This window comes from Rutidosis leptorrhynchoides, chromosome 1 (genome assembly GCF_046630445.1).
Source record: "Rutidosis leptorrhynchoides isolate AG116_Rl617_1_P2 chromosome 1, CSIRO_AGI_Rlap_v1, whole genome shotgun sequence".
Classification (NCBI taxonomy): domain Eukaryota; kingdom Viridiplantae; phylum Streptophyta; class Magnoliopsida; order Asterales; family Asteraceae; genus Rutidosis; species Rutidosis leptorrhynchoides.
The window spans coordinates 677,548,435-677,620,523 of NC_092333.1; the positions used below are offsets into that span (position 1 = coordinate 677,548,435).

The following is a 72,089-nucleotide window of genomic DNA, read 5'->3' on the forward strand; positions in this document are numbered from 1 at the left end:
AATGGTAGGCATGCCGTCAATTTTTGATGTATAGAAAGTTTGTCTTTTAAAAACGAATGCAATGTTGTAAAATGTATCATATAGAGGTCAAGTACCTCGCGATGTAACCAAATGTAATGTATTTGTCCAGATGGATTAGGACGGGTCCTTTCAGTTGGTATCAGAGCGGTGGTCTTAGTGAACCAGGTCTGCATTAGTGTGTCTAACTGATAAGTCGTTAGAATGCATTAGTGAGTTTGAACTTCGACCGTGTCTGCATGTCAAAAGTTTTGCTTATCATTTCTAGTCAAAAATTTCCTGCTTATTATTCTTAGGGAATCACTTGCTTATCATTCTTAATCTAGACATATCTTACTGCCTGGATTGCATGAATAGTGTATAGAAAAAATTCATATCTTAGCGTATCTGCTAATTCATATCTTAGCATATCTGTTACTGTAAACTTTGCCTAACATATTTCGTAGATTCCTCCGTAACTTATGGGATTTTAGTATTATATATGCATATGTAAATTATGTATTGCAGGGTACTAATCTACATCCTATAATCTATTTCTTATCGAAAATCCTTCATTTGATCGTACGAGATGAATCCTGTAACCAGTTCGAGTCCCTCAGATTCCGATAGCTATTCCGATAGTTATTTCGACAGCTATTCCGACATGGATTTTCACTCAAGCTCCGAAAGCAGTATAACCGAAATGAATCAACCATTTAGCTATCATCTATTCTGGATGAATTGAGGATGGGTTCGTATTCGACTTAATCCATGGAGATGCGAAGAAGGCGATCCTTTCCATCAACCAAATTCACCTCTTGGTGAAGAACCTGAAGCACTTACCGGTGAACCTGTCCGAAACATCATTTTCACACTCCTCTCCAGAGTATCTCGCCGCGATTATATTCTATCTAAAATTCTAAACCTTATTCATTCGCTCGTTCCGACCAACAATCATCCCGGAATAATATAAGAAATCAACGAGCTTCGCGCCCGAGTTGTAGCCCTAGAAAATATGGTGCAAAATGTACCAGCTTCAACAAAATCACCGGCACCAACAGTACCACTAACATCAATACCAGTACCACCAACAACCCAAGTTCAACATCACATCTCATTATGTACCTCAAGCATAATCATCAATCTGCGAATCATTTATCTTCGTCCTTCATGTCGATTATGTAATCTCTAATGTTTTAGAGATTATGTACTAGCCGTAAATCTGATGAGTTTAATATCACATTGAATCATTAAATCCATGATTACGTCTGAAGAAAATATATATGTATATATGTTTTCATAAAGATAGTAATTAAAAATTCTTTTGTACAAACTGTTAATGGTGAAAATATTTTAACGGGTAGGTAATACCCGAGGAATATTTAGATTTCATATTAATAAGTTACATTGTACATTCTTCGAATCTGATTCAACATTCATTTGCTATCCTACTTACATCCATAGATATACGAATCTGTTCACCACAAAATAACCATTTTCATTCAATTTTATAATTGGATTTTGACTTATCAGAATCCAACAAGTAGCATAATGAAGAAAATATTGGATAAAAATAAAAATTTGTTAGAAACAAACAAATTAACCATGAGAAAATTTTGTTAAGAATCCACGCTAACAAAATCCTAGCTAACTGTTCCTAGCTAACTGATTACATTTTATTTATCGCCGTTTATCTATCGCAATTTAATTATCGCAATTTTATTTATCGTCATTTAATTTCTGTTAATTACTTTACGCATTTTATTTATCGTCATTTAATTTCTGTATTTATTTTACGCACTTCAAATATCGAGACACGTGTACAAGGTTTTGACATATCATATCGACGCATATACATATATATATATATATATATATATATATATATATATATATATATATATATATATATATATATATATATATATATATTATTTGGAACAACCATAGACACTCAATATGCAGTAATGATCGAGTTCTCTATACAGGGTTGAGGTTGATTCTACAATAATTTATATACTTTGAGTTGTGATCGAGTCTGAGACATGTACACGGGTCACGATACGTATTAATTAATTCAAATATTATATATTAAACTATATATAAATTATTGAATTGCTAACTGTGGACTATCAACTGAGGACTACCAACATTGGACAATTAAAATGAATTAAAATATTGATTATAACATATGAAACTAAACAATTCTTCAAGTTTGCCACTTGATTTCATCTTAAACCTCATTTGTATCTTGACGATTACAATCTGCATTCAAACCTTTCATAAATTCTTGAAAACACCTTAATCTAGAGAATGAACCAACCACAAATCATCTACGGAAGAAAAGATTGATGTATATAGCTATTCACCTGAGAAACACTCGACAACTGAGTAAACGTTTAAAACGTAGCTATGCTAATTTCTTAGTGTTATTATTACACAAAATAACTTTACAATCCCTTTCCAAATTAGTAAATTTTGTCACAGCTCCAGCAAATCAACTTTGACTTTTCATTCGAAACAACCTTATTATAACCTTGATTTATATGTGTGCTCTTTTATTGTTACCGGGGAACTTTTTATTAAATTCTACCATATTACCAGCAGATGTACCAGCAACCTCGTCGCTCCTTGGTTTAAATCTCTCCGACAAATCACTAAATTTATCTATTGAAGTCTCATAATGTACTCATCAGCATCTTGTAACAAGAATTGCCACACCAATTAACGGGAATCAGCAAATCTGTATTGTGAGTCTCGCAACATTTTCACATCAACAGTTATATGTATCCATATAACATTTATCTCTTAGAACTATGATCTTCCATTCTGAAATTCTGAAAAGCACCCAGTCTGCGAATTTATACTCTGAATTTTGAAAAGTTGAATGAAGCAACAAAAACTGTAAACAACCTTATCAGCCAAAAGTTGATGATAAAGAATTGTATGTTGGCAAAGCTCAGAAAAAGTTTGAAACTGAAAAACTGATTGAGCAAACTACGAAGGAGTCTCTGAACAAATCACAAGGACTAAACTTGTACATTAAGAATCCTGATGATTCTGTTTCTGATGAAATCTTTAGCGAATACCTTACTTCTGACTCCAAACTCTTGCGGACAAATTTTCTTCACCATCCTTCGATATTAGAAATTCCAAAATATCATAGTATCTTTCATTATAAATATCCTCCATATTTCTGAAGATATTTTCAAAACTATTCTTATCTGAAATCATTAATCTCTTCGTGCTATCAGTGTTACATCATATAGAAACTGTTAGTTTCTATATTTTGTAAACTTTCGAGCTTAAAATATGAATGTTATTGAAGTAATGTTGGGAACTGATGCATGAGTTAGTATAATATAATAATACTTGATCAACGTGATTATATTACAGTAAGTCATGCTGAGTTTCTAAATGGAACATGATGATTCACATATTATAACATCATCATGTGTCATGTAACATAACTCTTTTATTCTGCTTAACTTCTAAACATATCAAGAAAATATATTCTTGATAGTTTTACTCTCAGTGATTCAAGTAATTTGACAAATCAAATCGTGCTATAACGTTCTTTCTTGTTTAGAACATTAAGTTCATTCGAAACTCCATACTTACGAATTCTGGACCATTACTTGCGAAAAGAAAACAAAAGCATGAAGCTTCGAAATAGAAAGGGGGTATAAATCGCAGCAAATAAGAGAGAGCATTAACTGTGAATGACAATGATTATAGAAGACGGAAGCATGGACTTCGAAATATAAGGGAAAATATAAAGCCCAATAACAACACGGAGGTTACAAACTGTGGATATTAATACGAATAGCAATATAAAGACACGGTATAATTAAGAATAGTATCACCCCAAGGTAATAGTAAAAGTAAACAGATTTTTTCTGGTGGAAGATTGAAAGGAAGGATGACAGAAATGATAATTAGAAAAATATCAAGGATTAGAACGGGATTAAGCATTTTCATAATCTTTTGGATATTTGAACTAAGAAAGAAAGTATCGGAATGGTGAGAATAATGGAACGGAAGAGTTTAATTTATAATGGAAATATCAGACAGAGTAATCAAGGCAGATCATCGTATTTAATTATAGAGATCTCAATTTCCTTACTCGCCGAAGAATCAAATCTGTTAGATTTCGAGGATTTTCTTTAAATCCCTTGAATTCCGGAATTCAATCGTGACTACGTCAAAAGTTATGGAAAAATCTCCATTTCTTTATCTCGATCTTTTGTGATAGCTTCACTCATACGCTTCGATTAATCAAATCATTTTATCCATATTACTCAATGATGATAAAACACTATTTATCAACTCATATTTGTCATGAAAACAATTGTATTGTTAACCATGACCACCTCACTCAAATTTCGGGACGAAATTTCTTTAACGGGTAGGTACTATGATGACCCGAAAATTTCCGACCAAATTTAAACTTAATCTTTATATGTTTCCAACACGATAAGCAAAGTCTGTTATGTTAAGTCTCAAAAAAAGTTTGAACTGTTGTCATACATTCAATTACCCTTTGACTGTTTCTGACGATTCACGAATAATTATTGTCAATAAATATGTATATATATATATATATATATATACATAAATATGAATATAAGTATATGTAATAATTTGAAATACAAATTAAAATTTGATATGCATAATTTGTTATATTAATATCATTATTACTATAAATGTTAATATTATTAATATCATTATTATTATTACTGAGGTTATTAGAATTATTATAATTATTGTTATTGAGGTATAACTTATTCTTATTGTCATTAATGTTATTATTATTATTTTTATTATCATTATTAACATCATTGTTAATAAATAACATTATCCTTGTTATTTATATTATTATATTATTATTATTATTTTTATTAATAAAATTAAAAGGATTATTATAATTATTATATTTATATTTATTAATTAGTGAATATAGTACACTAGATATAAACAAAATTAGTTGAATTTCAACATCAACTTTTATATTTTTATATCTGTGATATCTTGTCCACAGCCCATCATTAATAACCATCACTATTGAGTACCACTTTACCAGCACATTTTATTTTATTTAATACTATATTTATTTAATGAATTCTATAGACAAATGCAAGAAGTTAAAATTTGTTAGAAGTGGGATATACTATGTTTGTTCCTCACAAGAATATCAATTGTATTATTGTTTTTGTGGTTGATTGAACTCCACTCGTGTCGACCTCAATCATCAATAGAAAACAACTGTCAATTATATATACACGTAAATTACTGTGTTCTAATTTCAATATCACTCATTCTCTATCTTTATATATCCATCCCATACATATACATGCAGAGACACAAAACCAAAACCACCTCCATTAACTCAATCACCACCGACTACACATCCTAGCATAATCAGACACCGGTAACCGCCATTCAACACCACCATTTAATCTCCACCTTACACCCCTGTAACCCTACAAAACAACCACCCATTTTTTTGCAACTCTCTTCGACTACTACTGTACATGAACCACCGACTATCACGACAACCCAACACCACTTCCATCATTGAACTACTACTAACACGAACCACCATAGCTCAATCAACATCTTCATTCTCGCACTTCCCTGTTCTCTTTCTATTATGTAACTCGCGATCAAAGTTGCTACTCCATTCCTATGTTAATTAGTTGATCACACCACCACTCTCATGATAATAAATCAACACACTCGCTAAATTAAAACCCACTTTCTTCTCAGTTTCGATCACCACCGTAACTATTAGCATCGGTCACCTCAACCGTCACATTAAAACCCGTCGGTCATGATGTTTGTTGCTACTATCGCTACGCTTCTATTTCAATTCATAACCGAAACCAAAACCCACTTGTATTTCGATGTCATTGTTGCTACTTCTTCTTCGTACACCCATCTTCTCCATCTCTCACTCCTAGTTTATGTTTATATTTCAATCAACCGCCACCCACCATTAATTATATTTCTATACGATTTTAAGCATTGGTGATGATGATTAAAAGAAACGATGATATTATGAAAGATATGATATATGGTGATATGTATTAGATGAGGAGTTCGTTTATGATGCTGCAGCAGCTACGTTATTTTTTATCCATCTTCTGGTTCTTTTTCTATTAAAAAAAACGATGAGAGGTAATGATAATCCTTTTTCTTTTACCTAGTGGACGACATGTGCTGATTAAACAAAACTTCTTTTGACTTAAAGATACTATGATAATAGGGATATTTAAGGAGATAAGGATGAATATATAATTAGGAGTTAGTGATATTACAGCTCCTCCGTTCCTTTTTGTTACTAAACCGAAAAGCAAACAGCATCCTTTTTTTGAAATGGGTCATAATCCATGGTAAACTATTGGGTCGGTGACAAGTAAATTGGATTTGGGCATTTGTTTTGCGAGTGGACCGAAATCTTAATTAGTTATAGGACTGTTTGATTTGATTATGTTATTGGGCCGTGATAGTATATATATATATATACATATATATATATATATATATATATATATATATATATATATATATATATATATATATATATATAATGATCCACCTAGGTTATTACCGTCGGGATGTTTTTTTTTTTTACTAGGATAGAGAGATCCGTGATTTTTTTTTTAATGATGGTAAGTAATATCAATATGATGAAGCGAATATAAGGATGAATGATGATGATGATCATATGTAATGTACGATATGATGAATATTATGAAAACAGTGATACATGACATGGATGATGATGATCGTGATAATCGAATATGATTGGGAGTATGTTATGACTATGATTATGATATGACTATGATTGATGTTATATTGTGATAATGGTGATGATACCGTGAGCAATATGTTGATAATATCGATGATGATATCATGATAATGATGATGGTAATGATACAGGGATATAGATGATTAGAGGGTGTTAAGAACGAATATGATTATGGTTAACAATGAAAATGAGGATGATTATGATAAACGATGATGTGGTAATTAAGTGATGATGATGAAGAACCTTTGATCATGATTAACGTATGATATTGATAATATTTAAAAGATGATAAATGATGGTTATGAAGATGATGATGATGATTCGAATATGATTATGTATGATGTTACGGGTATGATGGCAGGATCGATAATGATGATACGAAATTATGATAATAATGATATGTTACTATGATTAATGATGAGTCAAAATAGAAAATTAATTTAAGATATTAAAATCTTAATAATAATAATAGAAAAACTGATACAGAGTAATGGTTAAGCATGTTATCGAGTTAGCGGGAGGTCGCGGTTTTAAACCCGGACTTGGGCATTTTTTTAAGGACTATTTCTTCGAGGTAGTTTACTTTTTACCCATTATTATCATTACTCTTATTATTATCATTATTGTTATTATCATCATTATTATCACTTTTGTTAAAAGTATCATTTTTTATTATTATTATTATTATTATTATTATTATTATTATTATTAGAAAAATTATCATTTTTATCAAAATTATTATTATTACTATCATTATTATTATTTTTGACATTAATATTATTATATTATCAATATTATTATCATAATAACTATTATTATTATTATTATAAAATAATTTATTTATTATTATAATCAATATTATTTTATCAAATAACTATTAGTTATATAAAATCATATTTATTACATATAACATAACTATATTAAAACTTTTATAATAAATATTAGTAAATATAATTAATTAGATTATTAATGAAACACCTAATTAAAATAACAATTAAATCACTAATAATATATAAATTGTTCGACTACCATTATATGTGTTAATATATATATATATAAATGATATAGGTTCGTGAATCCAAGGCTAACTTGCATTGTTCAGTATCGTTATATGTATTTTTACTACAAAATACAGTATGGTGAGTTTCATTTACCTTTTTACCCTTTATATTTTTGGACTGAGAATACATGCACAATTTTTATAAATGTTTTACGAAATAGACACAAGTAATCGAAACTACATTATATGGTTGAATGATCGAAGCCGAATATGCCCCTTTTTGCTTGGTAACCTAAGAATTAGTAAACCGATCTACTAATTAACGCGAATCATAAAGATAGATCTATGGGCCCGATGAACCCCATCCAAAGTACCAGATGCTTTAGTACTTCGATATTGTTTTATATCATGTCCGAAGGATTTCTTGAAATGATAGGGATATTCTTATATGCATCTTGTTAATGTCGGTTACCAGGTGTTCAATTCATATGAATGATATTTTTGTCTCTATGCATGGGACGTATATTTATGAGAACTGAAAATGAAAATCTTGTGGTCTATTAAAATGATGGAAATGATTATTTATGTTAAACTAATGAACTCACCAACCTTTTGGTTGACACTTTAAAGCATGTTTATTCTCAGGTATGAAAGAAATCTTTCGCTGTGCATTTGTTCATTTTAAAGATATTACTTGGAGTCATTCATGACATATTTCAAAAGACGTTGCATTCGAGTCGTTGAGTTCATCAAGATTATTATTAAGTCAATTATAGTTGGATATATTATGAAATGGTAGGCATGCCGTCAATTTTCGATGTATAGAAAGTTTGTCTTTTAAAAACGAATGCAATGTTGTAAAATGTATCATATAGAGGTCAAGTACCTCGCGATGTAACCAAATGTAATGTATTCGTCCAGATGGATTAGGACGGGTCCTTTCACATACCCTTATTATTAAAATTAAAATTAAAATTAAAATTAAAATTAAAATTATAATATATATATATATATATATATATATATATATATATATATATATATATATATATATATATATATATATATATATATATATATATATATATATGTTGAGATTGAGGAGAAGAAAAAGATGTATTAAGATCGCTCAAAACTGCGAAATTTATAGGTATGTGGCCACAAAAAGTGGCCCATTCGATCGCATGGATATTAAGCCTACAGGCCATGCGATCGCATGGAGGTAGGTACCAGCTCACATTGCTTTGTTTTCTTTCTTGCCGACGGTTTTTATAAATAAATATAATATATAAATAATTTTAAGAATTATTTAAATATTATATTATATTTATGTGCATAGTTGACTCGTAATTTTTAGTCCGTTGAGTCGAGCGTTGAGAGTTGACTCTGGTCCCGGTTCTGGATTTTCGAACGTCCTTACGTACAATTTAATATCTTGTATTTTGCGTTTTGCGTCTTGTACTCTTGTAATTTCGAGACGTTTCTCATTAATAATTTGAACCTCTTTGATTGTACTTTGTACTTTTTAGCTTTTTGGTCATTTGCGTCTTCAATTCGTCGAATCTGTCTTTTGTCTTCACCTTTTATTATTTAAACGAATATCACTTGTAAATAGAACAATTGCAACTAAAAGCTTGTCTTTCTTGAGGGATATTGCTATGAAATATATGTTCGTTTTTAGCATTATCAGGTTCATCCAAGACTTTTCCAGAATAGCAAAACCCTTGACTGCATTAACGCATAAAGGGAAGAAATTTGAATGGAAAGATGAACAAGAGAAAGCGTTTCAATTGTTAAAGAAAAAGTTAACTACTGCACCTATATTGTCATTACCTGAAGGGAATGATGATTTTGTGATATATTGTGACGCCTCAAAGCAAGGTCCCGGTTGTGTATTAATGCAACGAACGAAAGTAATTGCTTATGCGTTTAGACAATTGAAGATTCACGAACAGAATTATACGACGCATGATTTGGAATTAGGCGCGGTTGTTTTTGCATTAAAGACTTGGAGGCACTACTTATATGGGGTCAAAAGTATTATATATACCTACCACAAAAGTCTTCAACACATATTTAATCAGAAATAACTGAATATGAGGCAGCATAGGTGGATTGAATTGTTGAATGATTATGACTTTGAGATTCGTTATAACCCGGGGAAGGCAAATGTGGTAGCCGACGCCTTGAGCAGAAAGGACAGAGAACCCATTCGAGTAAAAGCTATGAATATAATGATTCACACTAACCTTACTACTCAAATAAAGGAGGCGCAACAAGGAGTTTTAAAAGAGGAAAATTTAAAGGATGAAATACCCAAAGGATCGGAGAAGCATCTTAATATTTGAGAAGACGGAACTCGGTATAGGGCTGAAAGAATTTGGGTACCAAAATTTGGAGATATGAGAGAAATGGTACTTAGAGAAGCTCATAAAATCAGATACTCAATACATCCTGAAACGGAGAAGATGTACAAGGATCTCATGAAACATTTTTGGTGGCCAGATATGAAAGCCGATGTTGCTAAATACGTAGGAGAATGTTTGACGTGTTCTAAGGTCAAAGCTGAGCATCAGAAACCAACAGGTCTACTTCAACAACCCGAAATCCCGGAATGGAAATGGAAAAACATTACCATGGATTTCATCACTAAATTGCCAAGGACTGCAAGTGGTTTTGATACTATTTGGGTAATAGTTAATACCAAATCAGCACACTTCCTGCCAATAAGAGAAGATGACAAGATGGAGAAGTTAGCACGACTGTATTTGAAGGAAGTCGTCTCCAGACATGGAATACCAATCTCTATTATCTCTGATAGGGATGTCAGATTTATTTCAAGATTCTGGCAGACATTACAGCAAGCATTAGGAACTCGTCTAGACATGAGTACTGCCTATCATCCACAAACTGATGGGCAGAGTGAAAGGATGATACAAACGCTTGAAGACATGCTACGAGCATGTGTTATTGATTTCGAAAACAGTTAGGATCGACATCTACCGTTAGCAGAATTTTCTTATAACAACAGCTACCATTCAAGCATTCAGATGGCGCAGTTTAACCACTTTATGGTAGAAAGTGCAGGTCTCCAATTTGTTGGAGTGAAGTGGGGGATAGACAGATTACGGGTCCGGAGATAATACAAAAAACTACCGAGAAGATCATCCAAATTCAACAACGGTTGAAAACCGCCCAAAGTCGACAAAAGAGCTACGCCGACATTAAAAGAAAAGATATAGAATTTGAAATTGGAGAGATGGTCATGCTTAAGGTTGCACCTTGGAAAGGCGTTGTTCGATTTGGTAAATGGGGGAAATTAAATCCAAGGTATATAGGACCATTCAAGATTATTGATCGTGTCGGACCAGTAGCTTACCGACTTGAATTACCACAACAACTCGCGGCTGTACATAACAATTTCCACATCTCAAATTTGAAGAAATGTTTTGCTAAAGAAGATCTCACTATTTCGTTAGACGAAATCCAAATCAACGAAAAACTTCAATTCGTCGAAGAACCCGTCGAAATAATGGATCGTGAGGTTAAAAGACTTAAGGAAAACAAGATACCAATCGTTAAAGTTTGATGGAATGCTCGTAGAGGACCCGAGTTCACCTGGGAACGAGAAGATTAGATGATGAAGAAATACCCACACTTATTTCCAGAAGATACGTCAACACCTCCAACTGCTTAAAATTTCAGGACGAAATTTATTTAACGGGTAGGTACCGTAGTGACCTGACTTTTCCATGTTTATATATATTAAATGAAATTGATATTTACATTATTAAGTATTTCCAGCATGTTAAGCAATCATACTTGTTAAGACTTGATTAATTGAAATAGGTTTCATATAGACAATTGACCACCCAAGTTGACCGGTGATTCACGAACGTTAAAACTTGTAAAAACTATATGATGACATATATATGATTATATATATAGTTAACATGATATTATGATAAGTAAGTATCTCATTAGGTATTTTAACAATGAGTTATATACATAAAATTGAGTTTATTGAATTAAGAAACTCGAAACGATATGTATAACGATTATCTTTATAACAATGTCTTACTAATTACATATGAATCATATTAAGATACTGTTACACTATGTTTAATCATTATAAATGATAAGTAAACATGTCATTATGTATATTAACATTGAATTACATATGTAAAAACAAGACTACTAACTTAAGGATTTCGAAACGAGACATATATGTAACGATTATCGTTGTAACGATATTTAAATGTATATATATCATATTAAGATATATTAATATATCATAATATCATGATAATATAATAATTTAACATCTCATTAGATATAATAAACATTGGGTTAACAACATTTAACAAGATCGTTAACTTAAAGGTTTCAAATCAACATTTACATGTAACGACTAACGATGACTTAACGACTCAGTTAAAATGTATATACATATAATGTTTTAATATGTATTCATACACTTTTGAAAGACTTCAAGACACTTATCAAAATACTTCTACTTAATAAAAATGCTTACAATTACATCCTCGTTCAGTTTCATCAACAATTCTACTCGTATGCACCCGTATTCGTACTCGTACAATACACAGCTTTTAGATGTATGTACTATTAGTATATACACTCCAATGATCAGCTATTAGCAGCCCATGTGAGTCACCTAACACATGTGGGAACCATCATTTGACAACTAGCATGAAATATCTCATAAAATTAGAAAAATATTAGTAATCATTCATGACTTATTTACAAGTAAACAAAATTACACATCCTTTATTTCTAATCCATATATCAACTACCAAAAACACCTACAAACACTTTCATTCTTCAATTTTCTTCATCTAATTGATCTCTCTCAAGTTCTATCTTCAAGTTCTAAGTGTTCTTCATAAATTCTATAAATTCTAGTTTCATAAAATCAAGAATACTTCCAAGTTTGCTAGCTTACTTTCAATCTTGTAAAGTGATCATCCAACCTCAAGAAATCTTTCTTATTTACAGTAAGATATCTTTCTAATACTAGATAATACTCATATTCAAACTTTGATTCAATTTCTATAACTATAACAATCTTATTTCGAGTGGAAATCTTACTTGAACTTGTTTTCGTGTCATGATTCTGCTTCAAGAACTTTCAAGCCATCCAAGGATCCTTTGAAGCTAGATCTATTTTTCTCATTTCCAGTAGGTTTATCCACAAAACTTGAGTTAGTAATGATGTTCATAACATCATTCAATTCATATATATAAAACTATCTTATTCGAAGGTTTAAACTTGAAATCACTAGAACATAGTTTAGTTAATTCTAAACTTGTTCGCGAACAAAAGTTATTCCTTCTAATTTGACTTTTAAAATCAACTAAACACATGTTCTATATCTATATGATATGCTAACTTAATGATTTAAAACCTGGAAACACGAAAAAACACTGTAAAACCGGATATACGCCGTCGTAGTAACACTGCGGGCTGTTTTGGGTTAGTTAATTAAAAACTATGATAAACTTTGATTTAAAAGTTGTTCTTCTGGAAAAATAATTTTTCTTATGAACATGAAACTATATCCAAAAATCATGGTTAAACTCAAAGTGGAAGTATGTTTTCCAAAATGGTCATCTAGACGTCGTTCTTTCGACTGAAATGACTACCTTTACAAAAATGACTTGTAACCTATATTTCCGACTATAAACTTATAATTTTTCTGTTTAGATTCATAAACTTAAGTTCAATATGAAACCATAGCAACTTGAAACACTCAAAACGGATTTAAAACGAAGAAGTTATGGGTAAAACAAGATTGGATATTTTTGCTTGTTGTACCTACGTGAAAATTCGTAACAAATCTATATTAATCATATCCTAGCTAACTTATATGGTATTATACATGTATTCTAATATATTATGTAATCTTGGGATACCATAGACACGTATGCAAATGTTTTGAAATATCATATCGACTCATCTATATATATTATTTGGAACAACCATAGACACTCTATATGCAGTAATGTTGGAGTTAGCTATACAGGGTTGAGGTTGATTCCAAAAATATATATACTTTAAGTTGTGATCTAGCCTGAGACGTGTATACACTGGGTCGTGGATTGATTCAAGATAATATATATCGATTTATTTCTCTACATCTAATTGTGGACAACTAGTTGTAGGTTACTAACGAGGACAGCTGACTTAATAAACTTAAAACAATAAAACGTATTAAAAATGTTGTAAATATATTTTGAACATACTTTGATATATATTTACATATTTGTTATAGGTTCGTGAATCGACCAGTGGCCAAGTCTTACTTCCCGACGAAGTAAAAATTTGTGAAAGTGAGTTATAGTCCCACTTTTAAAATCTAATATTTTGAGATGAGAATACATGCAGTTTTATAAATGTTTTACGAAATAGACACAAGTAAATGAAACTACATTATATGGGTGAATGATCGAAGCCGAATATGCCCCTTTTGCTTGGTAACCTAAGAATTAGTAAACCGATCTACTAATTGACGCGAATCCTAAAGATAGATCTATTGGGCCTAACGAACCCCATCCAAAGTACCGGATGCTTTAGTACTTCGAATTCGTTTTTATCATGTCCGAAGGATTTCCCGGAATGATAGGGGATATTCTTATATGCATCTTGTTAATGTCGGTTACCAGGTGTTCACCATATGAATGAATTTTATCTCTATGTATGGGATGTATATTGAAATATGAATTCTTGTGGTCTATTATTATGATTTGATAATATATAGGTTAAACCTATAACTCACCAACATTTTTGTTGACGTTTTAAGCATGTTTATTCTCAGGTGATTATTAAGAGCTTCCGCTGTTGCATATTAAAATAAGGACAAGATTTGGAGTTCATGCTTGTATGATATTATGTAAAAACTGCATTCAAGAAACTTATTTTTGATGTAATATATTCTTATTGTAAATCATTATGTAATGGTCGTGTGTAAACGGTATATTTTAGATTATCATTATTTGATAATCTACGTAATGCTTTTTAAACCTTTATCGATAAAATAAAGGTTATGGTTGTTTTAAAAATGAATGCAGTCTTTGAAAAACGTCTCATATAGAGGTCAAAACCTCGTGACGAAATCAATTAATATGGAACGTTTATAATCAATATGAACGGGACATTTCATCAATTTACCTTAATAGATTATAATAACTCGGTTTTTGAAATCATTTTCATATATTTGAAAATAGATCAGTCGAACATTATGAAAACCAGTTCTCCACTAACTTTTGTCTAACTCACGTCAATTGACACATTTGATCTTACTTGTAAATGACTTTACCATTTTTCGAATATTGTTAAAATAGGAAGATTTCTCAAATCAATGTGTACCTCTCAACAAAGACTCGTAATCATAATTCAATGTATCTGATAATTCAATCATTTGATATTATCTTCTTATTCTATCGATAAACATATTGAAACAAATACGTTCATGTAAAACATTATACGTCTAATACTTTGTTAATAATTTTCAAGTTATAATATATACACATATACATATATACTCATATCCGTTCATATAATGGTTCGTGAATCATAGGAATTTGGTCGAGGTTAAATGAATGTATGAACACAGTTTAAAATTCTTGAAATTCAACTTAACAAACTTTGCTTATCGTGTCGGAATAATATAAAGTTTAAATTTGGTCAGAAATTTCCGGGTTGTCACAGCAGGTGGCTTGGAATGGGTTATTTAGTCGACTGAAAAGGGAGGGAAGACTGCAGGAAAATTAGTCGACTAGATGCAAGGATTTTTTGTGGTGAGATTATGGAAAAACTTGATCCCTTTTTATGGTTGTGTTGGTTTCCTAATCTCACTCAAATTACTTGAAGATCAAGGATATGAATTATGGTTAAACTAGGATTGTTAATCTTAATGATCAAGTTTATAAAAAAAAAAAAAAATTATCCCTAGCTAGCCGATTTGTTTTATGTATTTGTTAATTTAATTTAATTTTTTTATTTATCGGCAATTACATAATTGTTTATATAATTTATATTTTATTTTTTATTAAGGTTACATTTATTTAAATTACATTGTATTTATTAATTTACCTATTAACACATGTCTTTATAAATTTTTACTTTAGTTCTAATTTGTTTTTAATTTTATAAATGTCACCATATAATATTATTACATATATATATATATATATATATATATATATATATATATATATATATATATATATATATATATATATATATATATATATATATATATAGTTTATATTATTAATATAGTATTAGGGTTAGAGTTTAATATTTAATATTAAATGGTATTAGAGTTTAGTATTTAATGTATAGGATTTTAAATAATATTAGGGTTTAATTACTCCATTTACTATATCTGGATAACAACCCTAGTGCTAATGCACAATATGACAATGAAACTCTAAGGGCAATTTAATAAATTCAAAATGAAAATGTGAGGATTGTTATATAGAATCATCAATACCCTTCCTTTCTCTTCTTTCCAATCAAAACTCAAGAACACCAAAACAATTATTATTTTTTTCAGCTTCTCTCCCTTTCTCGCTAAAATAAAACTCTAGCACTGAGCCTAAGTTGTTTACAGAGTATCTTTCTAACGTGACCTCATCCTGTGATTAAGTACTTAACTCATGATGAATATGGGTTAGACCCGGAACTGAAAATTGAGGTGAGTTTTTACTCAACTTTGACTGCTGTTTGATACACTATCATTGTGGAAGAGTTCAAAATTTTTAAGCCTTGCATTTTGCATGCCAAAGGAAGCTGATCAGTAGAAATAATATGATTAAATTGGAACAACATTGAAACATTGAATCTAAGAATTCTTCACTAAATTGACATATACAAACACACAATCTAACCCAAACATCACTGATGTCACTATCACAAACCCAGATCAAGAACCCTAAATGCCATCCCAATAAAACACAGCCATAGCAAATTTCAACGAGATAACAATGTTCAATCATGTACATATTATCTAATCTTCATCATCAACAGATGCCTTTGAAGAGCCAGCAGCTTTCTTGGGTAGAAGAAGGTTGTGGATGTTAGGCATAACACCACCATTAGCAATTGTGACGTCACCAAGAAGCTTGCTTAATTCCTCATCATTCCTCACCGCTAATTGAATGTGTCTTGGAACAATTCTTGTCTTCTTGTTGTCTCTTGCTGCATTGCCAGCCAATTCAAGAACCTGCATACCACGAATTTTACAGTTAATTTACAAATCAAACCCTAAATATTTAAGTAAACGAAACCCTAGAAATAGGCACAAATGAACTCATCCAATTTCGATAATCGACAATTGTCCAAAGATACAAATAAAATCCGATAAATTTCAGAAACGCTTACAAATTGACAATTTCTACAATATAAAAAAGGAAACCCTAGGAACTTGAATATATAGAGATTGACAAAATTAACTAATACGTAGTAATAAAAGAAGGAAACTGAATCACCTCAGCGGCAAGGTATTCTAAAACGGCGGCAAGGTACACCGGAGCACCAGCACCAACACGTTCGGCGTATTTTCCGGCTTTAAGAAAACGAGCGATACGACCGACGGGAAATTGAAGGCCGGCTTTACTGCTTCTTGAAGTGGCTTTCTTCGCAGCACTGGATCCTAGGGTTTTGCCTCTACCTGCCATTGTTGTTAAATATTGGTGGAGAAAAAAATAGGAACGGAAATATGATCACGATAGTAAAAAATTAAAGAATTTGAAAATTTTGGTTGGCCGTGAAATTGGTCTGTGTTCGTTCATATATATTGGTTTGCCAAATTTCGATTTAACCAATGAGATTATATTACACGGATGGATGATATAAGTGGTGCGATTTGAATTGATCCGACGGCCATTATTTAATAACTGACGTTCATGTACTTTTTGGGCTTCATAAATCTTAAAGCCCAAGCAAACCATCTAAAATCATGGGCCAAAATGTATGGAGTAGCAACTGTAGCATATTACTGGCCCATTTCTTGAATAAGCATCGTCATTTCGTTAAATCCGATCAGATATCAGATAAATACTTAATAGTTAAACATTTTGAAAAAAAGGAGATACTCATACATCAAAAATTGAACCATATACACTTTTTAACATAAAATTTACAGTTATATCTTTAAGTTTATGTAGGAGTTCAACCTCCATAATTATAAATTCTTGGTGTGTATCATCTCCCGCTTTGAAAGGAAACTAGCCTTTAAGAGCCCGTGCGGCACGGCGACTCTTAATCAAACAACTTAAAGTATATGTTATATCATTCTGAAAAATAGTATTCGAAAACGTTATTATTGATACTAATTAGCTGTAACTCGATATAATGCACATGTTAACGTTAACCATTACGCAATTTAACACTATTCGACCAAAACATGTTGAATTTCAAACAGCCATCTAAATAACTTTCTATCACTTTAACTATAGTTATGGTACCAAAATTGGCACAAATAATGAAAATCATCTAACATACTTACAAATTAAGAGAAACAGACGGAATCAAACATTTGAACAATAATAACTATCAGCCAAGCCAATTGAATACTTTTGTATTCTATAGTAAAAAGAATAAAACATTTGGCATTAAACCATTTATGTTATACAAATTCAACATATACTATGTAAAGAAAAAATTTAATTAACTGACGGAAATATATTCAACGGGCGCACGAAACTTGGCTCCTGCATAAGTAGCAGTTAAGCCAAGCCAATTGAATACTTTTGTATTCTATAGTAAAAAGAATAAAACATTTGGCATTAAACCATTTATGTTATACAAATTCAACATATACTATGTAAAGAAAAAATTTAATTAACTGACGGAAATATATTCAACGGGCGCACGAAACTTGGCTCCTGCATAAGTAGCAGTTAATCCCAATTTTCTTCAATCGTAAGAAGTTGCAAGTATGAACAAATGAAAAAATAATTAAGATCAATAATAAACATTGAAAGCTCCAAATAACATCCCCTATGAAATATCAAAAAGTTTACCGGGTTATACTTGGCTAGGCGTTCCAAGCAACAGGGAACTCCAGTCTTGAATCGACCCTATTTTGAACTTGTCAAATTACATAAGAATTCATGATACAACTGATAAACACAATACGTAAAACTACTTTTATAAATAAATTGATTGTTATTTTAATATCAACTCATTAACACAATACGTAAAACTATTTGTATAAATTGATTGGTCTTGATTGATATTCTATCAAAAATTTTGTAAGAGCCAGTGAAAGAAGGTTGAAGGTAATAGAAGTGCTATAGTATTTGTAAGAGCCCGTGCGTTCCACAAAAGTTTTAAAACATAGTTTTCGAAATCGTTTGAATTAAGGAAAAGATTACCTGATATCTTATAAATACCAATATATGTCAAATTCATTTCCTTGGCACGAATAGTTGACAAGTCTTGGCAAAAAGTACATGAAGCAATAGACCCAAGGTTTGACTTGAGGGAGTTAAATGGCCCTTAACATATTAGAAACTACCCAATAGGAAACTGTAAATTCAAGTCACAAAATTAATTACAAAATATCACAAAATTAATAATCCAATAATTTAGAAATTATTACCACGGCTACACGAGTGAGTCTCCTTTAACCTTCCATTCCTTATGGGGTACCATCGATTTGAAGATGACATGCAAGCACTTACAAAATGCCTTGCATAATTATTAGTACGAATTCTGAAAACAGAAAAAGCAATGATTAAACTTCAAACTATATGTTTGAATCATTTGTGCTATGAGTAACAATTAAACTATTAATAGATAATAGATAACTATTATAATAGTGTTATAAAATATCTAGATTGTGTTATAAAATATCTAGATTGGATGTTAATTTTATTATTATTATATTTCTTGCATAGTAATATTTTATACTATAAATAGACATGTATGGTAACCATTTAAGGTGTACCATTTCTCTTGAAATATCAATATCAATATTTCTCTCTCTTTCTTCTCTCTCTTTTTCTCTCTTTGTTCTTATAACCATTAAAGGTAGTTATAAGCCTACTGAATTATAACACGTTATCAGCACGAAAAGCTTAGTGTAATTAAAAGATATCTCAAACGATCACGAATCACTAATCAAGGTATGAAATTATTAATAATTTTCAGACTCGAATATATCAAATTTTGGACTACTAACATTTATATTTATGTTATTTAAGTTATATATGGTCGGTTATACCACCTGAATTATATTTCTGTAATCTAACTTTTACTAACTTCACTAACATTTATATTTATGTTATTTAAGTTATATATGGTCGGTTATACCACCTGAATTATATTTCTGTAATCTAACTTTTACTAACTTCACTAACATTTATATTTATGTTATTTAAGTTATATATGGTCGGTTATACCACCTGAATTATATTTTCTGTAATCTAACTCTTATTAACTTAACTAACATTTATATTTATGTTAATAAGACCTCATGATTGTACGCAACACGTCATTTGACAACACGGTACTTTATGTACGCAACACGTCATTTGACAACACGGTACCATGGGTCGAGATTAATTCCGATCAATACGAATACGACGGGGTCTTTATATGTTATCTAACATTTATGATTACTTATGCAATTAATCATTATTTATTTCACGCATACTAATGTTTATTCTTAAATTTATAATTTTAAAAGTTAAAATAAAAAAATAGTTTGTATTTTTATTAAAAGTAAATCTTAAAAGTTAAAATAAGAAAAAGTAGTTTGTACTTTTATTAAAAGTAAATCTTAAAAGTTAAAATACAAAAAGTAGTTTGTATTTTTATTAAAAGTAAATCTTAAAAGTTAAAATAAGAAAAAGTAATTTGTATTTTTATTAAAAGTATATCTTAAAAGTTAAAGTAAGAAAAAAAAGGGGATGGTAAAATGGAATAGTTTTTTGTCAAAAATGAAGTATTGAAAATGAAGTGGTCTCCTTCTATAACTAAAAAAAATATATATATACTTTTATCAAATGAATTTTTTTGTGGCCGACAATTTCAAACACGAGTCCGTGTTTAGTTTATCAAGAATATCTCTTGCTTTGGTGAAAGGTCACGATCACGATATCAGGTGTTGTGAAAGAATTAAAAAATTGGTCAAGTGGCCTTTTAAAAACTAGAAAAAAAAATTTAAACAAAAAGTTTTTTTTATATATTTATAATTTACGGGTAACGTAAAAAAAAGGAAGTTTTTTTTAAAAAAAAAAAATAAAGAAAGTGTTTAAATGAGTTTTACAGAAAGGGGGAAAGCAAAGTAAAAAAAAAAACTTTTTTCCAAACAAAGGTAAATGAAAGTAGGACTTAATACAAGAAAAAAGTAAACATCTCCTAGACGTGATAAAATCTATCAATGATAAGTATTATACTTGATGAGCTAAATGTGACAAAAATGTTTCAACATGTCTTATGTTAATTTTCTAAAATAAGTTATTATTATTCCGAGTTTAACACATATACATATGTTAATTAAAAACAACCTTTTTGTTCTTATGTAGTGTTGGGTTGCAATTTTGGTTGTATGCCATAATTCCATCCAGTAGAATGACAATAGAAAACCTTTGATGATAATCAATAAAAAACTTTTTTCCAAACTTGTCAAATGTTTTGTTAAAAACGTGACCGTTGAAAAAAGGAGGTTGAATAATAAAACTTAAAAAACAAATTATTTTTTTAAGAGTGTGCATCAAAATGGCCTGTTTAATAATGGGGAGTAAAAATATAGTCAAATTGTTTCAACGAACAAGGGTTCAATTGGATGTCTCTTAAAAAAAATCCGCGGGTACGGGTGATGGATACAATGAATCCGCATCAAGGACCCGCGGGTGCTATCCCTAATTGTGACAAGTACAAATCAACTAAAAGTCTAAAAGATAAATGCTCTTATAGGGACCAAATGTTCACAATAATTGCCTAAGCTAGATATGAAACAAATAGTTCATCAATTAAAAATATGCATCTAAAGCTTCTACTGAAAATTAATGTGCAATGTACAACATATAACTATATGGTCAAATTCATTTGAGCCTTCGGAGTCACAAGTATATGATGTATATATATATTACTCAATTAACAAAATAGTAAATCGAAATTAATTCATATGAATAGTAAAAAGAAATTAATTAATTTACTATTCACATAAAAAGCGCATATGATGAAAAGCACATATGGTGAAAAACACAGCGCATATGATTAAAAGCGTATATGGTGAAAAGGATATATGATAAATAAAAAAAAACACATATGGTGATTTATAAAAAAAAAATAAAAAAAAAAACACATATGGTGATTAATGGAAAGCACATATGGTGATTAATGAAAAGTATATTGTGAAAAAGAATCACAAATGTTTCTTGAAAGAATTCAAGGTAAGATATATGAACCAATTCATCCATCATGTGAACCATTTTGATATTTCATGGTTCTAATAGACGCATCTAGCGGATGGTCTCATATTTGTATGTTATCAAGCCGTAATATGGCATTTGCAAAGTTTCTTGCACAAATTATTAAATTGAGAACACATTATTCTGATTACACCATTAAAAGGATGAGACTTGATAATGCTGGTGAGTTAACATCTCAAGCATTTAATGATCATTATATATCTACAGGGATTGTTGTTGAACATCCAGTTGCTCATGTGCATACACAAAATTGGTTTAGCTGAATCAATAGATAAACGCTTGCAGCTAATAACTAGACAATTGATAATGAGTACAAAACTCTCGATATTTATATGTGGACATGTAAATTTACATGCTGCGACATTAATTCGCATTATACCATGTGGAAGTCATAAATATTTTCACTTACTACTTGATTTTGGCCAAGAGCCAAATATTTTCACCTTAGAACATTGGTTGTGCAGTGTATGTTCCAATTGTATCACCACAACACAATAAAATGGTTCTTCAAAGAAAGATGATAATATATTTTGGATATAAAACATCTTCAATCATAAGATATATTGAACCCATGATGGGTGATGTTTTTACAGCACGTTTTGCTGATTGTCATTTTAATAAAACATTGTTCCCTAGATTAGGGGGAGAAATAAAAATAAAAATAAAATGATGCTTCATGATGTGAACATCAATTAAGGTATATTGAACTCGCACAAAAGAATGTGAAACGAAAGTTCAAAAATAATGCATATGCAAGAACTTGCAAATTAATTACTTTATGCATTTACAGATATAAAAAAATGACTAAATCATATATACCAGCGATAAATGCTCCAGCTCGAACTGAAATTCCAAAAGCTGGCAATAATGTCACTGTTGAGTCTTTGCCACGCATCAAACGTGGAAGATCAATTGGTTCCGAAGATAAAAATCCTCGAAAAAGAAAATCAGCTGATAATGAGGTAAAAGAAAGTGTTCAAGAAGAACCACAAATCAATATTCCTTCTGCAGAGGATATTGATAAATGTAAATACATAAATTGCGATAAATTATGCAATATTATGGAACCGAAATAAAATGAAAAATCTTGATGAGATATTTTCATATAATGTTACAATGACATCATGAATAAAGATGATGATCTGGAACGAAAATCTGTCATTGAATATACAAAATGGACATGATTGAGCTCAATGGAAAGGAGCAATACGAGCTGAATTAGAATCGCTCGATAAAAGAAAAGTTTTCGGATCAATCGTTATCACTTTTAAAGATGTGAAACGTATGGGATACAAATGAATTTTTATCCGAAAAGAAATGTGCAAATGAAGTTACAAGGCAAAACTAGACTTGTAACTCAAGATTTCCCACAAAGACCATAAATGAATTAGGAGGAAAACTTATCCTCCTGTAATGGATACAATTACTTATTAGATACTTAATCAACCTGGTAGTTATTTAAATGCATCTCATACATGTTGTTACTACTTACTTATCTGTATGGATCACTTAATAGTGATATATATGAATATACCTAAAGGGTTAAGGTATCATAAGCATCTAATGTAAAACCTAAGGGAATATATTCCATTAAATCACAAAGATTTCTTAATGTGTTTATACAAACGGGACGTATGTGGTATAACCGATTAAATGACTACTTGATAAAAAAAGGGTATAAATATAAACTTATTTTGCACGTATGTTTTATAAAAACAATGTTCGGATATGAGATCGTAGTTGTTTATGTCAATGTTCTTAACATCATATGAACAAATAAAGAGATCTATGAAATCATTCAACTTCTAAAGAATTATTTTGAAATGAAAGATCTTGAAAAAACCAAGTATTACCTTGGATTGCAAATTGAGCATATGCCTAATGGTTTACTTGTACATCAAACAACTTATACCGAAAAGATTTTAAAACATTTTTTTTAAAGACAAACTCATTGTTGTTAGATCACTCAATATTGACACTGATCTATTTCATCCCTGCGAAGATCATGAAAATTTTAACAGATCGGAAGTTCTATATTTTAGTGCAATTGAGGTTCTTATGTATCTTATAGATTATACAAGATCTGACATTTCTTTTGCAGTTAATTTGTTGACAAGGTTCAGCTCAGCCCCTACCAAAAGACATTGGAATGGGATCAAACAAATAGTTTGATACCTTCGGGGAACTACTGATTTATAATTATTTTATTCTAACAACTCGAAACAAGATTTGTTTGGTTATACAGATGCAGATTATTTATCCGATCTACATAAAGCTAAATCTCAAACTGGATATGTATTCCTAAATGGAGGCACCGCAATATCATGACGTTCTCAAAACAAACACTTGTTGCAACATCATCAAATCATGCCGAAGTGATTGCATTACATGAAGCTACTCGGGAATGATTTTAGTTAAGATCAATGATACAAATCATTATTGATTCTTGTGGACTAGAACGCTATACAAGCGTAACAACTATCTATGAAGATAATACAGCTTACATAATACAAATGAAAGAAGAGTATCAAAAATGACAGAACAAAACATAAATGCTGACGAGGCGCTAAAGCTATAAACAGTCTTAACGGTCATAAGTTTGATGGAAAAGAATGGTATATTGGTAAGGCTCAGAAAAAGACTGAAAGGGAATAAGAACTGAAACAACGGTTTGAACAAACCATGAAGGAGACTGTAGACAAATCACGAGGGCCAAACTTGTACATAAAAGATTTAGATGATACAGTTTCAGATGAAAACCTCAGATTTTTCTCATATACTCAAGATATCGTAAAAGACAACCAGATTAAAATGAGATACGTTCAATCAACAACTCTGCTGATCTTTATACCAAAGCACTGCTAACTGCTATTTTCAGAACACACGTTCATAATATTGGCATGAGGCATGTTCAGAAGATGTAACAACTCAGGCGTTGCCTACTTGAGGGGGAGTCAACTTTATGCTGCACTCTTTTTCCCTTAGCTAAAGTTTTATCCCAATGAGTTTTCTTTAACAAGGTTTTTAACGAGGCAGTACTAGTTATTCTCTAATAAAATTGTCATCCAAGGGGGAGTGTTATAAAATATCTAGATTGTGTTATAAAATATCTAGATTGGATGTTAATTTTATTATTATTATATTTCTTGCATAGTAATATTTTATACTATAAATAGACATGTATGGTAACCATTTAAGGTGTACCATTTCTCTTGAAATATCAATATCAATATTTCTTTTCTCTTTCTTCTCTCTCTTTTTCTCTCTTTGTTCTTATAACCATTAAAGGTAGTTATAAGCCTACTGAATTATAACAAATAGCAGAAATTTGAACATTCTAAAGCAAAACATGAACCCCTTAAAAAGCTAAACACATAACCATCCAAAAATGTAAACAATACACATACTTCTATATTATACTTCATGTATACCCCTTAAAAAGTATAATGAAGTAAAGAAACTATTAAAATTAACCACACGGTGGTAAAAGTATCACGTAGAAGCTGAAACAGCCGCACAATAACTACCTATATCAGAAAACGACCTGAACTCAAATGCTCCAAGATGGTATGCACAACAATTGTTACAAAGCTTCACTCATTAGGTATTCGCCAAAAGCCCAATAATATATGATATCTATATCAGTATAAGGTATAAAGGTTAATATCTATATCATTATATGGTATAAAAGTGAATCATAAGTTATCTAAAGGTTAGGGTTGGCATAAGCAGACTTATTATTACGTGTTTCCTTGCCAATGACAACGAAAACAAAAAAAATTATTAGTTCCCTAATAGTCAACTGGGAAGTAAATAATACGGCATACTCTTGTGATTGATTTCAAACATAATATCGCAGCATAAATACCAAATTGTCAAAAAGACATTTTTGACAATTCAAGTTTACTAAAACCCGTTTGACACGGTACCTTATCCGCTGACCTGCTCAAGCTGCCACCAAGAGTTCTCCCTAGCTTTGATCAAGCAAATCTACAATTTGTAACAAATATACATTTGTACAAATTCAAATCGGATGAAGGTCACCAAGTCATCAGGTACATGTATGACACTTTAATGGAAAATCACAAATTAGCATTAGAATACAAACTTTACATAATCTAATTTCTAATATGATTAACTTTATATAATACTGGAAGAAATAAAAACTAAATGAAAAAGAAACACGGATTATGAGAAGAGGTAGAAGGAAATTTGAAAAAAAAACGGAGAGAAAAGAAGATAAACTAACCGGTAGTTACTTCAATTCCATGAGTTTTAATGTTATTAAGATGGCCAGGGGTTTTGGTTCAACATTAACGGAATTGCTTCAAGTCCTCTTCGCAATGTAATTGTACATGAGATATTTAGATATATAACGAAAGATAAACTATGTTGAGTAATCTAAAACAAACAAAAAAGTATTGGACCCAAAAGGCCCATTAAAGTTTTTTATCCAGTTCTGTCAATTTATTTAGGACCTGTTCAAATGTGACTATTAGTTTGATTATTACGGAGTACAAATATACAATCCCTGCAAGAATGATTTCACTTTAACCATCAAGTGTATGTACGATAGATAAAAATAGGACGTACAATAATATTGTATAATGTGAAATCGTGCACCATTTGCTTAAGGGTGTCGAAGCAAGTGTAACCAAAATTATCCGCTACAATCCACTGTGATTCTGCTATAGTGCACTAATTATCCTTGTTCTGCAAAAATGAACAATCAATAAGATGATCTTGTGGCGTGTGTGAATATATAGGTCTAAAATGACATTCACATGACTAAGTAATCGAATAAATAGGATCAACTGTTAGAACCCATTATACATTATTTGCGTTAAATTAAATTCGTTTGTCGAACAATAGTGTTTACATATCAATTACCTGAGTTCGAGTAATATAACTAAGTGCCGATGTTGGTGATAATCATGTATGTTCACTGCTGCGAGGATTTCTGAAACATCAGTGGGACATGTGCATGACCCGTTAAAATGCCTCAAGATCCAAAAAAAATTAAGTATACACACGTTGGATGTCTCTATCCGAATAAGACGAGGATTCATCGTCATCATCATCGTCATCTTCTTCAAACTGATGTCTCCAATTCCACGAGGTTCGATGATTATTATAAAATCCAGATGAGCTCCTTTTTGGTTCATCATTTATAAAATACCAGAAGTAGAAACCGTTCCCGCCAAACGCTGAGCGGAAAATCGTCTCGACTTCTTCACCATCTTCATAAAACTGGAATCTTTCTAAAAAATTATGTAAAAACACTTTTTAAACGTGAACTCGTGATTTTGTTTGGGTCTACTAAAATGAGTTCATAATGAAGGGTTACTTACTTTTACGGGCCCTAGCTTGGGCCCCCTTATTGTTGGCTCTAGGCCCACCACTACCACCTCTATACCAATCCTAGACGATCGAAAAAATATGTTGGGTCAACCCAACCTGCTTTTACCCGTACCTAAAGTACACATTTTAACCCATTACCCAACCCTCTCATGTTATAGTTCCGTATAAACTGCATTAATAAAACCTAGTTATAGGTAAAAGGTGAGGGCCACACTACGGCTGTGTTTTAATGCTAATCAATGGAAATTTTGTTTCATTTTTTCTTTTAAATAACTCGTATGATGATTATGATGATGATGATGATTACAAAAAACTACTATAATAATGAACTATATTGTCTAAATAGAACTTTCTTTGGAGGTTGTAGAGACCCGTGTACATTTTGAGCACCTTTTTATGGCATTCAATCAGTTTGACCAATATTTTAGCTAAATCTTTCAGCTTATCAGTTGGGAATAACATGCAGCAACCAAAATGACATCATAATATTATATGGGCGAGAATTGACACCACTACAAAATGCCCAGATATCATGACATCATTGTATGTTATCAACGGGGTTACCTGGAAAAGATTTTCGGTAAAAGCATTGGCGTTTCTCAGCAATTCTTGGTTAGCATAAAACTTTCGTTGTTTTCTTGAATTGAAGTTCGGTCTCTGCAAATACCATGAAGTAGCAATGTCAATTTGAACAATTATATACCTGCATTATCAAACATAATCAACTACTAATGCCTTTTAGGTTCCAACCATTACGAAATAGTATAAACTACAATCGACGGGTATAAAATTGGCATTATGTATTATGCAACACCTTATTTAACCATATTAAGATATTAAATGCTCCAGCCATTACAAAATAGTGAAGCTAAAGGATATGTACAAAATACTCACCCTTGATGAACTCCTGTAAAAACTTTCAGGCTGCTCAAAAAAGAAAGAAAGGTAAATTACTAATTAGCTCAAATTTACAAAGCTAATCATTATACAATGCAACCATAACTATAAGTGTTGTAAATCATATACACTCAAGTAGAAGTTACTTAATGTTCTTCATTTCTACATGGATATAACAAAATTTCTGATCTTTTTCCTTTTATATAAAAACCCTATTTTATTTAGCCCTAATTTATAATCATTGTTGACCAACACTACGCAAATCATTAATTATATGTAAATTACATAACTTTTTCATCTTATTCAACCATTCTGCTTCAATTTTAGAAAGATGAATGCAAATCATGACTCTTGTAATAACAAATAAATTAAAAATGAAAACTTTGACACCAAAATTGAAGAATATTGATCAAACACAAACACAGAATTTCTTGTGAATAAAGGAAGCAAAAAATTTTAAAAAGTGAATTAATTTATGAGAATATAAAGAAGGGACTTACAGAATATAACGAAGGGTTGTAAATGAATCGTACATCTATACCTAATTAGAATGTATCAGATGATTAGAATCAGTGATGATGATGTAGGGTTGTAAATGAATCCGATGATTGGAACTACGATTGTAAACATACAGAAAAATCAATTATTTTTCATACTCTGTAACCAAAATCAACAATTGTAAACACCTAAATCAACAATTGTAAACACCTGAATCTGACGAATGAAACCCTAATTTGATGGTTATGAGGGTTGACGATCAGAATGATTACAAGATTTATATCATTAGGTGCGTAAAATTATAACGGATAAATTAGTGGTAGTTGCGTGATCGATTGCGGCAGTCTTCGGCCATCTTCTCCGTCGAAAAAGCTGAGGTTTTCTGATTTTAGGAGAGAGAGAGTGTGGTGCGGTGGTGACAGTTTTTGAAGAGACGGTTTTACACTTATTATTTAAGTATTTAATTTGGTATATTTAGGTCTGAAGGCCAATAGCAGAGTGACAAATGTCATTTTGTCAGAATTTTCAGGATTAATTAACTTTTAATCTGGAATTTACATGTGGATTATTTGGCTGAGGGTGAGTGACGGTTTGACACGTGCCAAATAATCTCTTGCTTTATGTGATGTAGGGGATAAGATCGAAAAATTAGAGTGATCTAACCGAATAACCGAAGATAGGATGAACCGGGCTTGTGTATACCGGTCCGAAGCAGCGTACTGCCGGACTTGAACACTTGCCTGAAAGGTAACCGGAACGGGGAGACCTTGTTGCGGCTGAGAGGAAACTCTATCATATAAGAATGCTTATATGACTTTTTAGTGTATTTTTCTTCAAAGACTAAGACCTTTATTTTATAGTGGAAACTATTGCCTTAGGTTTGTTCCCACAGCCGATGTGGGACAAAATACTAAAACTTCTACATTTTGCACCAAACTAGCAACTTTGAGATTCGATATCTCATTCACATTTAATCCGTTTTGGACACTCTTTAACTCATTTCAAAGCCCTCGTCAAGGACTACAAAACTCACTAAATAGTTACTATTATATGTCACTCGAACATATAATTATTTGTGTCCAAAGTTTGGTGAAAACACATGTTTTTTATCAAGTTTTTCCAACATTTTCTACTCTAACAAATCAAAGAACCCTAATTTTTTCACTGCTTCCTTCCGTTCCATCTTTTAACTGCAGCAAAATTTGTTTACCCTGTTTTTTCATCATTCCGATTATGTAAGGTTAGATTTTGTCTCTGTTATCATTTTTTTTCCTTCCATTTTTAATGATATTTCGTTTCCTTATTCTGACACAAATGTCGTTGTTTTATTATCATTCTTTAGTAGATTACATAAAAGAATCTGCCTTTTCCTTTTCAGATCATCCATTTGCGATTGGTGTTTGAATTTGCAGGTTTTGTTTATCGTGTTTATTGCTTCGATTGTTATGTGTTGCTTTTTATTTGGCTTTTAGTATTCAATTTACACTAATAGGTTTTTATTTTGTGGTTGTTACCGTTTCCGGCTGCTTCCTTCCAATCGACATTGATATTGTTCAGGTTATTTTTAATTTCTTATTTATGTGGGTTTTGATTGTTGATTCTCATTGTATGTTTTGTTTAAGTCGTCGTGTCTTCTTAATTTTTGAAGTTGTAGTTCATATTTAGGAGTTATATTTGTTTTACTGGTAACAGTCTTTCCATTTTTTATACAGCAGGTGGTAATTTTTTGATTTTTTAGTTGCTTATATGTTTGATGTTCTTTTTTAGGTTTTGGCTTTCCGGTGGTCTTCTTTTGTAAAAGGTAGTTGAATGTTTCCTCCTCCATTTTTTCTGTTGGTTTGCTTTTCTGCTGTTATTTTGTTTGTTTGTGTTTCAATTGTGGCTAATTGTGTTTAACAATATCGGTTAATATATGTGATATTTTCAACAGATTCCTTTTTACTGTTAGTCTGTTAATGTACACAAACGATTAAAAGTGGTGATAAAAAGGATTCATGAAGTTATACTATACTTTCATTCTACATACACATGACAGAGAACAAATTACCATTATTCTCTTGCTATTGTTTGTTATGTGAACTCATGATGCATGGTTAATTTTTTTGTTATTTTTTTTTAACATAACTTGCTGTTAATATTTGTTGTCATATGTGCAGGCTTTTCTATTCCAAAACAGATTGCCAAAGGTGTTGATTTTCCTATTAACATCAGTTAGAAATACAGTATATGTATATACAAATCTTTCATATAATAAAATTTGCTACTTGAAATATGGCAATAGACTAGATGTATATATTTATATGGTTACTGCTCGATTCGAGAGTCAATACAATGCTAAAATCAGTCACCATAATATAGTCTGATTTTACCTTTTTTATTTTGAATGCATTTGTGTAACTTTACATATTACGAATGAATTGTTGTCTATTATCTTTATTTAGATACTTTACTTATATGTTATTATACAATATACTAAATACTAATTTGCGTAATGGGTCCCACACATTTTACCCACTCCTCACCCGCCACGTCACCTTTTTTTTTAACTGTTATACTGTAGCAATTTTTTTTCCCACATCTACACCTGTAACCTTCCTGAAGTTTCTTCAGCACAATCCACGAACCAAAAATACAAAATGACTATCATCATCATCATCATCATCATCATCATCGGTTCAACCCAGGTGCTCGCCGATTTCCGGCATTTCTCAATCAGGACTCTTTTTACGGAAAACCCAATTCATATCTTCCCCTAAAGCATCATTATTCAAACTACAAAAAGTTTGAATCTTTTTTTGTTGAAATTCAAGAAACCGGTGGTGGTGGTGTCGGCGGCATGGACGATGGCTGCGGCGGCCGATGAAAAAAATGTGATTAAAACACACAAATAAAATAAAAACAAAAATCTTAAAAAAAAAAAAATCAATCGGGTCCGAACAAGGTCTTTTATTAGTTGATGGAAAGAAAAAAAAAAACTCAGATCTGAAAAAGATGTTGGTTTCGTGGTTGACCAAACATAGACACATACCTTAAAAGGGCAATTTTTCTCAACATGGTGGCTATAGACGGCGGCGTATGGTTGATGGAGAACAAAAGGTGCGCGGCGTGTGGTTGATGGAGAACAAAAGGTGCGGCGGCGTGTGGTTGTTGACAACAGTCGACGGATTTTTTCTCTTTTTTTTTTTTTTTTGGAAAAAAAGTATAACTATATTAAACAAGACCTTCATCGAAAAATGAAGATGCAAACCGAAACAAACAAAGAAAAAACCGAAACGCGCTCGAACCTAAAAAACGTCACATGTCGACGTTAAATCCAACCGAGCCACATCGAAAGCGAAGACCAAATAAAAACAAGCGAGACAATAAAAGAACCATACAAGTTATTAACCTAACAAGGGACAATTAACTCTGCAAAAAGAGCAAAATCAAGAACGCTTATTACCATTCCTTTCGTCCGGCCGATTTGTAAACCCATTGGGTGGGAGATGAAAGAGATGATACAAGATGAAAGAGGTTGGTTGGGAGTACATATTTTTATGGAATATATTAATATTATTTACGGTGGTGTATATTTTCATTGTGTGGTATTCATGATTTTGGCTATAGCCCATTTTGTGAGAGTCCATGCCCATTTTAATTATATTATATTATATTATACTATCTATTACATTCTTTGAAAAGGCCATGAAAATGACATCACTTCCTAATTAAAACCTTAGTTTAAAAAAATATTTGGACACTGCACATTAATATATAACCTTGCTTACATCATAAAAAAAACCTTTTTTAGTTATAAAAAAAATACGTAATTAAAAAAAATAAACCGGACAAATGCGAATACCTTTTTTAGGTTTTTTTAATCAATACATTTAATACAAATCAAAAAGTATCGATATGCTTCACGCTTGCGTCTGAAACCCTAGATTTGCATAATCTGTATCTCTGCATCCTCGATCAATTCCAAGACGAACGTTTCAGTTTTCCAAGCATCTTTGTAAAGATATGGTTCACGCTTCCATTATAAATCTACCTAAACATCATCTCAGTTCACATCATCTAAAGTTCTTCAATTCAATTGCTTTTCGTTTAAACAACAACACAAGATGGCTGAAGAAAAATACGATTTAATTTCAGAGATTGACAATGTCAAAAGCTCATGGAAATTGAAGGTCAGGGTTCTGCGTATTTAGAAGACACTCTACGAATTGCAAATGATTGTCATGGATGAAAAGGTAACTTTAATTTTAGCATTATTAAGTTGTTATAATACTTGAATTAGATGATTGATAATGATTATTGTAGCTGTTTAATGTTGCTGTTAATTTTGTTAGAACATGTATGTATGTTTGTAGATAATCTGCACATTTTAGTATCAGTCTAAGTATTATTAAGTTGTTATAATATGCCAATTAGATAGATTAAACATATTGATTAGTGTTGTTCTTTAATGTTGATGTTAATGTTTCTGTTAATTTTGTTAGAACATGTATGTATGTTTGTAGATAATTTGCACATTTTCGTATTATTCTAAGCATTATTAAGTTGTTATAATAGGCCAATTAGATAGATTAAACATATTGATTAGTGTTTATCTTTAATGTTGCTGTTATTGTTGTTATAGCATTTATGTTTTCTTACTATACTATTTTCTGATTTTGAATTTAACGATGTTAAAATGATTGAAAGGTGTCCTTACTTTAGATTGTTGAATTTGTATCATGTAGTGCCACAAAATCGGTGCTGTTGTGAAAAAAGTGTTATGTCCAGAGTTTTATCGTAATACTACTCTCCGGCGTGTGTCCTCTTTTGATGGTCCTGATAACGATTTCCAATTCTTGCCATTTAGTCAAGTCTTTGACAAAAAGGATGAGACTAACCTTTTAGTTGGTAAATAACTTTTTATTATTGAATGCTTTTCTTATAATTATTATATATATATATATATATATATGTATTGAAGTAATTGCTACAAATATGACATTTACACTTATATAAATATTATTTTAGATGTCATTGGGAAAGTTGTTGACTCTGGTGATGTGAAACCATATGATAAAGATGATGGAGGAGAAGGAAAAAGGTTGAACATTCAAATAGAAGATGCTGAGTAAGTTTTTAATAATTTTTTTTTTATGTTTAAATAGTGCAATATAATGTCAATATTAATTCATCTTTGTAATTGTATTTATAGTAATTTGAAGTTATGCTGCACATTTTGGGATGATTATGCACAACAGATGCATGATTTTATTGCTGGAAACAAAAGTCTAGATACTCCTGTTTTAATCATTCAGTTTGGAAGAGTTAAATACTGGAAAGGTACCCTAATGACCAACTTTATGAACATCAATATAGTTTGAATCTTATGTACACATATAATGGCTTTATTGGTTTTGTCTTACTGTTTTTTTTTCTGCTCACAGTTAAAAAGGAATTATCCATCCAGAATGCATATTATTGCACAAAACTATTGTTCAACTCTGATTTACCTGAAGTAGTGGAATTCAGAAAAACTTTGATTTCCAAATTTGGCACAGCTTCTTCTTCTCAAGGTGCAAGTCAACTTTCTTCAAGGGTTAAGTCTTTTCGTGATGAGTTTCTTTCAATGCCAAAAATGACGATTGGTGAAATCATTGATGCAACTAAGGTATCAATGGCAAATAAAATCTATATACTATGTTAGTTTTGACCTTTGATATGTTTAGTAATAATGTTTAAAAATGCAAAATTTGTAGCCTATTACTTGTGTTGTGCTTGCTACCATAACATGTGTGGAGGAGAGGTGTGGTTGGTCGTATATTGCCTGTAGAAAGTGTCAGAAGAAAGTCATTAAGAAGTCTGAACACATTGATCTAGAAAACAAAGAGGATAGTGTGGGAAAAAATCTTGAAAACGATGGTAAATTGTATTGTCCTGGATGTGAATGTTACGCATCATCAGTGTTTCCAAGGTAAATGATACAAAATATATTTAATTGTGAGCACAATAATTAAATTATAAATTAAATGTACACATTTGTTTTTTATTATTCCAGTTTCAAAATACAAGCTCGAGTTCGGGATGGTTCTGGTAATGCATCATTTGTAATGTTTGAACGAGAGGTTACTAAGTTACTTCGAACGACTGCTGCTGAAGTTCATGAAAAACAGGTATTTCACATATTTATTCAATTACCTTTATGCAAATTTTATAGATATTATAGTATAGTGATACTGACATTCACATTTACTGTTTTACAAAACTAAGTTACAAGATGAAGATGAGGTTACCTTTCCTGAAGTGTTGCAAATCTCAAAGAAAAAAGAGTTCTATTCATGATTAGTGTGTCAAAAAATAATATCGACACACTTTACCATGTCTACACAGTTAGTAAAGTGTGTAATGATCCAAGTATTATGGCTGAGTTTGATAACAATCAACCTGGTGATGATGATGATGATCAGGTATTGACTACACAGAATTCAGTTTTTTAACTCCTCCAAAACTGAGTTTGATCACTTAAAATTTATGTACATATTATCTAACTAATTTATTAAATAAAATGTCAGGGTAATGACCATGGTGGTGCTTATGAGGAAGCAGGTAATACAAAAAAGGAATGTTTACTAATCAAGGTTGTAACCATATCTAATTCAAGTTTAATAGTTTATGATAATGATAATTTTAGTTAACTATTTTTCATGAACAATCATAAGAACTATTTAAAAACTGAATTAACTTTGTCATTATGTTTCTCTATAGGATGTGGTTTCGTGTACCGATGAATCGTCGAATGCTTTGGAGGCCACTTCTGAAACAGCTTCCAGTCCTCTAAAACACCCACATGAAGCAGTTGATGATGATGAAACAATTGGTCAGAACTCAAGCACCAAGAAGAAGTTACTTCCAGTTAAAATTGAGAAGTGAACATTTTGAAAAAAAAAAAAGTTTACCTCATATTTTCTATGCTTCAGTATTTTTCATTGTGTTATGTATTTCAATTTGAGACTATCTTTTGTTTGTGTTTGGTTATCATCATGGTTTTGAAGCGTTTCATAAACATTCATGATAAGCAGCACATTTGCATTTGATGATGCTTTATGCTTATTTTAATTTTCCTTTCAATGCTTTCATTAGACTCTTAAATTTTTCTTATGTTATCTGATCATCAAGCTTCTACATTGTTTTTTTAATGTTTTCATGAAAATGTGTATATTATCTTAACTAAATGTTATCAATGAATACATTTAAAATTTAATATAACATGTTCTTACTGATTTTCTGTTTTGACACATCTACATTGGACATTTAGACCCATTTTTATGTTTACATGTATACATATCTAGAGTGCCCTGAAATTCATTTTGACCGATTTTTTTGTTTGACCAATATTCAATCTTTGGTCAGTTAGCATCTTAGACTTTATTAAAATTTTCTGTGTAGCAATCTGGACCCCTTAGACTTTATTAAAACGCGTGCTCTATGTAAATTAATTATAACTTGGAAACAAAATCTTTTTGATATCTTAAATAGTCGCCATTATCAACATGTTATAATCATTATATAAACCGCATGCTTTATATGGATGGATATTTACTCCTACGCTTCAACTCTCGAGATTATTGAGGTCTGCAAAATAATACCCGATCAACTACATCCTTATCTTTTGTCGAATTTAAAAGGTCTGCAAGTCATCATCATTATATTTACTGCTGGATAAATTCAGATTGATAATGTGATTAACTGTCTCGAGACACGAAACCTTGATACATAGGAAACGATTCATTTGCTCTAATTAATTATTAGCTCAAAAAAAAATGATAATTTGTCATTTTGATTAAACTTTCATATTACCTAATATTAACAAAGAAACTCTGTTCATGAGCTGTTGGACATCATGAATCCTTACAACAACAATTCGACAGCAAGACGACGTTTTCAAATGGCAAGGAGTAAGAAAACTAACGAAGATCTCAATCTCAATAAACATGATAAAGAAAACTCAATTACACCATCAGCATGCACATCTTCTATGTTACCTGTTTCATCAAATTCAAAAGGTATACATTAAATATCTTTATGTTTTCATTAGCATGCTACAATGCTAAATTCATATGGTCAAATATTTAAGATGTAAACTGGGATCATAAAAGTATTTCATATAATGATTCAAAATGTTATATCTGTTGATCAAACTTATGGTTTAACATAAACTGTATTTATCATTGCAGAACCCTGGGACTGCAACATATTCAATTACAAGCGTACACAATCTACTCCTTTGACCAGTTCTTCAAGAACCCCATTAAGTGATGTTTCTAATGGTAAGTTCCAAATTGCTCATCACATTGTATCAAAAGACTGTAAAGACTTTTATGTTATGATTATGATATGATTTTGCATGAAGTTCTGAAACATCCTGCTATTCAAATGTTATTTGTATCAAAATGTTAAATCTGTTGATGATTATTATGGTTTAACATAAACTTAAAGTGTATTTATCATTCAAGAACCCTGGGACTACAACATATTCAATTACAAGCATGTTGAAACTTTAAATGCTATTCACATTATAAAACAGCTACATCTGTATCGAGGTCAATTACAAAGCACACCAACCATAAAATGTGCTAGCAATTCCTACCAAGCAAGACAAAATCGAATTTCTATTATTGCTGATAAGAAAAGGAAAAATATAGATAATAGATCAAAAAATAAAGCATTTCCTAAGAGGATTTTGGTTGCAGGAACACCAAACTTGACTCCCTGTAAGTTATATTTTTACAAGCATTTACAGGAGTATCATTATGTAAATTAGTGTTATAAGTTGTTAAAATCATCATTGAAATACACTGCAGTTGATGATGTAACAGACAACTTGACCAACACATGTTTGACCAACATTACATCTATATCGTCAACTACGGTTGGTTCTATTACTCCTGTTCCGTCTACACGTGCAAAATATACCACTCTTCCATTTGGTTAGTTTTTATGATATAGTTCATCAGCTTATTCTAATTTAATATGACTAATCAATCTCTAACTTTATGTATACCAACAATATAACAGATCTTCACACACCTATTTCTATATTGGCAAGAGAGATCTTTTCACCCGGTTCTACATCTATTAATTTTACTTCCTCAGTTAATATGCAATATGATGGTAGTTAGTTATATCCTTTTTCATGGATTGTAATTCTTTGCCAAAATATATTTTTAGCATTTAACAAATTTACCCATCATTTCAGGTTTGATGAATACACCAAATGTTCAATGCAACATTTTGCAAGTGTCCAATTGTAACTCAAATACTTCGCATACTGATGAAACCTTCAACTTCAGAGACTCCACAAAAAAGAACAAGTGTATGTCAAGGATTAATCCTAATAACCAAATCAGTTCTATTCAACTTTCTGTTGACAATGAACAATATGTTGAGTCAGTCAAAAAATTCTTTGGAATATCTAAAGGTAAACATACAACTTACATTCTGTAGAATTCATTTAATACAAATGCTATTTACACTAAAATTGAATGTTGACTTCAAATTCATTTTTTGTTTTTTATTTTTTCTATAGAGTACTTTGACCATGGAGATCCAACTTACATTTGTACTTTTTGTCGTGCTACTGTTTGGCATTCGGAGGCACTTACTAACAATCCCAGATGTGTCAAAACTTCCTATTCAATTTGTTGCAGTAATGGAAAAGTTCAGCTACCAATAACACCAGAACCTCCTCAGTTATTTATCAACTTATATTCAAACAAACATCCAAGCAGCAACAACTTCATAAAATACATTAGGAAATATAACAATATGTTTTGTTTTACTTCTATGGGTGGCAAAATTGAAAATTCTCTGAATAATGGTCGTGGTCCATATGTTTTTAGATTATCAGGTCAAAATTGTCATCGATTGGGTAGTTTGCTTCCTATTGCTGGAAATACCCCTAAGTATTCACAACTTTATATATATGATACCGAAAATGAAGATCACCATCGTATGAATGCTTACAGGTATGTTAACAATTGTTTTTTTTTCTACTTTAATACTTCAGATACATTTATCATTAACTAAAATATTTAGTATATTAATCTCTTTTATTATCAGGCCTGATGCCAAACATGGAGAATGCGATGACTCAATTGATCCTGCACTCATGAAGGAAATAAAAATAGTTTTGGACCAATGTAATCGTTTAGTCAAAGCTTATAGAATGGCAAGGAACGGATTTGCTGAAAATCCACATGAAAGTGTTAGATTAAAACTTATAGGAGGACGAAATACTGATGGAAGGAACTACAATCTTCCTACTGTTGATGAATTAGCTGGTCTAATCATTGGTGACGTTGAATGCGGATTGGAAAAACGTGATATAATAGTTGAAAAACAGTCTGGTCAGCTGAAGAGAATCAGTGAACTACATCCATCCTATCTTGCTCTTCAATATCCTCTTCTGTTTCCATTAGGACAAGATGGTTATAGACCTGGAATCAAGCATAGAAATGTTAGTGATAGCAGCAAGTCTGGTCATACTGATTTGACCATCAGAGAGTTTTTTGCATATCAAATTCAAGAAAGATGTAATTCCTATTCACTTATGCACTCGGCCAAGAAACTTTTCCAACAATTTTTGGTCGATGCATATACTATGATTGTAACAGACTGAAACCCGGGCTAGTTGTAAGTTGCCTATTTTGCCCTTAGGGTTTGTGCTTAGTCTTAAGTGCTTTTATTTTAATTATTTTATTAGTGTTTTATTATAATTGTGTTGTGACCAGTTTGTGACAAGGGTCCCAGAACATGTTGGTTTATTTAATTTGGACTCCGTTAGGACCGCCTAAGGAGATACGAAAGGTTATCAGATAAGATAACTGGTAAATACCCGTGTGTTGTGGGGTATGGGTTTTAATACCCACTTAAGAGTGTAAACTGCTTCTATTTTCTCATTTCTAGACTTTTCTCAAATAAGTACGTACCAAACTTATCTCATCTCAAACCCTAATTGATCTAAGTCTTAAATTGGATTATGAGGCTTTAAGGATTTATTCATATCATCCTTGTGATCATTTATCCAGGTTTGTTAGCTTGAATTCGTGCTTTAATTCATAGAAATTGGGTTTTGGGTGTAAATGGCTTTTTGATGAATTTTGAGCTTGAATCTTCATATTATGTGTTTGTATGTGTTAACTGATATTAGAAATAGGTTGTATATATGTTTAGTAGCTTCCATGTGCTTAAAATTTGATCAAAATCGCTCAAAAATCGAGTTTTTGGGGAAAAAATCACGAAATCACCGAATGTGTTCGAACCAGTTGCTACAGTATTTTGCTAGAGTACCCGAGTTGCTACAGTGCCCGAGTTGCTACAGTGCCCAAGTTGCTACAGTGTCACTATTTGCTACAGTACCAAGTTGCTACAGTGTCACTATTTGCTACAGTGTTCGGTATCTGCTACAGTGTCACTATTTGCTACAGAGTCACTATTTGCTACAGTACCGAGTTGCTATAGTACCCCCCGAGTTGCTACAGAGTCACTATTTGCTACAGTCCCGAGTTGCTACATTGTCGCTATTTGCTACAGTACTTTAATGAAATTGAAACGGACGTAACTTTCAAAACGTAACTCCGTTTTTTATGAATAAACTATTGTTAGAATCGTAATAAAGAATACTTTTCAATGGTGAACTTTTAAGAAACTAGATCAAACTGTTTTTAGGCCAGAAAAGGAGTTTTAGTGTGTATGTCATGTTTTGCACGCACCTGTATGCCATTATTGAATGGAGTCATGATGTAGACTCATAAAATTATGAATATATGGTGTTATGACCTAGTTAATTGTATGAAATGATTATATTATTTATTGGATATGTACATTAACTTTGTTTGTGTTGTTCTCAGGTTATAAGGACAAGGAGGAAGCTCAGAATTAATAACTGAGCAGTTGCTGGTAATTGGTGAGTGGGTCTATCTCCGGATAGAGTTTAAGTAGCATATCATGCTACTGTGGTTGACTCTTTTACCACGCATAGTGTAGAAATTGCCATGTTAGAATGATATAGTATGCCTGATGTTGTATGTGATTTATGTGTACACTGTGTGAATGACACCAGTCGGGCCTAGGGAGACTGGGGACTCGAAACCGTGCCTAAGAGAGGTTAGAGTCCGTATGAGGTCAACCGTGCCTAGGGGAGGTTGGGTCCATAGGCTACTGATTGTAGAGTATAGTGTGAACGATGCATCCCCTGCATCTGGATAACTATACTGTGAATTGAGTAGCAGGGACTATCGGTAGACTCAAGTCCGATCAGCTAGGAGTCGTGTGCTCGTACAAGCCACTGATCCTCGTATTGTCTTATTGTATGCTAGTTGGTAGTTAGCATGTGTTGTTGTTAGTATATAGCTTGTGTGTGACTTAAGCTATATCTGTTAGATAGATTCCATTCACTTAGCGGTGCGCTAATCCCCCACATATTCTCCCCTTGCAGGTTTAGGTACTGCTAGTCGAGAAGGGTGCTATTGCAGAAGACATGTTTGACAACCCAACTCTGATGTGGACTTTTGTATAAATAATGTTTTGTGATAACGTAACACCGTTGTGTAAACTTAAACGTAATGATGTAACTTATTGTGTTTGTTAATAAAGTCTTCCGCTGTGTATTAAAAAAAAAAATTGCCGGTGTTACAAGTTGGTATCAGAGCATGGTTTGGCAGCAAATACGTACGCGTATTTGGTTCCCAAACCCTGAGGCACGTCAAACATGTATGTGGGAGTGGGGGCTAAGTGAAAATAGGATATACGTGTGTTAGTTGTGATTGAACTAACTGTTATCCACTAAGCTTTTGTGTGAGCTGTTTTGTAGCACAGGTATGGCTGATAGAAACGCAACTGGCCCATCCAACCCCGGAACATTTAGAGCACCAGAAGAGGGTGTTGAGTCGGATGATGATCAGAGTAGTTACATCCTTCAGTTAGAAAGCAAGCTAAAAGAGGCTGAGGACAAAATTAATGAGCTTGAATTGGCGAGGCATTCTGGAAATGATGATACACCACCTGGATTCCCAACCGCGCAATCCCAAACGATACCTAATGTGCACCAGAACCAGTTTCAGAATCAAATACCTAATCAATATTATATTCCACCACAAAACACCTTTACTTACCAAAATCCCATGATGATGAATCCATACCAAATGCAAATGTTCCATCAATCTTACATGCAACCATCCAAAAGGTGTACTTATAAAAATTTTCGTGATTGCAAACCCTCCGAGTTCTCTGGAAGTACTGATCTGACTGTAACTCTCAATTGGTTGCGAGAAGTTGAAAGGGTATTTGAATCGTGCCAGTGTGAACCCGAGCTGAAAGTAACATATGCTAGTCGAATGTTGAAAGGTAGGGCTATGATTTGGTGGGATTCTTTGATTTCCAGTATACCGAAAGAGCAAGTGAGTATGATCACGTGGGAACAGTTTCATGGGAAGGTGTGTGAATAGTATTGTAATCCATTTGATATGAACCGAATCAAGACCGAGTTTCTTGAAATGAAGATGACACCTCAAATGACGATTGATGAAGTAGTAGAGAAGTATATGGATAAACTGAGATTTGTACAACAGTGGGTGCCAGACGAAGCTTCTCGTATCCAGCATTTTGTTAATATCATTCTGCCAGAGTACCAAACTTTTGTTAGAACAGCTACATCCTTGTCTCAAGCTGTTGTGATGGCTAAGATGGTAGAAAGTGATGTTCAGGCTGCCAGAAACAGAATGTTTGGTAATGTGCTACAACAAGGTGGGCAAGTATCTGATCAATCAGGATCTAAATCCAAGAAGTCTAGTGGGTTTAAATCAAAGGGTAAAAGTGGTCAGAGTAGTACTGGATCTGGATCAGGTAAAGGGAATTGGTGTCACACGTGTCGATCTTCTCACAGTGGTCAGTGTTCTGAGGCTACAAGAAGATGCTTAAAGTGTGGTGTTTTTGGGCATGAGACTTCAGCATGCCCGTATCCGAATAGTGTGTGTTGGAGTTGTCATAAACCAGGGCATCGTGCAATTAGTTGTCCGTCGAAGAGTGGTAGTTTCGGGGCAGGGTCAGGGGCGCGTTCAGCATCAGCTGGAGGGTCAACTGCCTCGAGTGGGCAGAAGAGGAAGAACCCTCCAACAGTAGAGGCTAGAAATTTTCAGATGTCGGTGGAAAATGTTGTGGCAACCGACGAAGTAATCACCGGTATGTTTCTAATCAACTCAATACCTGCTCGCGTATTGTTTGATTGTAGTGCCAATAGGTGTTTTATGTCCCTAGATTTCTGTACTAAGTTGAATTTACCAGCAACTGTGTTACCCAAGCCGGTTAGTGTAGAAGTAGCTGATGGTAAGACCACACCCCTCACAACCTATGTGACTAGGGTTTGTATAGAGATCGAAGGGAAGTCTTTCCCAGTGACTTGTTTAGTGTTACCTATTCCTAGCTTTGATGTAGTACTAGGAATGGATTGGTTGAGCTCGCTTAGGGCTAATATTAAGTGTGATAGGAAAATGATTACCTTTCGTTCGACCGATGGAACCCGTGTTGTGGCCCGAGGGGAGCGGGGAGGGTATAATTTTCTGTTGATAACCATGATGAAAGCGAAAAAGTCGATGGCAAAGGGTTGTGAATCATTTCTTGCATATGTGATTGATGCGAAGAAAGAAAAGAAAACAGTGGCCGATATTCCGATAGTATCAGAATTTCCCGAAGTGTTCCCAGATGAGTTACCAGGTCTGCCGCCGGTAAGGGAAGTTGAATATAGGATTGAATTGGTTCCTGGAACAACTCCAGTTGCAAAAGCTCCATATCGATTAGCGCCGTCTGAAATCCGTGAAATGATGTCACAGATTCAAGAGTTATTAGATCGTGGGTTTATCCGACCGAGTTCTTCACCGTGGGGTGCTCCGGTATTGTTTGTTAAAAAGAAAGATGGGTCAATGCGTATGTGTATTAATTATCGTGAATTGAACAAAAGAACAGTGAAGAATAAGTATCCGTTACCTCGAATAGACGATTTGTTCGATCAGTTACAGGCTGCTTCATTCTTTTCTAAGATAGACTTACGATCCGGATATCATCAGGTTCGTGTTGCTGAATCAGATATACCGAAAACAGCGTTCAGAACAAGGTATGGTCATTATGAATTTCTTGTCATGCCGTTTGGGTTGACGAATGCGCCAGCAATCTTCATGGATCTAATGAATAGAGTGTGTCGCCCGTTCTTAGATAAGTTTGTGATTGTGTTTATAGATGATATACTAGTGTATTCAAAGACCGAAAGTGAACATGCTGAACATCTGAGACAGGTTTTGAACATGTTGAAACGTGAACAACTATTTGCAAAATTTTCAAAGTGTGAATTTTGGTTACATGAAGTGCAGTTTTTGGGTCATGTGATTTGTGCCGAAGGTATAAAAGTTGATCCGACAAAGATAGAAGCGGTAATGAATTGGAATTCTCCGAAGACTCCGACTGAGATTAAGAGTTTTCTGGGATTAGCCGGTTATTATCGCAGATTTATCAAGGATTTCTCGAAAATAGTGGGTCCGTTGACTAAGTTGACTCGTAAAGATGTAGCCTTTCGATGGACTGATGAACAGGAAAAGGCTTTTCAGATTTTGAAACAGCTACTGTGTCAGGCACCAGTGTTAGCTTTACCAGAAGGTTCAAACAACTTCGTGGTATACTGTGATGCATCATATGCTGGGTTGGGTTGTGTATTAATGCAAAGAGATAAAGTAATCGCCTACGCCTCGCGACAGTTGAAAGTTCATGACAAGAATTATCCAGTGCATGATCTTGAAATGGCTGCAGTAGTATTTGCTTTGAAACTGTGGAGACACTATTTGTATGGAACCCATTGTGTTATATGTACAGATCACAAGAGTTTGCAGTATATCTTCTCATAGAAAGAATTGAATATGCGTCAGAGACGATGGCAAGAGTTGATCAAAGATTACGATTGTGAAATTAAATACCATCCGGGTAAGGCAAATGTGGTTGCAGATGCGCTAAGTCGTAAAAAGTCAAGTGAAAATGTGAAATTTCTTCGTTTGAATATAACTTCAGATTTGATTAACAGCTTAAAAACCATTCAGGCCTGTGCTTTAGAGGACGAACATATTAAATCTGAACAAATGACCAAACAAAAAGTGGACTTAATTGATGACTCACGTGGACTAAAGACCTTAAACAATCGTGTTTAGGTGCCTAAGCTTGGAGATTTGAAGGATTTAATCATGACGGAAGCTCACAAATCCAGATTGACAGTACATCCAGGTAGTAATAAGATGTATCATGATTTGAAAACAGTGTATTGGTGGCCAACAATGAAATCAGATATCGCCCGTTATGTTGAAAAGTGTCATATATGTGCTCAAGTAAAGGCCGAACATCAGAAACCTTATGGTTCGTTACTTCAGTTACAGATTCCAGAGTGGAAATGGGAACATATAACGATGGATTTTGTGACCAAATTACCTCGAACTCAGAAAAGACATGATATGATTTGGGTAATAGTGGATCGCCTAACTAAAAGTGCTCATTTTCTTGCTACTCGTGAAACAGCTTCGTTAAGTGAGTTAGCCGAATTGTATATAAACGAGATAGTTAGTCGACATGGTGTGCCATTATCGATCGTTTCAGACAGAGATTCCAGATTTGTGTCGAATTTTTGGAATAGTCTTCAACAGAATTTGGGTACACGTGTGAATTTAAGTACAGCTTATCATCCTCAGACAGACGGTCAGAGTGAAAGAACGATACAGACTTTGGAGGATATGTTAAGGGCTTGTGTGTTAGAATACGGTGGTTCGTGGGATACACATTTGCCGTTGGTCGAATTTGCGTATAATAATTCATATCATTCGAGTATAGGGATGCCGCCCTATGAAATGTTATACGGTCGTCGTTGCAGAACTCCGACTTGTTGGTTAAAAGCCGGGGAGAAACTGTTTGCAGGTCCCGAAATTGTTCAAATGACAGCCGAAAAAGTTGCAATTGCGAGAGAAAAGTTGAAAGCCGCTAGAGATAGGCAGAAAATGTATGCTGATCCTCGTAGACGTCCGGTAACCTTTAATGTGGGTGAACGAGTGTATCTGAAAGTTTTGCCGTGGAAAGGGGTTATCAGATTCGGTAAACGTGGTAAGTTAGCACCGAGATTTATTGGTCCGTTTCCGATCAGTGAAGTGTTGAATGATCAGACTGTGGTGTTAGATCTTCCGCCAGAGTTAGCTGGTATTCATAATACATTCAACGTATGTTATCTTCGTAAGTGTAAAGTCGACGATGAAACACAACTTCTTCCTTTAGAAGATTTAAGGGTCGATTTGAATAAGAAATTGGTGGAAGAGCCAGTCCGTGTGGTTGACCAAAAGGTGACTAAGCTGAGAAAGAAAGAGATTCCGATGGTGTTGATTGAGTGGAAACACAGTTTGGGTTCTAATCTTACGTGGGAAACGGAAGAGTTGATGAGAAAACGTTACCCTCATTTGTTTGACCAAGACCGGATTCCGAGGACGGAATCTTCTTAAGGGGGGTGGATTTGTAACAGACTGAAACCCGGGCTAGTTGTAAGTTTCCTATTTTGCCCTTAGGGTTTGTGCTTAGTCTTAAATGCTTTTATTTTAATTATTTTATTAGTGTTTTATTATAATTGTGTTGTGACCAGTTTGTGACAAGGGTCCCAGAACATGTTGGTTTATTTAATTTGGACTCCGTTAGGACCGCCTAAGGAGATACGAAAGGTTATCAGATAAGATAACTGGTAAATACCCGTGTGTTGTGGGGTATGGGTTTTAATACCCACTTAAGAGTGTAAACTGCTTCTATTTTCTCATTTCTAGACTTTTCTCAAATAAGTACGTACCAAACTTATCTCATCTCAAACCCTAATTGATCTAAGTCTTAAATTGGATTATGAGGCTTTAAGGATTTATTCATATCATCCTTGTGATCATTTATCCAGGTTTGTTAGCTTGAATTCGTGATTTAATTCATAGAAATTGGGTTTTGGGTGTAAATGGGTTTTTGATGAATTTTGAGCTTGAATCTTCATATTATGTGTTTGTATGTGTTAATTGATATTAGAAATAGGTTGTATATATGTTTAGTAGCTTCCATGTGCTTAAAATTTGATCAAAATCGCTCAAAAATCGAGTTTTTGGGGAAAAACTCACGAAATCAGCGAATCTGTTCGAACCAGTTGCTACAGTATTTTGCTACAGTACCGAGTTGCTACAGTGCCCGAGTTGCTACAGTGCCCGAGTTACTACAATGTCACTATTTGCTACAGTACCGAGTTGCTACAGTGTCACTATTTGCTACAGTGTCACTATTTGCTACAGTCCCGAGTTGCTACATTGTCGCTATTTGCTACAGTACTTTAATGAAATTGAAACGGACGTAACTTTCAAAACGTAACTCCGTTTTTGATGAATAAACTATCGTTAGAATCGTAATAAAGAATACTTTTCAATGGTGAACTTTTAAGAAACTAGATCAAACTGTTTTTAGGCCGGAAAAGGAGTTTTAGTGTGTATGTCATGTTTTGCACGCACCTGTATGCCATTATTGAATGGAGTCATGATGTAGACTCATAAAATTATGAATATATGGTGTTATGACCTAGTTAATTGTATTAAATGATTATATTATTTATTGGATATGTACATTAACTTTGTTTGTGTTGTTCTCAGGTTATAAGGACAAGGAGGAAGCTCAGAAATAATAACTGAGCAGTTGCTGGTAATTGGTGAGTGGGTCTATCTTCGGATAGAGTTTAAGTAGCATATCATGCTACTGTGGTTGACTCTTTTACCATGCATAGTGTAGAAATTGCCATGTTAGAATGATATAGTATGCCTGATGTTGTATGTGATTTATGTGTACACTGTGTGAATGACACCAGTCGGGCCTAGGGAGACTGGGGACTTGAAACCGTGCCTAAGAGAGGTTAGAGTCCGTATGAGGTCAACCGTGCCTAGGGGAGGTTGGGTCCATAGGCTACTGATTGTAGAGTATAGTGTGAACGATGCATCCCCTGCATCTGGATAACTATACTGTGAATTGAGTAGCAGAGACTATCGGTAGACTCAAGTCCGATCAGCTGGGAGTCGTGTGCTCGTACAAGCCGCCGATCCTCGTATTGTCTTATTGTATGCTAGTTGGTAGTTAGCATGTGTTGTTGTTAGTATATAGCTTGTGTGTGACTTAAGCTATATCTGTTAGATAGATTCCATTCACTTAGCGGTGCGCTAATCCACCACATATTCTCCCCTTGCAGGTTTAGGTACTGCTAGTCGGGAAGGGTGCTATTGCAGAAGACATGTTTGACAACCCAACTCTGATGTGGACTTTTGTATAAATAATGTTTTGTGATAACGTAACACCGTTGTGTAAACTTAAACGTAATGACGTGACTTATATTGTGTTTGTTAATAAAGTCTTCCGCTGTGTATTAAAAAAAAAATTGCCGGTGTTACAATGATGGAGTCTGACAGGTTGAGATATATTCGTGCACAGCAAAAGAAGCTTAGGTTAGATAGTTACAATGACATTTGTAACAATGTTACAAATGGCAATACTCAAGCATCAAACACTGGAAAATGATATATTCTACCTTCCTCATTCACCGGTGGTTCAAGATATATGATGCAAAACTACTTGGATGCAATGGCAATTGTTAGAAGATTTGGATATCCGGATTTGTTCATAACTTTTACTTGCAATCCAAAGTGCCATCTTCTCATTGTTAAAATGGTATGTTTTGCTTTATTTAGATTATTTTACATAACATGTTTGAAGTTCAATATTTATATCCATTTTTGTTCTTCATGTATTAGTGTTCACTACAAGGTTTAGCCATTCCTTATAAGCATGCTAAAAAACATTTTTAATCGATAAATATGTTTTAATGACATCAAATAACTAACAACCAAAATATGCTGTCAATTTAATAAAATTAAATGATTCATGTATTTTAAACATATATTATTCTAAAAAAATATTGTATGATTTATCACTTCATATTGGGTCGTTATAATAAAGGTAATATTATTATGGACACAATTGGGCCTGTGATCCAATAACGTTTGGATATTTAGTTGACCCATTCAATTTGTCGTATCCATTAATATATCATCAATCCATTCAAGAATCATTTAATAACTGCACAACTGTTTCGGCTTTCTCTTCCACTTCGCTCCTTCCCCAAATTGAAAATAGCCCTTGATAATAGAATCAACTCTGAATTCTTACTCTTCCAAAAAATCCTGTAAAGATTTTCAAGTATATCGATGGTGCTTTTTAATCTTCTGATAATTTTATATGAACCTAAACCCTCATCTTCTTCCTCAATCTCAAAACCCTACATATTCAAATTCTTTACGATACTCTGTTCTTAAACAAGTTGTACGAACTGCAGATGATTTTCATGGAGGAAAAGGTATTATCGTCTTATATACTTTTTTAAGCCTTTCCGTTTGTTCATAATACATGTCTGATTTGAACATAGGGTTGCCTGATATATTTTACTGTATGAAATTGCTTTTGGTATTTTCTTAATTCATCTTGAATATGGTATTGAACATCTTCAGTATCATTCGTAATTGAAAATTATCGTTTCTTTATGAATACTTACATAGTTAATTTACTTTAGTAAGTTTAGTTTCATTGTAGCATAAAAACCCATCGTAATTGAAAATTATCGTTTCTTTATGAATACTTACATAGTTAATTTACTTTAGTAAGTTTAGTTTCATTGTAGCATAAAAACCCAAACATGAAACTTTATTGCATACTGTCGAAAAAATACGACAATTTCTTTAGTGTTTATCATACTACATGCTCATGCCAAATAGAAAATTAAACTGTATTTAATTTTGTTTAGTTGCTGTAGTGGTAAAAAGTAGTTTGGTGCAACTCTGTTGCCAAATACAATCAAACTACTATTGATGTTGGTGTTCTTTACAAATTGATAGTCACTATTGCTGTATTGTGGGTCTTTTTTTGTTAATATAATTCTGACTTTCCAAAAAAAAAAAAAATCATAGTAAATGCTTAATGTTACATTAGTTTATGTAAGAATATTTAGGCTCATGTATGTAATTTGTTTTACAGACAGTATTTATAAACAATGAAAAATCCCATTTCATATCAATCATATATTTGTGTGGATATTTGTTTTCATATTTGTTTTCTTACGTCGTTTATACATAATTTGGTTTTTACACTACAATTGCTTACTTTATTTTATTATTTTTAATAATGTAGTGTCTAAACATGGATACTTTTGTTAAGGAAGTCTTGTGTCCAGATTTTCAAAACAATTTGGAACAAGGTGGTGTCTTAATTCTAAAAAGATATCTTGTGGTTGATTATAAAGAAAAGTATCCTACCTTGAAGCATATCTTTAAGCTTAATTTCTATCGTGATACATCTCTTAGGAGGGTTTGTTGTTTTGATTCTACCAATAATCCCTTTCAGTTTTTGCCATTGAATCAAGTGTCAGACATAAATCTTGAACCAAACCTTGAAGCTGGTGCACAAATTTATACTCTGTGTTTGTTTATTTATATATATGTATGTAATAAATCAGATATTAAATTTAATGTATTTGTATAATATGTATATGTAATGTATATTTTAGATGTCATTGGAAGAGTTGTAGATTGTGATAATTTGGAATGTTTCAATAAAGAGGAAGTAAAGCGTTTCAAATTTCAACTAGAGGATTCTGAGTATGTTTTCAACCATATTTTATTTGTATGTTCAATTAACAAAATGATTACATAAGTGACCCGTTGTTTGTTATTTTTCAGTTATTTGAAGTTGAAATGTACATTGTCTAATGAAGCTGCAAGGAAGATGCAAAATTATATAGCTGGAAACAATCAAGAAGATTTTTTTGTGTTAATTGATTTTGAAAAAATCAATTACTTGAAAGGTATACTATACATAAATTTTGTGTAATAAACTGTTTTTAGTTATATGCAGATACAATTGATGTTACTAAATGTCAACTTTTGATGATTCTTTGTATTCACAGTTGCAACAGATTGTCCAATCGGGGATGCTTTCATTGGTACACAACTATTTAGTGATCAACAGTTGCCTCAACTTATGGATTTTAAAGAATTTATTACTGTGAGGATTACTCCTGCTAAATCTTTCCAAGATGAATTAAATCTTCCATCCAATATTAAGTCTTTAGTCAAAAATTTTGGATACCCACAATTGTTCATAACTGTCACGGTCAATTCAAAATGGCCTACAATACTCTCTTTCTTAAAAAATAAGATTTTAGGAAGCGAGGACAAAAAAGAGATCTTATTTAGGCTTTTTAAAGTGAAGCTAAATAGCCTCATAAAAGACTTGAAAGAAAAACATGTATTGGGTGAGCTTGAAACAAGTAATAATATTATTACTTCTTTTGATACTTATATAAATTTAAATATTTAATATCTATTTGCTATTTCTCTTAACTTTTTAAATTGTAAAGTTTAATTAATTTGTACATTTTCATTGCAGTTGTTTACACTATGGAATATTAAAAAAGGAGCCTCCCACATGCACACATTTGTATGTTTCTGAAAATTTCGTAAAAGTTTCAAATCGGTGATCTTCAAAAGTAACGAGCTTCCTACTATAAAGAGGATTTGATTATTTTTGGAAGTATTGAATTATTAATATCCTTTTCAAGTTGTTTTGTTAATGTTTTGAATATTAAACACTATGCTTTTGGATTTGTCTTTTTTATTGTCATTCTACCAAGTATTTCTTTAAACAATGTTGTTTTCTATCTAATATTTCTCGATGAATTTCGTTAGTGTATCTGCACGTTTGTTATATAACGTATCATTATAAAAAAAATCTTAAAAATCCCGTGAAACCACGGTCAAGTATATACTAATATACTAATTTATGTAAACTTACTTCATTCCCTAATTTCACTGTCATACTGTTCCCCCTACCCCACCTAACCCCCACGCCTCCTTCCTCTTTCTCTTCCTCTTTCTCTGCTAGAAGTTTCCATACTTCATCTTAACCAAACATCCCAGCCAAATTTCCACCACAACTCACTCCTACTGCCATTGAAGGTTTCATGGTGATGATTTATTGTTGTCGATCATACTTATTGGTACACCTACTCACTTTTCCCCCCTTTTTCCAATGCTTATTGGATTAATCGGCTCATGATTTGGGCCGCGATTAGGGTTTCAATTGATTAAACGATCGCCATAGTCGCCTCCTCTACTGTTAGCGTTCGCAAGGTAATTTTTATTTTTATTTTTTTCTGCCTTGAAAATCGATGTTGATGTATGTGTTTAGATTGTTATAATCGATTCTGCATCTATTATTTCCAGTTTGTTTGATGAGTTCTGTTACAAGTTTAATGTGTACGATTGAATTCCTAAACCGTTGGTGTATTTTTTTTTTCCCCTGTAGTTATCAGCTATTTTTGATGCAGTCGGATGAATTTATGGCTTAAATAAGGAACTGGGTCAGGAAAGACCGTGTGTTAGTCACACTATATTCTCATCTATTTTCTATACTTTATACTGGTAATTGTGTTTTATCTAATTTTTTTTCCTTGAATATGTTCTTGCTGATTAGACAACAAAATTACTATGAATAGAATGTTACAGTAAAGATTGTGTAAAAAGGTTTTTGGCCGACATTAGAGTTTATGAGATCCACCCGGTTAATTTGTGGATCATTAATATTTTTAAGCCCTTAGCCTTCAAGAAGTGCCACGCGAACTTTTAATTAATGTATGGCCAACATCTTTGTCAAGTCCAATTGTTGTATTAGTGTCGTTACTGTTTATCTATTTATATGGCTCAAGTAGTTCCGGGTGGAGACCTAAGAAAATCTATCGCAGATGGATCATATGGAACCCCCCAATTCTCACAGGTATTATAACTACTTTACAAATTTCTCCGTACATCTCAAATATTTATACAGACAAACCTATTTGTACAGATTATATTAGGTGTGTATAGCGTGTTGGACATCTAAGAGACTATGGTATGGCCAACGGCAAACCAAAAGATCCAGCAAATTGAAGACATCGTCAATCTAAAGTAAGCTACTAGCAAACCTTATATTTCAACCTAAGACAATTTTAAATATTGGCTCAGATAGCTCTGCTACCGTTGTTATAGTAGCAAACCATTAATTTTTTCTAAATTCGTTAACTTTAAAACAAAAGTGCAATATGTCTAAAAGTGATATGCTTCATGTCAAGAAGAATGACATATGGTCATGACTATGTTGCATATGATTTCTCATGTTGCATGTTTATGGCAGAGTTGTAAAAGTTGGGATCAATCCTGGATTAGTCGGGACTTAGGGCTACTCTTACTTGACTAGCCTTAATCTAATTTAAAGTTGGTCGATGGTGGACATCGTTGGAATTATTCGATCGAAGTTGGGACAACTTTGGTAAACAACGTTAATCGATCTTTGTAATAGTTATTTTGTGATATGACATTCAAGTTATGGATGGAAAAAGAAAGTTAAACATCAAAGTTACTATGAGAACATACATTTCATCGAAGTTTCTGTCTTTATTTAAGCATATTGCTTGATAATGGAATCTTAAAAAATTTATTCTGAATTAGATGTCTTGTGAACTCTTTATATGCATTTCTTTGTTTCATTGTTTTCCCTTTATGCATTCAACTGAGTTCAATTTTTGTTGGTACTTATGATGGGCAGAGCCAGGAATGCTTGGAAGTATCTGAAACTGTTGGTTTTCTTAAGCAGCCTGGAGAATCATATTTGCTTCTACTCAGAGGTCGGACCTTTTTTCTTTTTTAATTTGCTTCTCTCATCTTTGTTTTTTTTTCTACCCCCTTGTGCGAAACAGATATTCTATACCGTGTCTCATAGAGGCGGCACTATGGGGTAAAATGGTAACTGCTTTTTTCTGTTCAAAATCTGCACTACCTTTTTTTCGCTCCAAGTGTTTTTTAACTAATTGTTACACCAATAATATATAATTCTGAATAATGTATTTTCTACAATTTAGGTGACTTTAAACATGTTCAAGATGCTTCCTTTGTCAGCTAATATTTTCTGTTTATCCATTTAACCCAAATCAACTACTTAAAAATAGATGGCCCAGTAACCTGTCTTTAGTGATTTTTATACATACCTTTAGTCTAATACTCCGTGCCTTCATGAGTTACTAACGCCTGACTCATATTCATGTGTGAGACGGTTCAGTTTGACTGGGGTAGTTTGGGCTTTTTAGAAGCCGATGATCGAGGTAGATAATCATTTATAGCAACTGTAAACCTGATCAATGAAGAAGGAAATTCAATAATCCTGTTTTGTTATTTGCTTACAATGTTATGCTGTGTATGTAATGGATTGTGTATATCTTCAGGTGCAGTGCAGCATGAGAGAGCTTGCCATACATACTGAACTATGCCATATAGTTATTTGAAAAATTAACTGCCTTTATAAATATCTACAGCATGGAGCAACCGACATCTCTTTGTGACCTGCGGCCAACGTAAGATTGGTACTACTATTATTGCACCACGTGCCCGAAGAAGCTATATGAACTTAAGGTAAGAGTTAAAATGATAACCTAAACGTGCTAATAAGTTTAGACGTTGAATTTCAAAAGGAATTGATAGTCAATGGAAGCTATAGGTAATTGTCGATTGGTCATTCATTTGGACCCTTTGACCCGTTTAGGTCATTTGGAACATTTGTTGATTTTAATACGTCTATTATGTTTATTAAATGAACTGGGATTTTTGTGTGTTTATTTTGGTTAACATGTAACTTTTGACCCAGTTGGGTTTATAGATGTTTATTTTGACCCATTTTTGTAACTCTGAAAATTTGAAGTTATAAACACATTTAAAATTTGATTTAGGTGTCGTCTAATGATTTTTGATCACTCAGGTCAGCTGGATAAGAATTTGGGTCGTCAAGTCATTTTATGTCATTTTTGGTCATAAGTGTCAAAATGACACACGAGCCTACTTAGCCTATATGTGATGCACATTAACATTGGTCATTTCACAATTGCTCCTTCTTAAGCAACATACATCGATTAACTAACATGTTCATTCATATTGTAGGTAACATATTTGCATTTCTTACAAAGCTACTTATGTGAATTGTATATAGAGACCTGTGTATAGAGGAACTAAGGGTTGATTCAAAGATTACTTTTGCGGAAATATTAACTTTGTTCGACATTAGCAAAGTCGGCCCCATATCATTTTTTCCCGGATCATACGTTTTGTTTAGTAGCATGACTACATTAGGTATGTTTAACAAATCTGTGTGTTATTTTCAACAAGTTTAATGTCATACCCTCAAATAGGGTCGGGGAAATATGACTTCACAATATCACAACACAAGCATGTATAAACGAGAACGACTCTAAATGAGACGTTTTAACAAAGTTTGATTTGCAGCGGAAACATAATAATGTTTTACATAATGAAATTCAATTGACAAGTCTAATATGTGGACTCCAATGCAACAACTAAGCATCATAGGGCAGCACACAAACTAATCTTCACCTGAGACAAAACATGCTTAAAGTGTCAACAAAAAATGGTTGAATGAACAACATAGGTTTAACAATCATAATAAGTTTTAGACCACAAGATTTAATTCAAAATATCAAAATATCAATATGCCATGAATTATAATATCGAACTAAACATTAACCCCTGACATTGTACGGGTGTCGGCAATTATTATTATGTACCCCCTTGACGATCACGTCGGGTAGAGACGTCACTCTCAATAGGCCTACTCGCAATAATTAAGCTTGCAAAATTTCAATTCTAGCAATTAACGATATTATGGCGGGGATTTGCATGTAACAATAAATACATGTTTAACAAAAGTCTCACGAAATTGCATATCAAATAGTTTAGGTACTTGTGTCTAAATTGTAAATCATTTAAAAGCAAGCATGTGTCTCACCCCAAAGTTTATAAAACAGTTAAGAAAAAGTAAAAAGAGGGACCATTAAGTTTACCTTAGTAGCAAGTAAGATATTCCACGCAAGAAGTATGAACGGAGTATGAAATCGGAGATCTCAACCTAGAGATATAATCTTTGATTAGTTAATGTCTAACAGACATAAAGTTTGTTTATTAATATAGCATACTATATTAACAGTGACGATTTTCGAGAAAAGTTCATATTTCTCAAAAGTTTCTATTTTTGAAAACCTACTATTTATGGAAAGCTTTCACTTATAGTAAGCTTCTAGTTTAAGAATGTTCGGGTTATAATTCTTAACAAAGATGTTGTACAATCTCACCCAAACTTCGTTGCTATCATGCAAGTCACTCGAATGATCAGTTGTTACCGGGCGCCTAGGATTCCTGACCAGAATCTAAGTCATGGCATTCGAAATCCACAAGCGATTCCCATAAGGCAACAAGGATCACCCTAGGCCACAAGTAGCGGTGATGTTTGTAGTCTTTGTACGCTATCTTTAATTATAACTTTCACGCTATAAGTGTATACACATAACAAGTTATTTATATACTTATTAGTTATATATACATATATAGGTGGTAATATACTTAGTGTACTTTAAGTGTTACTATATAGTTAGGTGTATAAGTTATAATAATAATAATAATAATAATAATAATAATAATAATAATAATAATAATAATAATAATAATAATAATAATAATAGTATTATTTTTTAATTAATCTATTATGTAATCTTAACATTATATGTTACATATATAAATATACACCTATGTAATACATACATATATATTCTTGATTATTATTATCATACATGTACATGTTTATAGCTATATGATCTATATATTATGTGTATGTGTTACATATACATTAGTGTAAAGTTGGTATATATATATATATATATATATATATATATATATATATATATATATATATATATATATATATATAAACTACTTATCATCTTTGTAACTTCTTATAATATATACACGATACATATACACACATATACACGTATGTATACATCTAAATATATACACAAGCATATACCTACTCATATATATATATATATATATATATATATATATATATATATATATATATATACACACACACACACACACATATATACATACGTATGCATGCATGCATGCACATGTATTATCGTCATTATCATTTATTATTCCACCATCAAATATTACTAATCATTATTCATTCTCACATAAAATCATAACTTTTTTTTGCATATTCAAGTCCATGAATCATAATACTTAATCATATTCATCAACCCTAATCTTTTTAATCATAATCATAAACCATAATAATTATTCTTATTCATAACTTTTACTTTTAATCACCATTATTTTTATATACAATAATCATGATCATAATATTTTAACTTATTACTATCTAGTTTCACTCATAACCTATAATTTTTCATAACCACTACCTATATAACTAACTTCAATAACATAATCATACTTAATTCATACTTATCATATTAACTAGTTTTATATTTTATTCATAATACTTTTAATCCATCAAGCTCAATCTTATTTAATCATATTCATGTTTATAACCCCTTTTAATCACAATACTTAAATCATATTCAAATTCATAATCCTTTATCATAATACTTAATCATAATCTAACAACTTATACTTGTTAATCATCATTAACTCATTGATATTCATAATACTTTTACCCATTTTTTTTTTTTATCTTATTCATAATCTTATTAACCATAAACTTTTCTCTTTTAATCATAATAACTAAAACAATTTAAGAGTATAATTAACACTAGGGTTTAGGGATACCTTTAGAAGATTAGGATCAAGAAAAAGGGTGTTGATTGGAACCGAAACAGGAGCTGAGTTCACAGCAGGAAATCACGATCAAACAAACGGGTTTTGGGTCTTTTCTGGTCACGACAGAAAATAGCAAACAACAGGAAAAACGCAGCAATAATCACGACCCAGACGAAGGACTTTTGGGTCTGTTTTGTCACGCAAGAACCAGCAGGAGCCAGACGGCAAAAACACAGCTACACAAGTCGATCTTGGGTTGTTCTTGATCACGATTTGCAGCAGGATAAAGGCTGTTTTGGTGGTCGAAAAGTACAGCAGAAACGGCAGCAGGAAAACGATCAACAAGCAGACTTTTTGGGCTGTTTTGGGTCACCTTCAATCACGAACAGCAGCAGCAATTTAGGGGCTGTTTTCGTTGCACAGAAATAGCAGGAAGGGCTGTTGGTGGTGGCGAAATTACACAGCAACAAGGCCTCAAGAAATCGACTAAAAAGGCTGTGAATATGGCGAGTTACAACAGGTTTTTGTGGGCTGTTTTGAGGGGGTTGTTGTCGATGGTAGTGGTATTATGGGTGCAAAAACTGCCGAGTAAATCAAGCACAAGAAAAAGGAAATTTTGTTGTTTAATTATGGTGAAATTATGGGAATTACATGAGGCTTTTATAGAAGATTACAAGAATTATAATCTTATTAGGACTCTAGGAAACTTGGTGCTCAAGAACTTGAATTTAGATTGGAATGCAAGTATTAGAATTTGGCTAGGATTTGTGATTAAGTCTCCCCATTTTTTTGTAAACCGTACCATATCTAATAATACATATTATTTATTTATATTTTTTTTTAAAATCGGAATTTTAAGTTTATATATATATATATATATATATATATATATATATATATATATATATATATATATATATATATATATATATATATATATATATATATATATATATATATATATATATATATATATATATAGTTATTATTATTATTATTAAAGTTACATTTTATTTAAATTACATTTTATTTAATTATTAGTCCCTAACTTTCATTAATTTTTAATTTGGTTCTAATTAGTTTATATTAGTTTTTAAAGGTCATATAATGTCACATTTAATATTACATACAGTTTATATTATTTATTTAATATTAGGGTTAGGGTTTAAGGTTAATAAATTCAAGTATTAATTAAGATCATTAATTATGAACGGATAAACACCCTAACTCAAATACACAAAACAACCTAGTGAAACCCTAAGGGCATTTTAGCCACTTCAGAACGGGAAAATGAGGGTTGTTATAGTACCTCCCCTTAATTTAAACTTCGTCCCGAAGTTTCTGATGGACTTCTCGGATGCATAGCGGTTGAGAAGAGATGGGGATATTTTCGCTTCATTTGGTCTTCACGTTCCCAGGTATACTCGGGCCTCTTCGTGAATTCCAAGGGGTCTTAACAATAGTGTTGGTCCCTTGATTAATGATGATGTAGCGTGAGGGTACGAAATAGTATTATTTTTAATACAAAATACTACAAAATATGACACAAGTTTTATTAATTTACGGATGGGATATACCTAAACCTTGCTACAACACTATAGGCAGTGTACCTAATCGTAGAGTAGTGTAGTTTTTAGTAAGTCCGGTTCGTTCCACAGGGAGCTGGTGATACTTACTATATTTTTAACTATATTTATACAAAATATATATAATTATATAAGTAGTAATATTATTATAAAAGGGGGGTTTTACCGTTTAATGACCGGTTTGTCGATTCTATATTTTAAGCGTAAAGATAAATGACGATAATTAAAGTGCGTAAAATAATGACAATAAATAAAATGACAGTAAATAAAATTGCGAGTAATAAAATGACAGTAAATAAAGATACGATGAGAAATATAATAAAAGAATTATGCTTATTTAAACTTCCGTAATCATGATGTTTGACGTGTTGATTTTAATTTATTACCATGGGTTAATTGTCCTTTGTCCTGGTTTATTTGATACGTCTATCTGGTTTTTGTCCATAATAGTCCATCGGTCATAAATATAAAGTGCGAGTATCCTCGTCAAATTACCCTTATACCCGAAGTCAAATATTCCAAATGATTAAGGATTTAAACTGTGACGCAGTTATCACTTCTGTCAACAATTACACCAGTTATCACTGTATGTAATCCACCCCTGTTTTAATCAGTTTATGAATATTAATTCATCCACTTGATCAGAATGAATAATCAATTACCCAACCCAATTGATTAATTAAATGATTATAACAGATTCCATATGAACATCACTAAATAGGACAACCATAATCATTATTAATTATTAGGTTAATTAATTTGAAGATAGGTTCGACAGAATCCAATGAGTTGTCACTCAATTAGACAATACCCCCCATCTATTAATAGTCAATAGTTCAATTTCCACAAGTGTCGGTCTTTTGCCCAAACCTTAATTATGGTACAAAGCCCAATTACCCAATTTTAGTAATTAGCCCATCATCATGATTACTTCGTTTTAAATAAGCATAATAATAACTTAGCTACGAGACATTAATGTAAAAAGGTTGAACATAACTTACAATGATTAAAAATAGCGTAGCGTTACACGGACAGAATTTCGACTTACACACTCAAACGATCTCTATCATAAATCTTATTATTATCATAATTTAAAATTAAAATTAAGATTATTGTTATATCTTATTAAGTTAACATTATGATAGAGATATAGAATATAGATATTGATAATTGATATAGATATTTGATCGGATAAAAAAAAGATAGAAAAGTTCTCTCCCAATTCCATCGTTACATAGCCTTTTATAGGCCAAATTAGAAATTGAATTTTCATTTACGACCCCTGAACTATGCTCAATTAACAACTTTTTATTATTTAATATTATTCTTATTATGAATTATTTAAATATTATATTTTATTCTTGTGCATAGTTGACTCATAATTTTTACACCGTTGCGTCGAGCGCTGAAAGTTGGTTCATGCCCCGGTTCCGGATTTTCGAACGTCCTTTCGTACAATTTTATATCTTGTACTTTGCGTTTTGTAACTTGTACTCTTGTCATTTTTAGACGTTCTTCATCAATAAATTGAACCTTTTGAATTGTATCTTGTACATTTGAGCTTTTTGGACGTTTTGGTCTTTCAAATCTTCGTTTTTGTCTTTAAATCTTCATTTTCGAGCGATTTGCGTCTTTCGTCTTCGCACTTATTTATTTAATTATTACAACTAAAAATAAGGAAATTACATTTAAAAACTTTACATATTGGAACGATATTGCTACTAAATATATGTTCATTTGGAACACTATCAAATATCCCCACACTTGAGCGTTGCTTGTCCTCAAGCAATACAGAACTTGAAATAAAAACATACATGAATCACTTTTTTATTCATCACATTTTGTACATCAGTGATTTTGATATAGCGGTATAAACAATGACAGTAATGATGGTTAAAGGTGGGTGTGTCATCCACAGTTGCCTTGGGTTTAGGTCAACGACACTTGCAATCAAATAGCCGATTTACTTTCGGTTTCCAAAGCAAAGTGCACATTTGAAAGGCGGTTTACAGTCCCACATGACTATAAAAATTTAGATCCTTTAGGAAATAGGATCTTTATGAAAACATTTGATCTTTTGAAAATTCAATCTAGCTTTTACCCTAGATAAGTTTTCTGATTTGATCCACCATTGGTGTTGCAAAATATATTTGTGGATCAATATTTTGGCTAAAAACATTTAGGTTCGTGTAATCCACTGCTATCCCGGTATCGGAAAGCACACATCCAGTTTACTTGTTCCGTATATTACCTTTCGGCAAACTACCGTCCGGTTGTAAAGGAAAGCGATGAATAAGAAACTGTTAAGGCAATGTCCCGTGACATGCAGATGATTATGGTCTTTTAACGTGTCGGATGCTAGAACTATCCTTGGTAGGAGCGATAGTAAAGATCATCCTATGATTTTTCGGTCTGGCACAAGGTCCTGTCTCCGACCATGCTATGCAACCACCGTTCTTACGGTTGACACCCGATTTAGTTCAGGTGACCTAATGAATTCCAGGTGAATTTCTTAGGATTTTACGTTCAATGGTAATGAACGCATTGAAAATGGTTTTTCAGAAAACAAATCGGTTTGTATTTTTGATCAAAATATTTTCTCGTTCAAGCTCGAGTTTAGATATCATTGAATTCCATGAGTTTGAATTCTCAATCTTTAAGGTCAATCTCTAGGATTGAGTATTATCAGTCTTAAAAGCTGATTTTTAATCTTTAAGGAGATTATCCTTTTCTGGGGATCTGATTCATTAGTCTTATCAAGCTAATTTGCACGGTGCCTCCCCATTGTACGAGATAAATCCTTCTCATGGTTAGGATAAATCTGACCACTTGGCGACCCTGTTTGATGCTGAGGTCCGTGGATTTCCTGCTGATTTTAGAGATGACTTTTCTAGATTTTTCGTCAACCTACAGCTGGTCTGGACGACAACTTCTTGACCTAAATCAAGAAGCGCGTGTCTTTTTCGGAAGACTTTACTTCCTTTTAATGATGGAATTGATTCATCGTGTAGATCCATCTTTCTTTCAAATATATTACAGTAAACCGGGTAAAACTGATTAGTATCATCCAAAACAAAAGTTCCTGCAATAATCTTGTACAAAGATATGTGATAGATAATTTTTAATTGAATAACTTGGTACATTCTCCCCACACTTAGTTTCTTTCTTTGCATTTTTATTCTCCTTTATTCCATTTTAAATGAATTCAAGCATTTTAGGTTGTTTCTCAATTTATGTCCTTTCCGAGGTAACGATAATTTCGGCATTAACACCTAGTTTTATCGTTCATAAATATGTATAAACATGATTTTGAATTCATTTAGTTAAAAAATTTTAAAATTTTCATAATATTTAGAAAATAAGCCAAGTATAAACCCGAGAGAATTTATAACCCTTCCCCACACTTGAGATCATGCAATGCCCTCATTTGCATGAAATCAGACTATAATTATTAATTCATGAGGGTGATTAGTGTAGAAAAGTGATTAAAAATACCCAGTTTGTAATTACAAAGCTCGTCGAATGATAGATGGCGCGCCTCATCGTTCATTCCTTCATTTATTATATCACATTTGTTGTTTTGCATCTTGTCGTCAAAATCAGTACCTTTTGCTGAACTTAATGTTAGTCTTTGAAAGTGCGTTGTTTTACCCCGTTGTTTACATGATAAAATACGAACATATATACATATTTTTAAAGTTGGGTATATTACCCCACGTTCAAAAATTTATAAAATCAAATATATTTTTTTTTGGCATACTTTAAATCAATAAAATTAAAAATAATGATGAAAAAATTTTTCGCCCCGCCCTCGGGTAAAGTAATTTCGGCTCAACGGCCTAGTCTTCAACTCACGACGAATTTTAGAAATCATTTTTTTTCAACTTAATGAAATAAAGTAAATTTTTGTTTTTAAATTCACACAAAACTTAAAAAGAAAACATATTAATTTCATATAAAACCTAAAAAACAAAAAAAATTCAGAATGGGGGGAGAAAACTAGTTCTTTAGTGTCTGCTAGCGGAAAAGACCAATCGAATTCCATTCTCGGAACTACACGAGAACAGAACAACTAACTCTAGATAACATTTTCTTAGAACATTTGAATCTCCCCACACTTAGGTAGCTGTGGTGTCGAAATTGTGATTAACTTCATCGTCAATTTCTTTTGGTCCATAATCAACTTGCCTATCTGTGACTTTTTCTTTAAGCCAGTGCCCGGCTTCTTCCGTAATATCCCATAATTCAACTAGCTTCGCCCTTTCTTTAGGCGACAGATTGGATACTAACCGGTTACATAACTTAAAGTTCCCCTTACTTCTAGCATCAATAGCCCGTTTAAAAAGTTTCTTCATTGAACTGTTAATAACGGGGTCATTTAATTTCGTATCAACAACGGGGTTCTTTATTATCAAGTCATCATTAGGTTTTACTTCATTTTCCCCACACTTAGGCGTTTTATTATTGCTAAGCACTACCGTTGGAGTTGGTAAAACAACATGGTTATTACCAATCATTTTTACTGGTTCAACGGTTTTAGTTGGTGGAGATTTAGACTTTCGAATCATAAAGGTGATTGATTTGTTACCACTTTTAAGTGTCATTCTTCCATTTCCTACATCAAATAACGCCCCGGTGGACGCAAAGAATGGTCGACCTAAAATTAGAGGAACGTTTGGGTCCTCTTCTATGTCAATGACAATAAATTCGACTAGAAAGGTTAAATTGCCTACTTGAACGGGTAGGTTTTCAGCAATTCCAACTGGGTGCTTAATGGTTTGATCAAAGAGTCGAACACTCATATCCGTTGGACTTAACTTACCTACACCTAATCTCTTATATAAGGAAAGAGGCATAACACTTACACTTGCACCTAAATCTGCTAGTGCCTCATACATGACACAATCACTAAGTAGACAAGGAACAATAAATTCACCCGGATCACCTACCCTAGGTGGAGGTTTTGGTGGAACTGTCTTCACCGGGTTTATATTTACGGCTTTTGTTTCTTGCACTTTCTTATTCTTTTTCTTCTTCTTCTTTCCAGATGTATCACAATCTTTATTACCTATCACTTGCTCATACTCAACTCCTTTTCTTGGAAACGGGATGGGTGGTTTGTATGGTGCCACCACTGGCTTTACATACTCGGGTGGTGGTGGTGTAACTTCTTCATTGTTACTCTCATCTAAAACCTTCCCATCTTCTGGTGCTGGTTTTTCAGAATTCGTTGAAACCATATTAACATTCTCATTCCGAGGATTTACTTCAGTATTACTCGGTAGCTTTCCTTGTTCCCTCTCACTCATCATGCTAGCAAGAGTACCTACGTGTTTTTCTAGATTCAAAATGGAAGCTTGTTGAGTTCTTAATGACTGATCAAATCTCTCGTTCGTTTGGGTTTGAGTTTCAATAAATTGTGTTTGAGATTCAACTAGCTTGAATACCACGTCTTCCATATTTGACTTTTTCTCTTCGGTTTGTTGTTGTGGTTTATATAAGCCAGGTCTTTGTTGATTGAAAGTGTTGTTTTGAGTTGGTTGGTTATTCGGACCTTGTTGGTTATACCAGTTATTTTCGGGTCCTTTTGGATTGTAAAGAATGTTTTGATTTCGATTGAAGTTTAGCTTTGGCGGTTGATAATTATTTTGATAATTATTTCCAGGCCTTTGGTTCATATAGGAAACATTCTCTCGTTGTTCCAATGTTGGTTCAATGTGACAATCTTTCAATAAGTGTGGTCCACCGCATAGCTCACAACTGATTCGTATTGCGTGAATATCTTTATTCATCTTTTCCATTCGTCTTTCGAAAGCATCTATTTTTGCGGAAACGGAATCAAAGTCATGGCTAGAATCGGCTCTAGCCACTTTAGATGAACGAAAAATATCTTTTTCTTGGTGCCACTCATGCGAGTGGGAGGCTGTGTTATCAATAATTTTGTAAGCTTCAGTTGCGGTTTTCTTCATAATGGAACCACCAGCTGTTATGTCGATGTCTTTTCGTGTAGCAACGTTGACACCTTGGTAGAATATTTGTACTATTTGGTAAGTGTCTAAACCGTGTTGAGGACATCCTCTCAACATCCTTCCGAATCTTGTCCACGCCTCATATAATGTTTCATTTGGCTTTTGCGTGAACGTAACAATTTCTCCTTGAAGTCTCACGGCTTTGGATGCCGGAAAGAATTGTTTAAGAAATTTTTCAACTAAAACATCCCATGTGTCAATCGCCCCTTCAGGTAACGATTCTAACCAATCTTTGGCTTCTCCCTTTAAAGTCCAGGGAAACAACATGAGATAGATCTGCTCATCTTCCACTTCTCGGATTTTGAATAGTGTACAAATTCTTTTAAACGTACGAAGGTGTTTGTTAGGATCTTCATTCGGTGCACCACTGAATTGGCATTGGTTAGTTACCATGTGTAGAATTTTTCCTTTGATTTCATAATCTGGCACATTAACTTCTGGCTTAATAATGGCGTGACCTTGGCCCGTGCGTGTGGCTCTCATTCGATCTTCCATACTTAGAGGTTCCGTTACTTCCATAATTGAATTTGTTGAATACGAATCACTAGAGGATTCTGATTTAATGGTTTGTGGCTCAGGAGGAATAATTAGTGGTTCAGGATCTTGGAATTGTCCTTGAATATGCTCCGGGTTCTTAATTGTGAAGTCGGGTTCAAAAGATGGATTATCGGAAATTTGAGTTGGAGTTCTTGTTCGACTAGATGACGATTCTAAAGAAAAATCAACGGCGACAATATTTGCTAGATGTCTTGATCGAGTTACAGGTGGTGAACGTATGACCGGCGGCGAACGTCTTGCTCGGTGCATTCACTGAATATCCTATTAGTTTTTAAAAAGGAAAGAAAAATTATAATAAGTTATCCAATTAATAGACTTTTCTGATTTTGCCCACGTTTCGAATAGCCAAAAGATGCAGCAGAGGGGCAGGATTCGTTTGGTCTCAATATAATTGAGTACTGTTTGGCTCCAATAACCCGGTCCACGTACAAATCCAACTATTACTACGAACCAGAAAATTTTGATGTCTATCAATTTAACCACTTAAAATAAATTTTCGTAATTTTAAGAAATTTAGAGAAGAAGTAGAAAAAATTCTAAGTCCTAAAAACTAGAATGGCGAGAAATAAGAGAGAAAAAGAGTGCGCGTCGAAAAGTGTCGAAAAATGAAAAAGACGAAGAGTGGTTTGTAAACACGCGGTTAATCCAACCTTATAACGATCACTATCTTAAAATTAAAGCTACAAATGGAGATCACTAATTGGAATTGTAATTGATACATAGGTAAAAGTCATCGAAAAATAAAAATAAGAAAATAACTATGGCAAAACTAAACTTAATATTAAAAGTTGCGACTATAGTCTAAAAATCTAAAGGTAATAAAACTAAAAAAACATTTTTTTTTATAGACAAAATCTTAAAAAATATATTTTTTTTAATAATTTTTTTTTTACGTTTTTTTTCTTTTTTCTTTTTACGTTTTTTTTTATTTTTTTTCTTTTTTACGTTTTTTTTTTTTTTTTTTTACGTTTTTTTTTTTTTTTTTTTTTTACGTTTTTTTTTTTTTTTAAAACGATTTTTTTTTCTTAAAAAAAACGTATTTTTTTTTTAATTTTTTTTTTTTTTATAAAAAACGAATTTTTTTTTTCTTTAAAAAAAACGTTTTTTTTTACACAAATTTTTTTTTTAACTCATTTACTATTCATGAATAGTAAATGAAAAGAAATTAATTAATTTATTATTCACATGAAAGCGACATGATAGTAATTATTAATTACAAGTTACATAATATACCCCTGAAGTATTTAATAAATACGACTTTTTAAAACTTTTACGATTATATTTTGATTCTAAAATATTATTATATTATTATATTCTATTTCAATATTATTATATTATTATATTCTATTTCAATATTATTATATTATTATATTTATTTCAATATTATTATATTATTAAAAATATAGCGTTTTAGCGTCCCCGGCAGCGGCGCCAAAAACTTGATGATGTAGCGTGAGGGTACGAAATAGTATTATTTTTAATACAAAATACTACAAAATATGACACAAGTTTTATTAATTTACGGATGGGATATACCTAAACCTTGCTACAACACTATAGGCAGTGTACCTAATCGTAGAGTAGTGTAGTTTTTAGTAAGTCCGGTTCGTTCCACAGGGAGCTGGTGATACTTACTATATTTTTAACTATATTTATACAAAATATATATAATTATATAAGTAGTAATATTATTATAAAAGGGGGGTTTTACCGTTTAATGACCGGTTTGTCGATTCTATATTTTAAGCGTAAAGATAAATGACGATAATTAAAGTGCGTAAAATAATGACAATAAATAAAATGACAGTAAATAAAATTGCGAGTAATAAAATGACAGTAAATAAAGATACGATGAGAAATATAATAAAAGAATTATGCTTATTTAAACTTCCGTAATCATGATGTTTGACGTGTTGATTTTAATTTATTACCATGGGTTAATTGTCCTTTGTCCTGGTTTATTTGATACGTCTATCTGGTTTTTGTCCATAATAGTCCATCGGTCATAAATATAAAGTGCGAGTATCCTCGTCAAATTACCCTTATACCCGAAGTCAAATATTCCAAATGATTAAGGATTTAAACTGTGACGCAGTTATCACTTCTGTCAACAATTACACCAGTTATCACTGTATGTAATCCACCCCTGTTTTAATCAGTTTATGAATATTAATTCATCCACTTGATCAGAATGAATAATCAATTACCCAACCCAATTGATTAATTAAATGATTATAACAGATTCCATATGAACATCACTAAATAGGACAACCATAATCATTATTAATTATTAGGTTAATTAATTTGAAGATAGGTTCGACAGACTCCAATGAGTTGTCACTCAATTAGACAATACCCCCCATCTATTAATAGTCAATAGTTCAATTTCCACAAGTGTCGGTCTTTTGCCCAAACCTTAATTATGGTACAAAGCCCAATTACCCAATTTTAGTAATTAGCCCATCATCATGATTACTTCGTTTTAAATAAGCATAATAATAACTTAGCTACGAGACATTAATGTAAAAAGGTTGAACATAACTTACAATGATTAAAAATAGCGTAGCGTTACACGGACAGAATTTCGACTTACACACTCAAACGATCTCTATCATAAATCTTATTATTATCATAATTTAAAATTAAAATTAAGATTATTGTTATATCTTATTAAGTTAACATTATGATAGAGATATAGAATATAGATATTGATAATTGATATAGATATTTGATCGGATAAAAAAAAGATAGAAAAGTTCTCTCCCAATTCCATCGTTACATAGCCTTTTATAGGCCAAATTAGAAATTGAATTTTCATTTACGACCCCTGAACTATGCTCAATTAACAACTTTTTATTATTTAATATTATTCTTATTATGAATTATTTAAATATTATATTTTATTCTTGTGCATAGTTGACTCATAATTTTTACACCGTTGCGTCGAGCGCTGAAAGTTGGTTCATGCCCCGGTTCCGGATTTTCGAACGTCCTTTCGTACAATTTTATATCTTGTACTTTGCGTTTTGTAACTTGTACTCTTGTCATTTTTAGACGTTCTTCATCAATAAATTGAACCTTTTGAATTGTATCTTGTACATTTGAGCTTTTTGGACGTTTTGGTCTTTCAAATCTTCGTTTTTGTCTTTAAATCTTCATTTTCGAGCGATTTGCGTCTTTCGTCTTCGCACTTATTTATTTAATTATTACAACTAAAAATAAGGAAATTACATTTAAAAACTTTACATATTGGAACGATATTGCTACTAAATATATGTTCATTTGGAACACTATCAATTAACAACAGGAGTATTGTAAGGGGGGTGAATACAATTTCTTTTAATTAACTAACCAATTAAACACGGTTTAGTATTCAAGCATGTAATGTAAATAGAGTCAAAGGTAATTTTTCAACTGTTATTCTTTATTGATCAAATCACAAAGAATTACAACTATCCTTGGCGGAATGATAGTTGGTTGATACAGATTTACCTAGGTATAGCTATGAGGATAAACTTAAAGCTATTACACGTTTTGGACTCTAAATAAATAAACCTACACCACTAGTTGTTACAATAGTGGATACAACAATTTATAGTAGTCCTATTAACCGTGTAATGGTTCTATTGTCCACTGGTACATAGGATGTCTGTACTTGTGGAGATAACTGCATCAGAGAGTGTGCTCTTCTCTTTCCTCTTTGGTAGCTATTTACAGGAATACCCCAATTCGGTTTGGCACCACTATTCGTTTAAACAAATAGAATGTTGTTTTTCCTAGGTATTGACAAAGTATAACACATGTCTGCACATGTGTTAAATTTCTGCATTCTCACGTGGTCTTGTAAGGTCACTTGTCAGCCGCCGACGCGTGTCCTTTCCTGTTCAACTTTGTCTTTGACTTCTGTTGAATAGTACAATTGATGTAGCCCACTCAGGAAACCACCATGCTTGTAATGGAGCATGGCTGTCTTGTGTTGTATGCTGCTTACCAGGTTTACTGGTTCTTCTTATGCTGAGTCACTTGATATTCTTGAATTGCTGGGTACTCATCCTGTGCTGATTCGAAGAATACACTCTACCTTGTGCTGGTAGACTAGGCAGCATACTAAACATTAGACACAGCAATATTTGATGTCTATACATAAACAAACTTGTGCTGGCTGCACATAACATTTTAGTGCAAATAAATTACAGTTTTGTCATAATTAAATCCTTAATTATTTTGGGGACTCAACAATCTCCCCCTATTTGATGATGACAAAACTTATGACATTTAGAGAAAACACTAAAGCTAGCACAGAGGGACCTATTGAAAAATAGGCAGTAAACTTGTCCCTTTTTAAGTTTGTTTTGGGATCTTTTGCTGAGTTATCTATATCTTATAATTTGATATGATTTTGAAGATAAACTCATTTCACTTTCATTACAACAGAGTATATACAGTAATTGTGTAGTGACCCGAACTTTTCCATGTTTATATATATTAATTGAGATTGATATTTACATGATTAAATGTTTCCAACATGTTAAGCAATCAAACTTGTTAAGAGTTGATTAATTGAAATATGTTTCATATAGACAATTGACCACCCAAGTTGACCGGTGATTCACGAACGTTAAAACTTGTAAAAACTATATGATGACATATATATGGATATATATATAGTTAACATGATACTATGATAAGTAAACATATCATTAAGTATATTAAAAATGAACTACATATGTAAAAACAAGACTACTAACTTAATGATTTTTAAACGAGACATATATGTAACGATTATCGTTGTAAAGACATTTAATGTATATATATCATATTAAGAGATATTCATACATGATAATATCATGATAATATAATAATTTAAAATCTCATTTGATATTATAAACATTGGGTTAACAACATTTAACAAGATCGTTAACCTAAAGGTTTCAAAACAACACTTACATGTAACGACTAACGATGACTTGACGACTCAGTTAAAATGTATATACATGTAGTGTTTTAATATGTATTTATACACTTGAAAGACTTCAATACACTTATCAAAATACTTCTACTTAACAAAAATGCTTACAATTACATCCTCGTTCAGTTTCATCAACAATTCTACTCGTATGCACCCGTATTCGTACTCGTACATTACACAGCTTTTAGATGTATGTACTATTGGTATATACACTCCAATGATCAGCTCTTAGCAGCCCATGTGAGTCACCTAACACATGTGGGAACCATCATTTGGCAACTAGCATGAAATATCTCATAAAATTACAAAAATATGAGTAATCATTCATGACTTATTTACATGAAAACAAAATTACATATCCTTTATATCTAATCCATACACCAACGACCAAAAACACCTACAAACACTTTCATTCTTCAATTTTCTTCATCTAATTGATCTCTCTCAAGTTCTATCTTCAAGTTCTAAGTGTTCTTCATATATTCTATAAGTTCTAGTTACATAAAATCAAGAATACTTTCAAGTTTGCTAGCTCACTTCCAATCTTGTAAGGTGATCATCCAACCTCAAGAAATCTTTGTTTCTTACAGTAGGTTATCATTCTAATACAAGGTAATAATCATATTCAAACTTTGGTTCAATTTCTATAACTATAACAATCTTATTTCAAATGATGATCTTACTTGAACTTGTTTTCGTGTCATGATTCTGCTTCAAGAACTTCGAGCCATCCAAGGATCCGTTGAAGCTAGATCCATTTTTCTCTTTTCCAGTAGGTTTATCCAAGGAACTTAAGGTAGTAATGATGTTCATAACATCATTCGATTCATACATATAAAGCTATCTTATTCGAAGGTTTAAACTTGTAATCATTAGAACATAGTTTAGTTAATTCTAAACAAAAGTTAATCCTTCTAAATTGACTTTTAAAATCAACTAAACACATGTTCTATATCTATATGATATGCTAACTTAATGATTTAAAACCTGGAAACACGAAAAACACCGTAAAACCGGATTTACGCCGTCGTAGTAACACCGCGGGCTGTTTTGGGTTAGTTAATTAAAAACTATGATAAACTTTGATTTAAAAGTTGTTA

General features: G+C 32.2%; 2 protein-coding genes and 2 long non-coding RNA genes across 17 annotated transcripts; 2 read left to right on the top strand and 2 right to left on the bottom strand.

Moving 5' to 3' along the window:
• Positions 1-16,661: 16,661 nt before the first annotated feature.
• LOC139885990 (histone H2A.6-like) lies at positions 16,662-17,588 on the bottom strand. Its single transcript, XM_071869738.1, has 2 exons — positions 17,325-17,588; positions 16,662-17,059 (listed from the first exon to the last, which is right to left on the bottom strand). Exons 1-2 carry the CDS (start codon positions 17,511-17,513, stop codon positions 16,844-16,846), a joined length of 405 nt encoding a protein of 134 aa, XP_071725839.1. The 5' UTR covers positions 17,514-17,588; the 3' UTR covers positions 16,662-16,843.
• A 634-nt stretch (positions 17,589-18,222) lies between these two features.
• Positions 18,223-29,486, bottom strand: LOC139885991 (uncharacterized). 12 transcript variants are annotated; one of them, XR_011772209.1, is made up of 8 exons: positions 29,039-29,486; positions 28,536-28,565; positions 28,206-28,298; positions 27,171-27,541; positions 26,210-26,993; positions 19,442-19,554; positions 18,861-18,917; positions 18,223-18,751 (listed from the first exon to the last, which is right to left on the bottom strand). It is a non-coding gene; the product is annotated as an uncharacterized lncRNA (long non-coding RNA). The 12 variants fall into 12 exon arrangements; XR_011772210.1 differs by having other exon boundaries at positions 18,861-18,927; XR_011772207.1 differs by having other exon boundaries at positions 18,223-18,917.
• Positions 29,487-33,139: 3,653 nt separating this feature from the next.
• Positions 33,140-35,354, top strand: LOC139851668 (uncharacterized). The gene is made up of 8 exons (XM_071840768.1): positions 33,140-33,205; positions 33,761-33,923; positions 34,044-34,143; positions 34,228-34,355; positions 34,460-34,683; positions 34,772-34,986; positions 35,071-35,185; positions 35,283-35,354. The coding sequence occupies exons 1-8, from the start codon at positions 33,140-33,142 to the stop codon at positions 35,352-35,354; spliced, it is 1,083 nt and encodes a 360-aa protein (XP_071696869.1).
• A 17,147-nt stretch (positions 35,355-52,501) lies between these two features.
• Positions 52,502-55,453, top strand: LOC139885992 (uncharacterized). 3 transcript variants are annotated; one of them, XR_011772217.1, is made up of 6 exons: positions 52,502-52,964; positions 53,034-53,134; positions 53,361-53,495; positions 53,772-53,850; positions 54,445-54,631; positions 55,154-55,453. It is a non-coding gene; the product is annotated as an uncharacterized lncRNA (long non-coding RNA). The 3 variants fall into 3 exon arrangements; XR_011772216.1 differs by having other exon boundaries at positions 52,502-53,134; XR_011772215.1 differs by having other exon boundaries at positions 53,034-53,495.
• The last annotated feature ends 16,636 nt before the right edge of the window (positions 55,454-72,089 follow it).

Excerpts from the sequence above, each read along its gene's own strand:
- LOC139885990 (XM_071869738.1), bottom strand. The coding sequence starts at position 17,513 with ATGGCAGGTAGAGGCAAAACCCTAGGATCCAGTGCTGCGAAGAAAGCC. Across the intron at positions 17,060-17,324 it reads TAGAATACCTTGCCGCTGAG|GTTCTTGAATTGGCTGGCAA; the intron begins GTGATTCAGTTT and ends CGTGGTATGCAG.
- LOC139851668 (XM_071840768.1), top strand. The coding sequence starts at position 33,140 with ATGGCTGAAGAAAAATACGATTTAATTTCAGAGATTGACAATGTCAAA. Across the intron at positions 34,684-34,771 it reads AAATCATTGATGCAACTAAG|CCTATTACTTGTGTTGTGCT; the intron begins GTATCAATGGCA and ends CAAAATTTGTAG. Across the intron at positions 35,186-35,282 it reads CTGAAGTTCATGAAAAACAG|TTACAAGATGAAGATGAGGT; the intron begins GTATTTCACATA and ends TACAAAACTAAG.